The 72,089-nt window shown below is 40.3% G+C and overlaps 1 long non-coding RNA gene across 1 annotated transcript; it reads left to right on the top strand.

Moving 5' to 3' along the window:
* Nucleotides 1–40,089: 40,089 nt before the first annotated feature.
* Nucleotides 40,090–66,839, top strand: LOC139045563 (uncharacterized). The gene is made up of 4 exons (XR_011504195.1): nucleotides 40,090–40,292; nucleotides 59,081–59,176; nucleotides 60,260–60,408; nucleotides 65,740–66,839. It is a non-coding gene; the product is annotated as an uncharacterized lncRNA (long non-coding RNA).
* The last annotated feature ends 5,250 nt before the right edge of the window (nucleotides 66,840–72,089 follow it).

The raw sequence follows: 72,089 nt of genomic DNA, 5'->3' as shown, positions 1-72,089 counted from the left end.
AAATGAGAAAAATAAGGCTGGAGTTGTGTGTTATCTGGAGAGCTGGACAGATCTGGTTTAAAGGTCCAGGCTGTATTTTGCTGTTCTATTCTGTCCGTATTCCTGCCGTTGACATGCCTTAGATTTAACGACAAGATGGTGATAACAGATCATGTGCTTTTTGGTCATTATTTGCATGTCATGGTTGGTTGATCCGTGGTTAACCTCCTCTCTTGCCCTGTCCCCTTCTCATGAAAAAGGTAATAACCCTATGTGTGTCCTCAGACTCTCCAGACGTGGATTTCACAGATTGTGTGAAATTGTGGAGACTGAGATTGGTGGAAAGAATCTGGAATTTGAAACTATGTAGGCACGGTTTGCAAAGGTGGCTTCCCCACTTACCAGTCCTTTGGATTTAGGCAACTCTCTTCAGTTCACTGAGCATCAGTTTGCTCATCCATGAAGTGGGGATGACTCACGTTTACCCTGCGAGATAAAATACGTATCTCAAGAGCCTAGCACAGTGCCTGGGGCTTGGCAGATAATTGTGTCCTTCGAGGACCTCCCCAGAGCACTGGAGCAGAGTGAGGGGATGGGCCCAGGCCCTGGAAAGTCTTCCTCTGCCCCTGGAAGAGCTGCCGTCTTCCAGAGAAGGTTGGTGAACAGAGACTGGCTTTCCATTCAATTCAGTCTGGACACAGGAGCTAGATTAATAAAATAGTAGCAGCGAACACAGAGAAAGCTACTATGTGCTCTTCTCAGATCTTACGTCTATAACCCATTTAACATTCACACAACCTTATGAAGTAGGTCTTATTATCATCGTTTTTCTACATGTGAGGAAACGGAATCTCAGGGAGATGGAACTACTAGCTAAAGTTCACATAATTAGCAAGCAGTGCAATTAGCCTCGAATCCAGGCAGGCTGGCTCCAGAGACCCAACTCCACCACCACACTACGCTGCCTCTCCTAATACAATCTCCGAAAGAATCTCTAAAACAGTCGCAGGGCCCTATTTTTGTTGAAGAATACACTACATGCCAGAGTGAAAACCTGCTACTCATGTCAGGATCTTGGCCCCTCAGCCCACTACTCAGGACTCATGGATAAAAGGCCTTCCCCTCTGACGTCTCTGTGCAGCACGTCCCCTGGGTACGTGTGCATGTTGCTGAAGCCACAGGACGCGGGTAGTCCAGTATCCTGACTAGACTTCCATTTGGCTGTAGTTATGAAGCCTGTGTCCTAAAACACAAGAGAATGGCACAGTCTGGGATTGACAAGTGGTTCTTCCTTTTTTTTTATGCTATGCAGAGTTTTCTTTTCCAAATCTTATGCAAAGAGCTGTAATTATAAATCATCAAAAAAAAAAAAAAGAGAGAGAGAGAAAAAGGAAAATAAGCTACACCTGCAAACATTTAATTGTCCCTGTAAATTAAGAGGTATGAAATGACTTGTTCTTCCGTCTAGTGCCCATTTTCCTAAGTATATTTTCGTGAAGAGTAGTCGAAAGCCCTCCCTGGAGAAATTCTCATCTAATTTTATGAGCTAAAGGGGGAATTGGGGTGGGTTTTTCTCAAAAGTTATCTGGCTTTCTGCCTCCACCTTCTTCCAGACCCTGACTTCTTCATTTAGCATGCCCCAGGTCCTGATGAGTGGGCGCAGGTGTGTGCATGTGTGTGTGGGACGAAGGGGTGGTTTAAAGAGCGCTGACAGGATTCAACGTGGAGATATTCTAGGAGCTGGTGTGGCTGTGACCTTGACTGTGACCTGGCCTCGTTAATGGCCTTCTCCCTTGATTCGGTTATCTCAGAGCCCAGGTTTGGTACTGCTCCACCCCTAATCTCAGTCTCAGAGGCTTTGCCTTCACAGCCTCCGATGTGCAGGAGGAAAGGAGTGTGTCGTGCTCTTTCAACAGAAAGATTAATGCACTCACAGGCCGAGCACGGGTCCACAGTCTCTTTATCCACAGTTTCAAAACCCAACAAGCTCTGAAAACTGAGAGCTTTTTTGTAACTCATACCTGACCTGAACATATTTGGCAGCAAAACCTGATGTGAACTTTTGCTATTTATAGTCCTGAGTCCTCCTGTTTGGTGTAGTATTCATGTATTTTGCTGCATAAATATTAACAGATTTGATTATGGGATGCTACCCCAGACCTCTCTGGGGCTGTCACATAATATATTGCATATGCACCTTATTACTTTTTTTAAATCTAAAAATATTCTAGATTTCATAATACATCTGGCCCCAAATATTTTGGATGAGGGATTGAAACTTGTGATCTCATTTAACCCTTGCCAATCATCTTGTGCAATAATAATAATATTCATATCAAGACCGGAAAACTGATATCAGAAAGGCTGATTAATTTGTCCAGAGTCACAAAACCTTTATGAGGAAGGTCCGGGATTAAATGTATGCTTTTCAGACTCCAAAAGACATGCCTTTCCACTACTGCACGTGGTCTTCCCAGCTTCTTTAGGGAGGCGGGTCGTGCGTCTAAATAACGTACTCAAGGTTGAAACAGGACAATGAACAGGAACACACGCAGTGTTCTAGAAACTTGCTAGTCAAAGTGTGGTCCTTGGATCAGCAGCACTGGCATCGTCTGAGGACTTGTTAGGGATGCTGAATCTTGGGGCAGCACACCAGGACCTACTGATTCTGCACTTTATCAAGGCCTCTCGCCACCAGGGGTTTCATCTGTATGTTGGAGTTTGAAATGGCCTGGGCTAGATATTTGGAGGAGGAAGAGACTAATGCCTCTCTTCAAAGGTCTCAGAATGCCAGAACTGTGATCTTTGGCTGGGATCACACTGCAGGGCGAAGCCTTTGCTGGGAGACAATGGGGAGAGAGAGTAATGCGATGGTTACCAGTCCAACAGTGGTTGCCAAAGAGAGATGTGTGCCCATGAAGAGAAAATAATTGCACATTTGTTCTACAAGTTCATTGCCTCAACAGTTTATTTCCCAAGATAGTGCTATTTTTCTACTTATCAAAGCAAATCCTGCAACTGCACATTTATGTCTGGGAAAAATTCAGAAAAATAGCCCACCACATAAAAGTGTCAAACCAACCTAGAGCACGATTATTAATCACTTGCTTATCGATGGTATGGCCCCAGAGCAGTGTTCCTCAAATTTGGGACTACTGACGTTATGGATTGGATAATTCTTTGCTGTGGGGGTTGTCCTGTGCATTGCTGAGTGTTTAGCAGCATCTGTGACCTGTGGTCTCTACCTTCTGGAGGCCAGTAGCACCAACCCCATCCGTAGTCATGAAAATCAAAAATGTCTTCAGATATTGCCAGATATCCCTGGGGCCAGGGGGTGGGTAAAGGGCACAATATCACTCTCAGTTGAGAACAATTGCCCTAAAACTTCTTTGAATTCTCTTTTTTCTATCCTTTCACCCCGCTCAAGATGTGACCTCCTGGTCATTTGTCAAGGAATCAGCACTTGACTGTTATTAAGCAGAGCTCTTCAGAGAGAAGGTTTTCAAATGAATGGACAATAGGCAATACACATAACTGGCATGGTGATTACATTGAGGACAGTACCTTTTGAGAAGTGTCCTTGTCAAATGGCTATCAGTTCTCTTAACCAATTGTACTCAAGAGAGATTTATGTGCTGTGAAACTCAATCTGTCTGCTCACCCTGGAATTCCTGCCTATCTGGATGGGTCATGCAGGAGTTCTTTTATAATGAAAACTCTTATTTTTTTTTTTTAAGTTTTTTCCTTTTTCTCCCCAAAGCCCCCCAGTACATAGTTGTATATTCTTCGTTGTGGGTCCTTCTAGTTGTGGCATGTGGGACGCTTCCTCAGCGTGGTTTGATGAGCAGTGCCATGTCCACGCCCAGGATTCGAACCAACGAAACACTGGGCCGCCTGCAGCGGAGCACGCGAACTTAACCACTCGGCCACAGGGCCAGCCCCAAAACTCTTAGATTTTTTTAAGACACACGACTGAAAGGATTTTGGGCTGAAAGCCAGGCTGTTGAATTAAACTCCCAACAGAGGGCAGGAGGCAAGGTTAGCCTGTCTTTATGAGATGCTGAGAGGAGGGGGCTAACATCCCCAATGATGGGAGAGAACTGGGAAACATGGCTTCTGTCTTGAGGCTGATTCTGGCTCATAAAGATTGTGCATAGCTCATGGCTCTCAAATGTCTACTGGAGAAAGCCCTGGGGAAAAATGTTCTTCATTCTCCTGCAGGGAGGGCTATGAAATCAAAAGGGCAGGACTCTAATTGAAAGAGTCCCCAAAGCCATAATTTCTGGAGGAAAACAACATTTTCTTGCCACTTTAATAGTTCCTGCATGGGGCTGGCTCCGTGGCCGAGTGGTTAAGTTCATGCGCTCCGCTTCAGAGGCCCAGGGTTCGGATCCTGGGTGTGGACATGGCACCACTTGTCAGGCCACGTTGAGGCAGCATCCCACATCCCACAACTAGAAGGACCTGCAACTAAGATATACAACTGTGTACAGGGTGGGGTCTGGGGAGATAAAGCAGGAAAAAAAAAAAAAAGATTGACAACAGTTGTTAGCTCAGGTGCCAATCCTTAAAAAAAAAAAAAAAGTTCCTGCAAAACCAATAGTCATGGCTGGAGTGACCAGAGGAGGAGCAATAGTGGGACCAACGCACTAGCAGCAGAGCATCAATTTGAACATTGAGGGCATCAGGGACTATGGTGGAAAAGAGGTCCCTAAGGCAAACTCAGCAGGAACCACTCCACATGCAGAGATTCTATGACAATACTGGGTGGAATCATCAAGTCAACTGTTCTCTCCAAAATGTGTGTCTCACTCTCCTAGATTCCTACTCAAACTACAGTGGGTGAAACTAGGCTTACATGTTCAAACACAAGTAACCAGTACCCTGCACTTATGCAGGGGACGTGGCAGAAAGAAGACACCTTTCCTGTCTTATGGAACTCACAGTCTAATGACTCATAATAACCAGGTTCCAATTGGATGCTAAATACGTAGCTCATGTGTAACTTATTAGCTGATTGGATATGAAAATGGCGATCAGAAGTTTGGGGGCATGTTGCTGCGATGCTCCCATCGCTCGTCCCCTCTCTCTCCTCTCTTTGCTCTCTGCTCATTTGCATATTGCTTTGCACTGCTTGCTGCCATCACCGGGCTGAGTTAACTCTTTTGTGCCTCTTTCATGCTGGATTCTGTATTTGCTCTTTAGATTGACCTTGTCTTTCCTAGTCCCTCCCTCCATTGCCACCCAGGGCAGGTCTCAAGCTACCCAGCCTCATGTAGGGCATTGCCACCCAAAGTGTGGTCCATGGGTCAGTTTATTACTCACCTGTAATGAGGTAAGTATGAAAAATCAGAGTAAGCTGCTGGAAACTTTTTCCTTTTTCAGTCTTTTCACTATTTTTTTTTGCTAAGGAAGATTCGCCCTGAGCTAACATTTGTGCCAATCTTCCTCTATTTTGCATGTGGGTACTGCTGCAGCATGGCCACTGATAAGTGTTGTAGGTCCGAGCCCAGGAACTGAACTTGGGTGCTGAAGTGGATCGTGCCAAATTTAACCACTAGGCCACAGGACTGGCCCCTGCTAGAAACTTTAAATATCAACTTAACAGAACAAGCTTATAATCTAAAAATAATCTAATCTAATGTATTAGATATTAATCTAATAAAATCTAATAATAATGATACAAATCAGGCTTTTGTTTTGTATTTTCATTTCTTTCTCTTTTTTTTTTTTTGGTAATTCATTTGGAATATGCTTCACAAATTTTGGCATTCTAAGAATTGAGGAAAAACAAACTTGCTGTTTATCCACGTGGCTTGAGAAGTACTGGTCTCGGGACCTGTCTGGTTGCTAGACCCAAAACGACCTCATCCTTTGTCTTTCATGTCATCTCTCTAGTCATTCTGAGCACAGAGTGATCAAAACCACTTTTCAGAGAGGCCAGCCTAACTGCTCTCACTTACAAACCAAGTAGGTTCATGGTTAGCTCTGCTCGGGGTCTGGGAGAGGCTGGGCACTGACTAAGCCCCGTGGTGAAAGGTGAGGAGACAGTCTTCTCAGCAGAGGAAGGAAACAGAGCCCCTTCTATTTGATCTATTTGACCTGTCATCCATTCCCTCACCAGAGGAGGGGCTGCCGAGCCAACCGGGCACTTCGTGATGCTGGGCTTCTTCGTGACGCTGAGCTTCGCTTCGTGACGCTGGGCTTCGGTAGATTTTGAACACTGTCACATTCCTTGCTCACCATGCAGTGACTACAGCAGCACTCAGTGCATCACCCTACAGACTGGCAGCTCTCACGGAATGGAAACCACAAAATTGGGCACAAACATATAAATCTGAGCACTCTGAATGATCCGATTGCACACCAAAATGAAGATTCCATATGAATGTCGAAGTTTTCGTGAAAGATAGTCAGAAAAAAAGGTTGGCAACATGAGAAATAAAAAATGTTGGAAACCTTTTTCTAGAATTTTCAGTATGAAGCTACTTTTAGAAGGAAATCCTAAGAAAGATCCTGGTAGAGTGGTTCGAGGCTGTGCGGTAGAAAGGAAGCGGTGGGCGTCTAGGAGGGGCAGCATGACACTTCCTGTCCCTGGGATCCTGGGGAAGTCACTTGAATGCTTGGAGTCTCAGCTTCCGCATCTATGAAATGGAGGTTCTAATGTTACCTACTTCATGTTGACGTAGGATTAAATCAGTTAGTAAAAATATGTAAATCATTTAAAATAGTCTCAGACTTACTTTAGGCACATTGAGGAAATTCTCTGAGCTTCTGTTATCCAATCTGTAAAATGGAAAAAATGGTATTCCTGAACTCAAAGCATTGGCCTCGAAACACACCCACTGCAGTACACCTATTAGAATGTTAGTTTTCTTTTTATCTGAACAATCAATTCTGAAAAGTCCTTGGAGTGTTGTGGGTTTGCCCGACACTTAGGTTATATTCTGTCTGACCAACTCCTCAGGCTAGACCAGCAGGTGCCATCAAATGGCTTTCATTTTTCCAAAGTCAATTAAAACCGAGGGAGGTTCCTAATAAGCCCATTCGTTCATTTATTCAGTTATTCATTCAGCAGATGCTGATGGAGGACCTACTTTGGGCCCGTCACTGTTCTGGGCACTTGGGATAAATGGGCGAGCAAAACAAAGACTCCTGCCCCCGGGGAGCAGCTTTTGGGGGAAGGGGTTGTCCAGAGAAGGAACTTTGAACCAAATATTACCGCCTGTTAGAAAGTGGTAAGTTCTACGTCAAAAAGGAGAAGTAGTCTGGGAAGGGAAGAGCAGGAGTGGAGACGGAAGGAGACCGGGGCAGGTGCGCTATTTAACAGTGTGGTCCGGGTGGCCCTTGTGTGGAAGATGCACTTTCAACAAAATCTTGAAGGAGATTGAAGGAATTAGCAAGTAGAATCCGAAGAAAAACATTCCAGATGGAAGACACAGCAGAGCAAAGGCCCTAAGGCAGGAGCGTGTCTGCTGTGTCTGAGGGACAGCGAGGAGACCCCGGCGGCTGCGGTGGGGTGGCCGAGGAGAAGGATTTACAACCCAGCACCATGCTCTCAGCCTGTCTTCCTTGACTGGATTTTTCAGAAACTCTAGGACTCATGGAGCCTGGAAAGGACTTCCCCAATGGGCAATGGGCAGAGCCCTAGTGTCCGACCCTTCACCAAGGCCCTCCCTGCCCTCTGCCGTGTGACAGTACTGTCTAGAAGCATGCAGGTGGCGTTGCTGGACCACGTTACAGCAATGTCCTCCTCACTTGGGTTCTTATGTGCTACTAAACCGAGCTCGGCCTCTCCAAGAGCCTTCCAAGTCCTGGCCAGGGAGAATGTGGGGTCCTGCTTCCCGTGGAACTGACGGTCCCAGCGCCCTTTCTAGTCTTGTGGGAACCGCATCCGGGTTAGCAAGCTCTCCTTTCTCCACTCTTGAAACACGAAGGATTCCTGTACCTCCCTTTCCCGGACAAGTTCTGTTGCCTCGATGACCCTAAGCTGGGAGTTGCAAAGTAATAGCCAGTACTGCCTACCAGGATGTTTTGTTCGTCAGGCAGAATATTATGCGGAAAAAAAAAAGATTTTGATGGTGCTCCGGTGAGGTGAGCACGCTTCCTCTTTGGCAAGGCTCACTGGGGTCTAGTCTCTACATATTTTCGTGGCCACTGAAATGCCCAAGTTTGCAATTACAAGAGGCTGCCCATGTTGCCCTGGGAGGCAACACACCTCCCACCTCATTGGTGGCTCACCTTATTTCAGGGGACTCATGCTTATATTTCTTACTGAAATAAAATACTTAATGATAGAAAACAGAAGATATGCCACTGGTGGATGGCCCTGTCTTATTTTAAATTGCGGTCTTTTTCTCTCTAGAATAGGGTTGTAGATCTTGAGAGGCCTGCAGAGGGCATCTCCTCTAACGCCATCAATTTAAGGATGAGGACCATGAGACACAGAGAAGTCAGCTGGCTTGCCCAAATTCACTCAGGTGGAAGGCAAACTGGGACCAGCATCCAAACCTCCTGCCTCCAGGTCAGAACTTGTTTCACAATATTGCAACTCCAAGGCTCACTTTTTTCCTCAAGGATTTTACTTTTAATTTGTTTTTCTTCCTACCCCATTACTAGTTGTAGTTTTTCCCCTCAAGTTTTCCTATTAAGGCCAACTAGTTCATTCTGCATTCAAAATAAGTCTCATATTTGCAAGTATATATGAGGTAATGTGTAAGAGCTTGGGGAAATTTAAGGGTAAATAAGAAAGAAGTTTCAATCCTCGAGACACATAATTTCTAGGAGAGGCAACCATTAAAAATACACATAAACGTACTGCAGCACATGAAGGGGCATGCAAGGAACCGCTGACGTTGCTAAGTGCGGGGACGGGAAGGTTTGCTGAAAGAGAAGGTACAGAGAAAGGTGAGCTGGGTGGTAGGCCAAGCCAAGTTTTCATCTAATGGTTCCATTTATGAAGAAAAACTCTGTTTGGAAACGCACCTTGTCATTAAGAATTATCAGCATTCTGGGTTTCCATGTTGGTGGGAAATGCTCTGGCTGTCATAGGAATAGGGTGTGGATATTTTAAAATGACAGCTTGAAGAAAGCCTCTCTGTTCTCCATGCAGTCTCCATTTTGGGGTCTGAACAAGAGCCCCATATTGCCTGTAAGGTGATCTCTCTCCTTGAAGTCACTCTTCATAAATCTTCCCAGAGCCCAGGGCCTCCTCTTTTAAATATATGAGGTGCCTATCAAACCAGCACAGACAGCACTATTGGAATGTACAACGCAGGACAGAACAAAAAGTTCCAGGTGAGATTAACTAGAAAATTCTCCAATGGAATATTCATCCTTCATATAGTGTTATAATACATATGTGTGACCTTGGATTAAACATAAATATAATGTTCCCAGGTGGACTTAAATGCTGTTTCCTCTGTGTTCCCACAGTATGTGTACATGGCTCTGTTATGCAGTAATAATTCATCCAGGGTGTATTCAGCACATATGATGGCGACAGGTAATGTAGCAGATATTGAGGGTACAGAGATTTAATGAGAAACTAGCAATGTCTTCTCATTAGTATCGAACACAATATTGTAACATAATACACTGTGGGAAATATGACAATCCCTTAAATCTAAGTGGCTACACACAATAGAAGTTTATTTCTTGGACACATAAAGTCTAACGTGAATTTCTAATCAGTCATTCAGAGATCCAGGTTCTTTCCATCTTGTGGCTCCACCATCTTCAACATCTGGCTTCCAAGTGTGGAAAGGGTGCATCTGTCTCCTAATTACCTTGGCATGGGAGTCCCCATGCCATCTCTGTTTATGGTCCATTGATCACTTTTAGATATAAAAGAGAAGCTGGGAAACAAAATCCCTGGCTGGGCAGCCACTTCCCAGCAACAACTCGACACTGTGGAAAGGCAAGAAGAATCTGGTAGATGGCTAACATCCACGCTACAGCCCTAGAACCCCTGAATTTGGTTTGGATAGAGGTTGCAATTCCCAGCTTCTCATATGTCTGGGTAGAGCCATGTGACTAAGTTCCAGCCAATGGGATATGTGGGTAAATGATACATGGCCACTTTCAAGAAACTTCTTAATCTCAGTTGTGTGCTCCTTTTCTGTTTTCTTCCTTATCCATTCCTCTACTCTGTTGGAAGTAACAGCAGGAGTCCTAACCACTGTCTTGGACCTTGAGGTTGAAGCCCACATCCATGGATGGCAGAGTGAAAAGTTCAAAAATGCCTGAGGCCCTGAAAGACTTTTTGGAACAGTGAATGACCTGGACTACTTACCTCAGATTTTTATGTGAGGAAGAAATAAACGCCAATCTTTTCACAGCTTATGTTACTGTGGGACTTATTAACTACTACAACTGACCCTAACCTTCAGTGATACGTAAGTAGAGAGAAACACTGGTAAAAGGCTTGGAACTACACTGGGTTTGGAATTACGTGGGATTCTGAGAAAGTTGAGAATGGGATGTTGGTGTAATATAAGTCTCATGGCGTAGGGCAGCGGGAGGCAAATTTTTCCCATTAAGGGCCAAATAGTAAATATTTTAAGCTTTGCGGGTCATATGATTTCTGTTGCAATTACTCAACTCTGCTATTGCCCTGTGAAGGCAGCCATAGAATATGTTGTAAAGGAATGAGAATTGCTGTGTTCCAATAAAACTTTATTTCTAAAAACAGGTGGTGAGCCAAATTTGATCTGCTTAGAGGATAATCACACTGTGTTGTTTTGTCATTGGTTATGTATGAGCTCCTCAATACTTTTTTTTCAGCGATATATCCAGGTATGTAACGGAGTGTCGGGAACGGAGAATAGGTTCAACTGACATCTGTGCAATTGTCAGGGGAACGGGCTGACCCAACCCTCCAACCGTGCTTGTTTAAATTTACTCTGGGTGCTGACGGGATAATCACCTAATTTACTCCTACCCACAGATTCCAATGTTTGATCTGTAATAGGAGCTTTCAATATCTTAACTGAAAGAAGAGACTAGTGGTTGAATATTTCTAGAAGCTTGGCAGTCAATAAAAGTGGAAAGTTTTAATCATTTGGTGGCTAAGCCTGTTGGTATTTCTCTACTAATGGACCAGAATCTGATCTGACAGCTGTCTCCCTCTTCTCTAACAGAGCATCACTACATCAAGAAAGAGGGTGTTACAGAAGTTAGGGGTATCTGTTCATGATGAAAAGCACTCTGAAATAGGGGACAGAGTTCTCATTTAGTCTCTTACTTTGCTGGGACAGAGTGTGTAGGGTAAGCCATTAATCTTTCCAAGTCTTAACGCCAGCCTCTTTAAAATGGTCACCATAGTGCTATCTACTTCAAGGCAGATTGGTAGCATATCATGGGGCTGAGTGTACGAGCCATAGGAAGATGTTTGCATGAGCTGGTACATCTTTAGGTCATACCCAATTGTCCTGAAGGCAATACATAAGAAAACACAGAAGAAAGACACATTCTAAAAGGTGGAGAGGGCAAACTGACCTTTGAAGATACATTAGGCCTTATCCATAAGATAATTCAAATCACTGATCCACAGTTCGGAACCATACAGACAGGAAGCAATCATGTCAGGAATTCAAATGCTTAAACAAAATTGGATCTAAATGGACCAAAAGTGAGCGTTCCTCAAATGGATCTCAAATGCCTCAGATTGAGACTTTGAGCAAACATTTGGGAAACTGGCAAGAGCAGAACATCTGCAGATGTTTTCCATATACACAGTACATATTCAACAACTGAGTGAACCCAGAATACAGGAAATGCTCAGACACATAGGGAAATTGTTAAGTGGAGAGAAATCGTTTTGCTTTCCTGACACCCTCTCTCTTGTCTAAATCAATTATGAACACTCCTCTAACCCACCCATATAGGTCATAGAAACTTAAATGATCAGAACTCTGAGAAGGGCTGGAAACAGAACTATTAACTAAGCTTTTATCAGTAATTGTTATGCTTCCATTTTTCCCTTCTAAGCTTTCACTGAGAAATTTTCCCCAAAGCTATAATTACACTGAATAATGACAGAACTTATTTAATGAAGCAGAGAGGAGAAACTTTTTGAGATAGCAAAATTTGCAACCAATTAAATATTAATGGAAAATAGTCTGTCTCCAAATCCAATCTTTTCACATTCATTTTATCTCATACTTGCATTTAATCTACAGAAAGTTCCACCATCATTTGTATTACAGTTAGTGAAATAAAAAACGTATGAATAATTTCATGATTTTTCCCAAGAGCAGTTTTTCTGTACCAATTAATAAGAGGAATGAAAAAGAGGTTAAAATCAGTGTGAAGAATCTTACATTTCTAGATTATTAAGATCAGTGCTGCCAAATGGTCATCACAATGGAGATGATAACCTTTTCCTTATGCCTTTCTAATTGTTGATATATTTTTTTAAAGTTTTTATGTGGTAGTTGTAGAATAAACTTTTGATATTATATATGGGGAGCATCTCAATCTGAGTGATATTTCATGCATTACTCAGATAGTTTATTTCACGAACTATGTTTATGCTAGGGTGAAAATTCCCCTTTCTTTTAGTTCTGCAAATAGCATGCACAAAACCCAAACTTCGTTATCATAGAGTGATGTGAAGATTTTTACATAACAGAAGTGCACTATAAACAATATCAAGTGGGTAGACCACATACAGTAACTAAGAATTGACGGCAAAGTGCATGTGGGACCTTCAGATGTGCAGATTTCCTGGATTCCAGTGAATACCAAGACTTGTCTGCATTCAGGGATTCCCTCTGTCGTCTCAGTTGAACAGCTGTGCTATCTCAGGTACTAGATGCCCTCTACTTTTAGATAGAATTTTTGCACTTCTTGCCATCTCATGAACCACGGGCTATGCAGTCGCTATTGGCTGCACAATCTCCTCTACATCTGTGGCACAAAATTCTTCCTCTATTGTCCTCACAAAGCAGGGAAACTTAATACTTTTATAGGTGGTGGCCATATGACTGTCTTCTGATATTTTCTATTATAGCCCATTTTGTTACAATATTAGTTCCTTGGAGTCAGGAATTCTATTTTTCTTATTTACTCTAGGTTCCCTGGTTCATTGAAGAGAGCGTGGCGTAAGAAGGAAAAAATAAATATTCTTTTAATGACTTATCTGGGGTTATTTCCTGTAACTTTTGGGTTTTATAAGAGCCCTTCTGCCAAATCAGCCCTCCAACCTTGCTCATTTCTATATTAGTTTTTGTCTAGCATTTAATATTTAATAAAAAAGATTTATATAGTTATTTATTTATAAATAAATGTTATTTATTTATTTATATTATACTTGGATTTGTCCAACTGGGACTATTCATCTTTAATTGTAAAAGGTCATCAAAGGCAAGAAATATTCCTCTCTAACCATTTATAACACTCTAGAAAAGTGGCCAGGATCACTCATATCCAGTTACCACTGACTTGAGATAAATAGAACAAACCAATAATGGCTGAATAATGAAGACAACTCGAATCATGTTTTGCCATTTGGAGTTTGAAGGATTACAATGGGACATAGAGCTTTGAGAGTTTTTCTAAGATGCTTTCGAAAAAGGAAAAGACAAGATTTGTTCATATTGTTTGTCTTGTTAGATTCAAGTGTATATAACTATTTCATTACAATCACAATGTGTTGATAGAGTACTTTGTTTTAAAAACATGATCTTCCACTGTGCACCTTGGTGTTAACATCTTATTGTCCCCTTTGTTCATAGTATTGAAATTATCTTGACATTTCTAGTAGTATCAAATATTATTCCTAATAGTATTTCTAATAGTATTTGTACCCAATAAAGTTTTTCTGACTTATACCTGTATTATTTCCTTATTTTGCCTTTCCACCTTTTCTAAAACTATTTACACTCCTCTCCCTTAAATATCCTTCAAGTTCATGTCTGCTAAACAATTCTTTTATTATCTGTGTCAAAACTCATTCCCTGAAGTAATTCAGTTCAATTTAAGGAAATGAATTGATTTAGTGCATACCCACTATGTGCCAGGCATTTTGCTGGGCACTGAGGAAATCGTGTAAAACAAAGTAGATACGACGTCTGCTTTCATGAAGTAAACGAGAATCTTCTCCTAAGCCCTGGGATCAACTCCAACGTAATTATTTACCTATATAGCAAGGTTGTTACCAGGATCAAATGAGCTTAAAAACAAAACAACAAATACCATTAATAAAAGTAGGAATAAAAAGTCATTTCGTTAACACACACACACACACACACACAATCACTTCAGGGTCCCCAGAGACCCCTCCTACTCCTTTCCCTGACCATCACCTCCCTCCTCCATTCACATAGAAGACAGACTCTCCTGATGAAGGTTTAGATCTCCAGGTCTGGCTCTTACAAGAAGGAGGAGTTGAGGATCAGTCGAGGTGCGGGGAGGGCAGTGATATCTGGGAGGTGGATGTGGAGTCTGGGGACTTCATGACAGTTTCCCTTCATCAAGAGCTCTAAACATCAGTTTAGAAATTTAAGTTTGGGACAGCCTAAGTGGCCTTTCTGGGAATGTGGCCCACTTGGGTAATCTCATCAGCCACCAAGATGCCAGAAGAGAAATAAATATTATCTTTAAAAAGCTGAGGAAGAAAATACCATCAACTTAGAATTTTATACCCTGCAAAAGTATCACTCAATATTGAAAACAAAATAATTGTATTTTCATACATTAGAGGACTAGAAGCTTTACTTACTGACAGTTCTCGTTAAAGATAGTTCTACAGGACGTGCTTCAGGAGGATGAAAGGTGAACCAAGGCAGGTGTAAAAGTAACCATAGTGAGTGGATATAGAAATTAGTAAAATATGTCAGGAACTATTCATTATAAAAGTAACTATTTTATATTAAAAAGTATAAAACTAAAATTCTAGATAAAATTGAAAAGTTAGTGGTGCTCAGTGGCCTTATTAAAACATGATCATTTTTGTGCATTCTGAAAAAAATCTCACATATCTTGGACTTTTAAAAAAACTGTTAGAAGAGTGTACATTTAAAAATTAAGAATAAGGAATGTGAAACTAGAATTGTGATTATAGAGTCTCAAACACTAAATGAGAAGGAAGTTTTTAAAAATAAAAATAAATCAGGGAATACAGAAATTATCATCAATACAAAGTAAGTCCTGGAAAGAGAAAAAATATAAATGCTGGTTCACAGAAAACATCATGGTAGAAGACAGTGGACAGCTCGGACCCTGGGTCTCTAAAGGTGCCAGGGGGAAGGCTAGGGCTTTTCCAACTGATGACCACTGAGGCAGCAAAGTAACGCAAAGTAGAGCCAAAGTTGTGTCACATCATATTGCTATTGAGTGCCAGACCCTGATAACGCCAGGGGATGGCTGTGCTTCCCATTCATGCAGTTTAAAAGCCTTCCAGCTCAAGAGGTGGAGGGCCTCTCCTTTAAGAATGACACCCAGGGGCCGGTTCTTTGGCCGAGTGGTTGGGTTCATGCGCTCCGCTGTGGTGGCCCAGCGTTGGGATCCTGGGCGTGGACATGGCATCACTTGTTGGGCCACGTTGAGGCAGTGTCCCACATCCCACAACTAGAAGGACCTGCAACTAAGGTATACAACTATGTACCAGGGGGGTTTGGGAAATAAAGCAGAAAAAAAAAAAAAAGAATGACACCCAGTCCTAACGGATCCCTGTGCATGGTCCCAGAGTGCAATTGGAAAAGACCACCTGTGATGGTTAATTTTGGGTGTCAACTACTTGGTTGGGCCACAGTGCCAAGATATTTGGTCAAACATTATTCTGGTTGTTTCTTGTGAGAATGTTTTGGATGAGATTAACTTATAAATCAGTGGATTTTGAGTCAAGCAGACTGCCTTTTGGAATGTGGGTGGGCCTCATCTAATCAGGAAAGCCTGAATGGAACACAAGGCTGATCTCCCCAAGCAGGTGGGAATTCTGCCAGCACACAACCTTTGGACTTGAAGTGCAACACTGGCTCTTCTCTGGGTCTCCATTCTGCTGGTCCAACCTATAAATTTTGGACCTTACAGCCTCCATAATCACATGAGCCAATTCCTTAAAACAAATCTCTTTTTCTCTATGTACACGCATTACTGGTTCTGTTTCTGCAGAGAGCCCTGACTATACAGCACCCAAACACCAGCTCCTGCTCCTGTTTCCACAAACTTTCCATAAAGTATAGTGTATTTGCCTTTCCTTGCTCAAAAATAGAGAAAATATAATTAACCAACGCAACTAGGCAGTGGTTCTTTGTACAAACTAATGAAATGCACGTACCTTTAGCAATACTAAGAAAAAACGAGGACTATCATTGATAAACAATATTAAAAACAAAAAGGGGCAGAAAAACAGAAACAGTAGAGGTTCAAAATTCAAAAGAAAATATTCGGAACAACTTTATGCCAATAGAATTCAAAAATTGAGATTGAGCCGATATTCTTCTAGAAAGAAATCATACATATATTTTAAAAACCAGAAATTGTCTAAGTAAGCTCATAACTATTACTAAATTAAATAAGTAATCAAAGTTTTCTTTCCCAAGAAATGCCAGGCTCACATGGTCTTCAGCTGAGTTTTACTAAACTTTCTTTCAGAGAATAGGTAATTCCCATGCTAAACAAATGATGCGGAGAATATAAAAAGAGAAGAGTCATCTCACTTATTTTATCAGTCACTATAATTTGAGCATTAAGACAAGAAAATTTTGATCCTTTATAAATATAGATTAAAAATCCTCAATTATACATGAAATAACCAAATCTTTTAGAGTACATGACAGGATTAGTTTTATTATCTTTAAATTGTTGTTACTGTTGTTAGTATACTCACATGTCAGTCAATTATGATTATTCTGATGGCGAGAAAGACAGATACCTCATAATGAGGCTGTGAGGGAGGAAAGCAAGCACAGGAAGTTATTGGGATATGGAAGAATAGCATCTAACCTAGTCTTTGGTGGTCAAGAGGGGATAACTGAGGCAAATTTCTAAGGAGGAAAAGGGTTATTCAGGAAGATAAAGAATAAGGGCATTCTGGGTCAAGGGAGCAGAAAAACAGTGCACTGGGAGTGCATGGCAGGTTTCAACCACAACTAGTAGTTGGCTATGACAGGAGTAGGGCAAGAGATGAGCTAGGCTAGACCAGGACCATTGCATGGAGTGCTCCTGTCCTGGACTGGCTCCCACCTCATGTTCTGAAGTGATTTCCTCATTAATACGGTCTTTGCTCCCATTTCCCTTGTTCCTCCAGTAACTCTTGGTGTCGCCTTAGTAGGAGAAGAGACGATGCTGTTTATTCTGTCTGTGAGTAAAGAGTGTTTTCCCATGAATCCAGAACCATTGCTTTGATTTTAGTCTTCTCTTTGCCTGCTGTGGGCCTTGCATGTGGTGGGCCCTCAACACCTCTTCACTGACTGATGGATGGCATGTTGGCACAGAGCGTGGGCAATTAATTAAGTCTGACACGTGCCCCAACTCTCTAAGGGAGAAAATCAGAAACAGGCCCAATGTGAAATGATGGAAGAATTTGAAACAAAGGACAGGCGGGGGAAGCAAACTAACTCACATCTTTAAGGCAGCTGTGGGCCAATAGGCGGGGTGCGGGGGCCTCACTCTCCCAACCAGCAGCATCACTGCACAGAGCTGAGCGTCTGGATTCGGAGTCAGAGGCCTAGGCTGGAGCGCAAAGTGTTGTCAGGTAAAAAAGTGACCTTGAACCATTTGCCAAAACTTTCTGAATGACAACTTCCTCATCTGAAAATGGAGAAAATACATACTTCACATGGTGGTTGTAAGGACCACACAAATACTCACTGACAAGAATACTCTGAAAAAAAATACTCTCTGAAAGTGCTTTAAAATCTGCAAGTTGTTGCTGCCATTTAACTACCAAGCTCGCCTTGTTGGGCAAGAAAGACAAAACACGTTGAAAAAGAAACCCAGGTTGCTTTAAAACAACAGAAAAACTAGTAGAAAACAGGAAACGACATCAGGTGTAAAACCTTGGCACACTTTCCATGTTTAGGAGCATTTCCCATAAAGGAATGTATACAACCGAGTGACTGGAAAACCTCAGGAAAGTTCCATTTCCTCTCCTTCCCTGTTTAGCTCCCCTTGGTGCTCAGGAACGGCTGCACTGGGGCTCTGCACGGACTCACCAGCCCCCTCGAAAGAGAGCTTGCCCTGAAGTTCACGGTTGGATCCTTGAAGCTAAAGACGTGATGGGAGGCTTTTCCGCACTTCCTTAGAGTGGCTTCTGCGTTCACGAGTCCCCTCCACAGAACCCGCAGGCCTCGCGGGGTTCCCTTACAGCCCTGCCAGCAGGAAGGCAGAGAGCAGCCTGCTGCAAGCCAGGCGTCTGGGCTGTGCAGGGTTTCTGACACTGCCAGTAGGGTAGGAATCACTTGAATGGTATCTAACTGACGCCCGCCCTCCTCCCCAATAAATCTTTAATATTCTCTAAACTGTTTCTTTTTCAACCAGCAGAGGGGTGGCAAGGCTTTAGCACACACTCATCACCATCTTCATGCTCACAGTCTCTTATCCAGGGCTGACCCTGCGCTTTAGTCTTCGCCTCCAGATCTGGAGCATTGCCGTCCTAATCTCCAGGGCAGGGACCTACTTTTATGTATCTGACTGTGCCTTTAACTGTCTGTATGACCTTGGAAATTGTTCTGTCTGTGCTGCAGCTCCTTCATGGAGGAAAAAGCAGAGCAAGGTCGTAGCTAGATGATCATTATTGTCTCTTCTCATAAAAACATCCTCTTCAAACTCGTCGAAGTCCACAAAATGCGTCGTTAGGCTGGAGCCATCACAAGCACCTGACAGGCGTGTTGCTACCTTGGCTGGGCTGTACGACCTTCTCAGAGACCTGTGCGGCCTTCTCTTCTGCAGCAATAAAGCTAGTTCCACTGCCACTCACTGCCTCATGGTGTCCCTGTGTGGGGTCAGAGCAACTCTTATGCAGCACAATTTTTGGTTCTGTTGGCTTTGATAAAGGGACGTTTGCATCTGCAGTGGGACTGAATCCTCTGGTGGACACACAGCTTCCATGCCACAACATGCTCTCTCTCATGGTCTTCTTCATGAGGAAATAAAAAGGCATCATTGTTCTTTTGCCTCAAAAGTGTTGACAATCTGCATTCCTGTCTGTCCCAGTGACATTGATTGACCTACTCTCTACACTGTCTGTGACTCCCGGCAGCCAGGGGACAGAAATTGCAGTTGTCATGAGGTCTCGTGTCACTGGCCAGCCCATTCTTTGAGGTCTCCATCTGCTTGCAAACTGCACCCTGTTCCTTTCATCAAATGAGTCAGTGAATTGGGGAGGAACATGCTTTTTGTTTTTGTTTTCATAATACAAATTGAAAATGGCAGAAGGGATCTTGTCACACAAGAACTTGATGGAAATTGTGAAATTGCTATGAAACCAGATGTACAGTTTATTAAAATTTAGTGAACTATATAATATAGAGGATTATAGATGTTAAACATTTTTATTATTGATTTTTATCTTTCAAAAGTTGAAACGGATCAAAATTTCTTGAAAAAGAGCAAAGAATAAAAAAAATGGCAGGAGAAAATGTACAGGCATGACAGCATTGCCAAGACGTAACTTTAGACACTGTGTGTTACAGGAGGAGTTGTTCATAATAATTTTGGAGACAGTTGTCTCTTTCAATTATGTAGTCTTGTGTATAAATCTAGAAAGATTTACCAAAAACAATTTTCAATATTATTTTGAAGCATCTTGATGTAAAAACACAGCTTCAATTTTGAAACTATTTTTGTGCATGATGAAAAAATAGTACATTCATATTGCAACAAAGAGTAGCAGAAACGATTCTGGGATTTAGTGAGGATGAAAGATGTATAGGGTTTGGCGCCTCTTTTCAGGGTCCAAGTCACATCTTTCTGCAGAGCAAGAGCTTGAGATTTGAAGCTAACTTGAAGTATCTCCACCATTCACCAGCTGAGGCTCATGGAAGTTCGAATAGCTTCCTTCATCTGTAATGTGAGATTCTTATAGAATGCATCTTGTAGGGTTCAAGAAGAACCACATGCAGTATGGCTTGTTAAACACCCAGCACATGTGTGGCACTTTCTGAGGCCCTTGATTAGTGGTAACTAAGAAGAACTTTATCATTCCCAGTGCAGGAAATATAGTCTTTACTTGGAAGTCGGATTCTTGTTTGGTTCTCCAGTACACATAATAAACAAAACCAATGAGATTGTTGTGTTGTACAAAATGAAAAAAATCAACAATCTGGAGAATATCATCCCATCTTGAATACATAAAGCACAGGCGTAAACCATAACTAGTGAGCATGAAATGGTTCCTTACCCCAGAGAGGAGGTGTTGCCAGAAAAAGAACATTTCTCTCCAGCTCTTATAGTTCAAGAGACATTTGGAAGTGAGACAGAAGAAAAAAATGTGAGGCACTGTAAACAACCATAGGAAGAAGGGCATGTAGAAAGTTGTAGAAAATCATTCAGAAAGAACTCCAGCCATCTTCCCACCAAGGGTACAAGGAGGATGGGAATGTCCCTCCCACCACAGTAGTCAAGCAGCAGGCAATTGGAAGAGAATGCATGAGGAAGTCCAGGTCCCTGGACCAATTGTTGTCGGCTAGCAGAATAACAGTGGAAATAGAGCAGCTATAGGAACGGAAGTAGTTTATATATAAGCCCTGAGAAAGGAACTAGGCAATCAGGAGTTGAGAACTTGCCAAAGTTAAAATGGTAATGACAAAAGCAGTGCAAGCAAGCTGGACCACAGGTGCAGAGAGCAGACATGCCTTCATGGCTTTATTCATAGCCCAGGGAGGCGACACTGGCTTTTGTCACTAGTTATAATTCAGGGTAAGTCCAGTGGCTGCTGTGCACAGGTCATTGTATAAATAACATTGAATATTTTGCCTCCTTCCCCAAAACATACTTACACACATACACACAAGCACTTTTTAAATGCTTCTAAAATTTTAAAGATCTTTTGTAGTTATGTTTAAAGAGAACCATAATAAGCGAATGGTCTTAGTAGCGTTGTTCACACCATCCCAGTGCAGTGACAGGACAGTCCAAGGTGGGGGACCTAGAGATTGTGGAGAGACTATGATATTAGTTATCTACTGTTGCATAACAATAAGACTACAAACTTAGAAGCTTAAAGTCACACACATTTCTTATCTCACAGTTTCTGCAGGTTAGGAGTCTGGGTTAGCAGGGGCCCTCTGTAAAGCTGCAAACTAGGTGTCAGCCAGAGCTGGGTACCCATCTGAGGCTCGACTGGGAAAAGATCCACTTCCAAGCTCATATGGCGGTGGGAAGCTTTCAAGTCCTTGCAGGCTGCTGGACTGAGGGCCTTCGTTTCTTGCTGGCTGTCTGCCAGAGCTCTCCCTCAGGTCCTTGCCATGTAGGCCTCTCCTTAGGGCAGCTCACAACATGGCACCTTGTTGCTTCAAAGTCAACAGGGGAGAGTCTCTCAGCATGGCAGTCCTTACAATCTTATGTGAAATTATCAAGGAAGTGAAATCCTGTCACCTCTGTTGTATTCTGTTGGTTAGAAGCAAGTCACAGGTCTCACCCACAGTCACAAGAAGCAAGTTACACAAGGGCATGAATTCCAGGAGAAGGAGATCACAGGGACCAAGTTAGAGTGTCCTACCAATACTGCTAGGTGTTAGGAACTTTAGAGACATTGAATAATTGATCTTTTTAGCCTCACTCTGAGATGGATATTGTTATTATTTTATAAATGAGGAAATTGAGCCTCTCAGAGGTGAAGTAATTGCCCAAAGATCACAAGCTAGTAGAAATGCACCTGGGATTCAAATATAGATCAAAGCAAGTGTTATTTTTCCTACACTACTCTTCTTTCCTGGGAAGACCATAGGATGACCTCCACCAATGTAGCAGGAGTGGCAGCTGAGATTACTTCAGCCTCTGCCTCTGATAGTGGAGTGACACCTCTTCTTCCCCACAGCCGTCACTGTCAGCTCTAAGCGCTATTTTGGGCTCGCTGGCCTAGAGGCCCAGGCCACTCACATCACCTCAGTGAGGATTATTCTTTCCAACTCTCACAAAAACCAATCTTTAGAATTCAGTTTAAGAGGGTCTTTGTGACAACCATGTTCTTTCAAATCACATGGGAATGCTTTGATTTGGAGAGGGGAGATGTGTTCCCACTTTTTTGGGTGAATAAGGTCAGGTGGTAGTTGGTTTATATTATCTTCCACTTATCCTGAAGTTGAATCCTGTAGGCATGCAAACAGAGAACCTGTATTGGACCAAGAAATCATGTGCCCCTTTGGGTTCCCTCAACTGTCCGACTGTCTCCTTCCTTCTAAAGCACCACCCACCTCCCAGACTTCACTTATGGGCACAGCCTTTGATGATCTACCCAAGATGGCTGGAAGCCCTGAGCCTGCCTGGCCTGAGTATCCCACACATCTGGTCCATCTGCAGTGAAATGCTGTCTACTTTTAGACGTCCTTGAAGCACACCATCCAGGGCCCCAAGCTGCTGCTGAAGGGGCCAACGCAACTCAGAATTATGGGGTGAACGGATCAATGGAAATAGGAATGGGAAGGAGGTGGGTGGATAAATCCTCTTCTTTCCTTTCTCCCACGTTCTACCCCAGATTTTTGCTTCAGTCTTCCTGGACATGTCCCGTGTGCCTGGTGAACCCAAGTGTGGCTCTGCCTGCGGTACCTTCCAGGTAAAGCAGAAGCATGACGACTTCACCTGCCTCCCAGGTTTCTTTCTCTCACTTCGCTCCCTTCTCTCTACCCTGGGTTGACACCTCCCAAATCAAGTCTGAGGGTTTGCTCTGTGGATGACTCAGGCAAAGACAGAAGACCAGTGTGAAAGGTATTCTTGTTCACACCCTACTGCATCATGGAGCTGAATTACAAAATTGAGATTCAATGCAACGAACCTTTCAAGGAATGCCGCGCCCACAGCAAGATTGAGTGATGAACACAGCACTTCAGATTCCAAGGCAAATGTTTTTTGTGTCATAATCAAGATGATTAGCTTCACACATTACAAAAAAAAATGACTTATAAAACATGTATTGATGTTGCATTTGAGAGCAGCTGCAGCCAGCCTGTGTGCAGGAATCCACAAAAAAGACGATCTGCCTAAAATCAATCTTTGCAGTTCTGGAAGAAGAGAGAAGGCGGAAATAACTCTTTGTGGAGATGACTGACATGTTCTGGCCAAGCATTCTTTGTTAATATAACAGATGAGAATTAGACAAATTGGAGCTGGAAAGCACTCCTGTCAGAACGTGGCGATGGGTCTGTGGAGAGGCAGCAGCCGCGCCTGTGGGACGTGTTTGCTGCTTTCTCGAGCTCTTTTCAAATAATGCAAGCTGTGAAGTTTTGCCTGGGAAGCTGATCTCCAAATTGGGCAGAATGTTCACATGACACAGTCTAATCTGTGCTAGTCAGAAGAGAGATGGAAAGGGCCCTGCTTGGGAACCTCCTGATGGACTGTTCACTCATTCATTCATTGAATCCAAGACCATCCCATAAAACTTTCTGCTATGATGGAAGTGTTCCATGACTGTACTTTTTGAGTTGTCACTAGCTACTCATGACTATTGAGACTTGAAATGAGACTAGTGCGGCTAAGAGCAACATTTTTAATTTAATTTAATTTAAATTTAAACATGTGGCTAGTGACTAACCTTTGAATAGCATAGCTATCCATTAATTCATTTAAAAATATTTACCAAATATCTACTAAGTGACCACTTAGAAGTTGCTGGATAAGTACTTTTTGTGGATAGCTAGTCCTCAACATAGTTTTTCTTAAGGATATGAGGGAGGTAAGCTGGGTTCACAAATATTTATAATAAAGTGAGTACTAAATTTAGTAAGATATAAAATTTTATAAGAATAGATATATGTATATCTGATGATAGAATAGTTTATTTTATTCATTTATTTATAATTGCATTAATTAAAAAATAATTAAAAATGGCTAAAGCAAAAATTAGGTATCTCTTCATGGCGAAGATGAATTTGTGTTGATCCTGGAATGGAATTCCGGGCAGAGAGAAGAGAAAAGGTCGAGTGAAGTGTCCCAGAAACAGCTTTTCTGTGCATGATGGATTAGATGAGAAGGGTCTGGAGACTGCACAAAGAGGATAAGGGATTATAGATTATCTCCGTCCAGGAAACAAAAAGGCAAATTTTCTGTGTGTTCATATTAGAAAAAAGTATTAGAAGAAAAAAAAGCTACCGAGAATTTCAGATCAGACTATGTAAGTCATCAGCACAAATAGTTACTTATTTGTCACCTCCCAAACAAAAACTAGTAGCTTTTCCAACAAACTAGATCTAGCCACCGAATTATGGCAAGAACATTCCTGGAGAAAACACAGGAAGCCCTGCGCCACAGAGCCTGTTTCAAGCACCACGTATTGAAAACACAGTGTCAAGTTCACCGTCAGCAGCACATTATTATGCAGCCCGGAGCTCAAATTTGAGGAGTTACTATTTTATACCTGTAGCATTGATGTGATTTTCCCACAGGTACTGATGATAACCTTCTAGCTGAGCAAGAATTTTAGTTTTTGGAAACGAAATTGCAATATGGGGCTAGAACGTCTTTAACTTCAAAGCAGGGAAATCCTCAGCAAAAGTCAAGTCATATAATTATCACGCAGGAACAGGAAAATGGAAGCTATTCTCTTGACCTTCTCTCTCTGCCTACCAGTGCTAATGAGAGTAGAAAGAGAATCAAGTTTGTGCCTGGGGAGCCTGGTACGTTACAACCATTGTCACGTTTAACCTTCACGGCCCTGTGAGGTAGGTAAAAATAGTCTCAATTTATGGAGAAGGGAGTCCAGCTCCGTGCAATCTCATAATGTTTTTAAGGTCATACAGCAAGTCTGTTTCAAAGTTAAGTTGGTGTTTACTCTGTCTCTGTTGTCTTTTTCATTATATCACACCTCTTTTAACCTATCCATCGCCTTCAGTGCCAAGTGTCACAGTATAACTTTACAAGCTAACAGAGCGAGGGAAAAAGTAAGACAATTACCCAGCTGATATTTATATGTAGTAGAATGTGATGGCATCCTTAATGCCATGGGATTCCAGTCCAAGGCTGGGTGAGGGGTGGGGAAGGGTGTACATGTGGTTGAATAGAACCAGGAGGACTTCATGGAGGAGGTGAACCTGGAGATGGATTTGAAATGCAGATAAGATTCGACAGTGGAGTAGAAGGAGTACAAGGAGCAGGAGGCAACTTAATGGCAGAAAACTTATCCAAAGAATCTGTGTCACTTCTGGCTGCGGGTTGAGAGGGAGAAACAATCTCTGAATTAAGCGTAACAAAATGTGCTGTGGCTGAAACGAACCCCCAAATGTATGTAAAATTGGTACAGTTACAGGAAGGGAAAACATGCCATTTCAAAGCTTCAAACTAGTATTTTTTTTTGTGAGGAAGGCTGTCCCTGAGCTAACATCTGTGTCAATCTTCCTCTCTTCTATATGTGGGACGCCACCACAGCATGGTTTGAAGAGCAGGGTGTGGGTCTGTGTTTGGGATCTGAACCCTAGAATCCCGGGCCGCTGAAGTGGAGCTTGCGAACTTAACCACTACACCACCAGGCTGGCCCCGCAAACTAGTATTTTTTAATCTACCAAGGAATATGGGATTTACCTCTGGGCCAAAATAATCCATTGCTTGGGGAAAGTCATTTCACTCAGAATGATAGATTAAGGACACTTGTTTCGGCCAGGTCCTGGAGAGCAGTAAATGAGAGAGGTGTGGTTCCCATCCCACTGGAGCTCAGGGGTCTGGACAAACAGGCATTGGAGCCTCGTGAAGGAGAAGCACAGACTCACGTAAGAGGCGGTCCTGGCCTTGCTTGCAGATGCTGGCAGAGAGGTCTTAGAAGACCGGCTCCAGGGGCCTGAGGGATGGAAGTTTGCAAGGGTCAGAGATGAGTGGTGGGGTGGGCAGGAATAGCGTCCCAGGCAGAGGGGACAGCATGTCCGAAGGCTCTAGTGTAAGGGACCACTTAGCTGCTTAGACTTCTTCAAGGACTGAAGGACGACCCACGAAGCTGAAGTCCAGGATAGCAGAGCAGAGAGCAGCAAGAGCGGATGCTGGAGAATATTCCAGGCCAGAGTGCTCACAGCCTGATGGCGGGGCGGTTTTCTTCTGAAGACCATGAATGTGAATATTCCGCAAATGCAGAGCAAATGCCACATACTATTCTTGGGAAAAGGAAAGTCATATTGAACACAAATGCATGAAAAAGAAACACTGTTCCAGAAGTTGCAATAAAGTTTAAAGACAAATGGTTCTCCCTAAAAACATAAATAATTTGCAAACTGACAACCTAGCTCCTCAATGTACACGTTGGAATTCAGGCCGGCTATGGTTTGCTCTTGGAGAGAGGAACCTCTGCGGGTCTTTGGTTGAGCACTCGCTTGTCAGAGACAGGGAGCACAGGGCCACAGGGCTCAGGGCACTGCATGCACGCTTGCTCTTCATTTAGTTCTAGCTGGGGACCATGGAAAAGGACGGAATCAGACTTTTTGCTGCCCCACTGTTGACATCCTACTCGCAGAATTGAAGACTCAATAACCTAAAACATACCGGAGTCCAGCCATTATGTTATGATGCAATTTTGTTTTCCTTGGTGGCTATAATTTAGGACCACACCCTTATGGGTGAGAATGGGGTTCCCCCACAGGGGAAGTGATATTCCCACTATCAATCATGCTAGCTGAGTTGAGGTTGGCGTTAAGAAATTAGGGTGGGAGAGTCTGACTTTAGACCAGAGAAGGGAGAACATCTTTTCTCCGAGAACCTTCACGGCCAGCAAAGCAGCTTGCTCTGGTATGGGGAGGCAGGCCAGCATCACAGAGAGAGCCCTATCTGGAACAGACAGACAGTGGATGTGAGTCCGTGGACATGGAATGTGTCAGATCTTTGAATGGTTGCCACTTATTCTCCATGTTATTCTGTTAGTGTATGGCTGCAGGAAAGGGAGGACATGGTGGCTGGAAATGAAGCCAAGTAGGACAACGTGCAGCACGTGTTCCTGAGCATACCTGAAATAGGGAAGGAACTGGGAGCCTGGGGGTGGGTTGGGGTTTGCACAGGGAGCTCTTGCTTTGTAATATGAGACTTTAATAGAAATGTGACCTTATTCCCTGGTCCCAGATTGGAGAGGGCTGGCCGAAGCAGCAGGAGGGTGGAGAGAAAGGAGGCGTGGAAGGAGTCCTGGAAAGGATGTTGAGAGGAATGGATGCGTACAACTGTGGGGTGGGTCTGGAGGACATACGTAGGTTGGCGTCCCTGAGGTTTAATCACAGAGGGGTGTTAAGAGACGAGTATGAAACGTAAATAAATAGGCCACACCTTGGAGAATCTCATATGATGTACTGAGAAGTTTGGATATGGAACAAAGGATGCTTTTACACAGGGGGATGGCATCGTCAGATTTGGATTTGAGAAAGATTGCTCTAGTTTCAGTAGAAGGAATGAAGCAAAGGAGGCATGTTTGGTGGCAACTGTACAGGTGCAAGGCAAGAAAAATATGTCCTAGGTCGGTGATGGTAAAACTAGAAAGGAGGAGATGCCAGACGTGGAGGAAGTGGAATCACAGAAACTAGGGATAGATTGGGTGTTGATGGATGGAGGGGTGAGATTCCCAGTTCACGGCCATTTCAAACAATCAGCACTGACTCTTTGAAAAGGATGAACAAATACTTCTCTTGATGAAATTGTCTAATTTCCTGATTAGGGTGAGTTTATACCTGGATGGTTCAAATATGCATCAAGCAATTAGAATAAAGGGACAAAATTTAATTTCCTATTTCAAAATAGGCTGCTTAGGAATTACAGCGGGTCCTTTGATAAGTAACGTGAGAGCTGTGCTAGATGGAGAATTGAGGATTCCCGGTAAACAGTAGGGAGGTGGGGTCATATCGAAGATAATGGGCCAGGAGGCAAAAAGACAGATCCAGTTCATTGGAATGTTTAAGACTCAAGCACAGTCAGTTACATTCAGATGTTTAGTATCATAAAACCACCAAAAACAATCGGTTTTAAACAAGTAAATGTTTCTAGGAAGGATACTGTCCAGTTTTCTTTCTCCAGGGAGGCTGGAAGAGAAATGAATGGTCTTACACCCCAGCCAGCGTGTTTCATTAATAAGTGGGAAGAAGGATGCCTTCATCAGGTCTGGTTGAACGTGGCTGAGGCTGCCAGGGGAGGATGGCATTGGGACTGAAGCGCTGGGATATCTTCAAATACCTCTGGTTCTCATGGATGCTTTAAGAATTGTCTCGTATGAAAAGTGGAGATGAGAGCATATGACTTCACTTATCCATTCAGCTCTGAAATTTTATATTAGTTCCACTCTGAGGATCCTTTTATGTTTGCTAAAGGGTAAAGCCAAAGCAGCCATTCCTTCTTCATGAAGACAAATTATATCTTGGTACTAATTAAATTGATCTGCATACAAATACTTCCACAATATTCATGACGGTCCTCATCCTTCTGAAGAAATAATCATTTGACACAAGTGAGCATCAACGGCCTGAAGAAAAGATATATTAAATTCAGTTTCTATTAATCTATAACTTGCAATTATCTGCATTAAAGTTAACCTAGAAATTAGATCTGTCCAGTTTTATAAGAAAACAGAGCATTTGATATAGTTGGGGAAACAAGTCTGCTGGAAAAGTAGTTAACTCTTTCTGAAGCAAACTTTTGAATAATGAATAAGAAATCTCTAAATGTAGTATCAGTACATTTAATATCTCTCTCTTTTGTTGCCATGGAGGATGTGTGCACTTTCTATAAATCTCCTTGACACCTTCCCTCATGAGTCATGAAGAATGGACTCCCTGTCACATGACATTAGTGTGATGCTTGTGAGTCTGTTTTCCCACCAGACCCAGAGCTCCAGCACATCCTGGGCCAGGACTTACTGCTCTCTGTACTCCTGGCTTCTGGCCCAGCACCTTGCATGGATTAGAGGCTCAGTCACTACCTGTTGGGTAGAAAAGTTCTTCCAAAAAATGACGAAGGACCCCTAAGGGGTAGCATCATTGATTGTATCTATTCGAAGGCAAAAGAGCTTTGCTTTACAAAACAGGGTCACAAACTCAAATGCTTTCAAAGAATTCGTGTATTCATGAATCTGGTGTTCTGGCGGCCATGGTAAAAACCAAGAAGGGAGTGTGTGGCCCCTGGATCAGCTGAGGACGGCGTGCCTTCCCTAAAGACCTTTATAATAGATTTTTTAAAAAAGCAAACGAATAAAAGAAAAGCACTAAGGAGTACATGACCATTCACATATTCAATTTACAGACAAAAATGCAAGCTCAATGAGGGCGGACAGTTTTGTTTATTTTCTTCATGGCTGTATCTCTGCCACTTAAAACTGTGTCTGGCACAGTGAACAAACAATATGTATTTCTTATATGAATTATTGAAAGAATCAAATGACTGAGTCCAATAAAACACTTCTAAGGCTTGATTTCATCCCCTGAGAGAGCCAGTTTGTAACCCTTGCTCTATGAAACATTCTCTACTTCATTCTTTTCTCTAATTTGGACTGGCTTCTTTCCTATACAAACCCTGTTCCTATTAAAATGACAGAATTTTAGCACCAACTGGGCCTCTCAAAATGATCTCATTCCATTTAGTATCATTTGTTTTTATTGGTCTTGACTCTATACTTTCCGTTACTACTTTCTTTAAAAAGAAAGCAACAAACCAAAACCCTTCAAAAAACGAAAACAAAAACAGAAACTAACCATGACACCTTTCAATAGATTAACCCTGGACGCACACTAATTTTTCGGCAACTCTGGGGCCTTTGCTTATTAGCAGTATGACTTTGAAAGACCACAGACTCTAGCCTTATTTACACTCCAAGTCAATGAATTCACTGAGTTTTCTGGTGTGGCATAGATCTGGTTTCAGTTCAGCTTATACATTACTGTGAAAGCAGATTTCCATTCAATATGTCATTAAAATTACCCCAAGAGGAGAGTTGGGCAAGATGGGATAATCGATGATATTAAGAAATTATTTTTAGGTATGGGTGACAGTATTTTGGTTATGCTTCTAAAAACTCTTGTCTCTCAGATATGTACTGAATTATACATAGGTGACATGACATATGCCTGGGATTTGTTTTCAAGTAATCAAAGATGAATGGGAGTGGTGGAGTTAGGTGAAATAAGATTGGCCACGGGCTGATAATTGTGGAAACCAGGTGGCAGACACAGAGTTCACCACACTGTTCTCTCCACTTGTATATGTATTTAAAGTTTTCCACTTTCAAAAAAGATAGTAAAGATATGCAAAGCAATATATTTAGATTTATCATTAGTGATCAATGATTCTTATATTTTATTAGACCTATATTTTAATATATCTTATATTTATAGCTAAAATAAATAAAGCTATTCTAGCTATATTTTGTGAATTGTACCTATACTTTTGTAAATGTACCTATATTTCAGCTTAACGTAACTGCAGAACTAACCTGAGAGGAAGCATAATGATTCAGTAAGAATGTAAGATCTCCATATTAGCCTCCCGGCTTTATGGGGTAAGGAACTGGGCTCAACAGTGTGAAGTATTTGCTCAAGGTTGAGTCAGTTCATTTCAAGGGTCTTTGGCCATGAGTTAGATCTGGGGACTCTACAGTGGGAAGAAGAGGAGGATTCAGAAAGCTTAGCCTGGAACACCACAATGAGGGCTTGGCTTTGGTGAGGGCGGCAAAGCAGGGCTGGAACCTCTCTGGAGAAACTGAAACCGGTGTGGGGCAAAGATTGTCTAACATGCAGACCAGACATCAGCCGTGGAATCCTGCCTCAGGCTTTTCCGTACTCCAGATCCAAGTCCCACTGACCTCTGGATTCCAGAAGTATCTGTGGTCTGGAAAGGAAGAACCTGGAAGACCACGCCAGGTAGAATCCGCAGGTTTTGTGGCCCGTTAGGTTTACAGGTCAGGAAGCGGCGAAGAGACTGGGGAACGCTCCTTGTTCATGTGGTCCTCAAATAAAGTTACCTCCTTCAGAATAGGACTGACGGCTCTGTGCCCAAATGCTGGGCGGGCAGTATATGAGACTAAGGCAGAGCAAGACCACATTTATCCTCATATAGATGAGCTTAATAATTCAGTTCAACCTCACACACCTCAGACATGTGTACACACGACTGAGCTTGTACTCACTTAAAAAATAAATAGATGCTACTTCTCAACACCACAAAATGAAATATGAGATGTACATATGCTAGCTGAACAACAGCTGTGTTTTCCACTTCAGACTAGAACACAGCAGACATTTTTCTGCATCATTTCAGTTCTAAGGAAAAAAAACATAGACAAAGCAGGAAAAGTGGACAATAAGCTACGTGCTTGCGCTTATTTTGAGAAGCCTAGTTTTTAAAGAACTAGAGAAATGACTATGTCTAGAGAATGACTATGTCTGCCCCTGACTTCTTACAAGGCTTAGAAATCAACATTCCCAGGATTATAGTCCAAAAGATTTCCCTAACATTTTATCCTGCCTTTAAAATGGGCGAGTCCCTATTTTCCAATATGATTTAGTAAAAGAACATTGCCTTTGGAGTCAACGAGACCAGAGATTAAATTCTAGGCTAGACGACCAGAGGTAAACCACCTGGAGACTCGGTTTCTTGACTGTATGATGGGAAACATTTATTACTCACATTGCAGTATCGTGAGCACTAATGGTCATGCTTTAATGTGCCCAATCACTGACAATAACTAAAACTCCAGAGGGTCAAGAAGTTTCACTTTTGAAAATTGAAGAATTTAGACTCATATATTCCATGTAAGATTATACAACCTTAAACCCCACGCCAGGGTCAGTGCCTAGCACCAGATGGATGCCTGGTAAATATCTAAGTGAAGTGCTTTGGTTAAAAGATAAAATTATTTGTGCGGTTATTTGTATCAGCAACTGGTGAACTTAATTCCTCTTCTATTAGATTTCTGTGATCCAAATATTCAGAACAGACCATTCAATGTATCTTTTTTCGAGAAACAGGGATTAAAATCAAATACTGAAAATAAACTCAGGCACCAGGCTAAATGTGTTCACCATGCCAGATCAGAATGTGATTGGCAGTAGGGCAATAATACACAAATATTTCCTGAAACCCCAGTTTCCTTTCACATAGAAATACAAGGTTGATTTTTTTCTCATGCTTTCCTCAAACAGAAGTACCCTCCTCTCTTGTCACAAGCAAAATGTATGATTATAAGTCACTGTGATCAGCTCTGCCATGGCTATTTTGCAGAGAGCAACCTTAACAGGGAGCTTTTGTTCAACAATGTAATAAAAGCTTCAAGTTGTGAATATGATGTATGGTAGGCAGAATGACTCTTCAAAGATGCCCATGCCCTCATCCCTGGAACTGTGAATATGTTACATTACATGGAAACAGGAAGTTGACAAATGAGCTGAGAGACGCTTCCTGCTGACAGCCAGAAGGAAATGTGGACCTCAGTCCAACAACCACAGGAACCGAATTCTGCCAACAACTTGAATAAGCCTGGAAGTGAATTTTCTGCTGGAGTCTCCAGACAAGCGTCCAGCCAGCTGACACCTTGAGTTCAGCCTTGGGACACATGGAACAGAAGAACAGCCAAGCTCACCTGGACCTGTGACCTATGGAACTGAGAGATAATACCTTTGTGTGGTTGTATGAAGCCTCTGAGTATGTGTTAACATGTTAAAGCATGGGTAGAAAACTAACACAATAATACAAACATACAAAAGTAGGCTTGAAGGATAAGTTTCCTTTAGCAAAAGATGTGGACACCCCTTACAGAGATGGAAATAACTTATGCAGAAGACATCAAGGACCCCCAAAATGGTCCAAAGTTTTAGAAATATTTCTAGAAAATGTGAAGCCTATTGTTGGTAGTGTGTATCTGTGTGTGTAGGAAAGCCTTCAAAATTGGGCTTAAATAGAATATCCGAAATCAGCATTTCTTGTTTTGAGTACTTTATATAAATGTAAAGTCACATTTTATTTCTAAGTTTTCATAGTAGGCATATATTTGAATGTGCAGTTTAGATTAACTCTAATTATACACGGGCAGTTGAATTCATTTTAAAAAATAATTTAATTTTTGTAGCAATTAAAATGAAAATGTTCTGAACTTTAAGTAGTCAAGCATTTCAAGATTAGTAAACATTTCTTGAATGTGAGTGTATATGCGTGTGTAGAGAAAACAGGAATATGTCTAAATGATGTGAGCAAATTGTGTGAAGATACACAAGAAGGCTGCTTAGAGCAATAAAAGAAAATATATTCCCCAATGAAATACTATTTAGTTTGTGCTTTAAATGTGAGAGTGTGTTCAAGTTGGAGGGTGAGAAGTAGACTTGGGAAAGATTGGAGCTAGAGAATTCTAGGAAACATTTACAAAGTCACAGAGGCACACATGACGCTGATTTGCTCAGGTGATAAGGAAACATCATGGTATTTTCTAAGACTTAGTCTAAATTGTACATGGAGAAGGTGGCAGGAGTGTATAGTGTGGCAATGTAAGTAAGATCTAGATTATGAAGGGTCTTGCATACTGTTCAAAGTTTTTATTTTATTCTGTAGTTGAAAGGGTACTCAAACATTTTTCTGATTATGTCACATTTTCTTGCTTCCTAACATGTCTAGTAATTTTTGACACTGTGTTGGACATAGTGTATGATATACCATCAGAAGCTTAGCTTATGTCAGCTCCCTTTAAGGAGTGTTGAGTTTTGTTAATTTACTACTGGTTCTTCTTGATCCTCTCAAAGCCTGACTTTAGACTTCGCTACTTTGGATCTGGAGGACCCTTTAATCTACAGTATGTTCCTTGCTCATAAAGCATGAACTTCCTGATATTTCATCTAATGCCAGGACGTTAAAAAGATCTCTCCACTGTGGTTGGACCAGAATTTCAACATCTCCCAGCACTGTGAGCCATTTAGTATCTTTACCCACTCTCAATCTCATAGCAGCTGCTCTCACACATCAAGTCTCAGCCTGAGCATATTCATCCCAGCCTTCGGCCACAGATCTGCAGGAAACCCTCCAACAGACTTCTGACTTCCGGGGCCTCCTCTCTCTCTGGTACCCTGCCTAGTAATTTCATTCATTCCAGAGTTCAGCAGCTTTGAACTCTGATCTCTGACTCCTAAACTCCCCAGGACCATAATGCTCACTTGATCTTCTCCTTCCTGTGCTGCAGGTAGGAGGCTGTTCCTGAACAGAGAGTTGGATGAAGGAGGAACTCTCCTCAGGTGTTTTTATCTCTAAGGGATCACAATCTTGCACTACCTGTTATCCAATGCCTGAAAAGAGTTGCTTCAAAACTGTTTTGTATTTTTTATGGTGAGAGAGCCAGGCTGGTACCAGTAAATCTGTTAAAACCCAGAGCAGAAGCCAAACATTTTGTGTCAGATGATGGCATGATGAGGTTTGTGTTTTAAAAAGTAGCAATTGTACCAAAGAGAAACAGAGAGGAGAGTACTGATTAGAGTGATGTTTAGCAGATCGAATTATCTGGCTGTGGTGACAAATTGAATCCAGGGTAGAGAAATCAGAGGAATTAGGAATGGCAATGATATTTTAGCCAGAAAATTTCTTAGGCAAAGGGGGAACTCAGAAGGGAGAGCAAGTTTGTTCAGTGGAGGGGATGACTTTGGACGGGAGGAAATCTCAACAGAGGGTCCAGGATGTCTTTCTACTACTTTTTCGACCCTGTCACTTTGACATAGAGGTTGTTAGACACTATGCTTTGACTGCCTAGGATGTTTCAAAACAAACATTTTAACCAAAACTATCCAACATCGTTTGTAATACGCATTGAATTGTTTGTAACATCATTGAATTTTTATTAAAATGGCATATTCCAGAACAAATTCCATTAAGTCCTTTTAGTTCTTAATCAGTATTCTATCCAGATCAATCAACTGTTTCCAACATTATCCATTTTCATTTTTATTTTTCTGAAATTATTTCACTGTAATCCATTATTTTCCATGTAAATGATAAACCAAACATTAATTTACTGATAGCTCCGATTTCTAGAAAATATTACACATGATGGCTTTGGCTGTGTATGTTTTTTTGTATGGGAGCTATTATTTTTATCAGGTTCAAATTTCCTAGGTAACATCACATAAGTCCAAATTCTGTTAAGAATATTTTTATTTATATCACTTTAAATAGCTATTACAGTTTCTCATTTAGAGTTTTTGTCTCTATAATTTTTGCATTGATTTGTTTTTTCCACTACTAATGTTGTTATATGCTGGATAAAAGACTGATATTTTGTATTCATATCACAGCTAATCCATGAAAAAATGGAGAGCAATTCCAGGATTGCTACATTGCCAAAACTCTTTACCTGCATCAAAATGAATTTTCAATTTTAAAGTATTTTATTTATCCTGATGTTGCTCTCCGCTTAAGTGCTGCATATATTGTTCTCACACGGAGTCTCTGGATTCCATCAATTAGGTTGCAGATCTTGGGGTACCTGCCTTGGATTCTGCTTGCATGGATAATATGCAATTTGACAAGTTTTTCATTCAGTTATTATTCTTGGTTGATCTTTCATACTGACCAGATCTGGGGAGGAAAACAAGCAAATTGCTGGGTTCCAAGATTCCATGGGAATCATAAATAGGTAAATCTGGAACAATATAAAATTAACCAAAGCCATCTGGCATCTTGACTGCTGACTCTCGAGAGCACAGCAGGTCAAAATGAACTCAGATTTGAAACTGGTCTGCTGAAAACATCCTGTTTCGCTCAGAAACCATTGCTAGATTTTAAGAAGCAGTTAAAGACAGAAAGTAAAAATAAACTCTTACCTTTAGACTTGTAAAGATGATAATATAGTGTTCTAGACCGGGTCCTGCAAAAACAAATTTTATAGCCAAAAAGTGCTTTTTCCCCCCTGAAAATTAATTGAGCAGAAAAGCAAATAGTAGCCAAACCCTTGAACAGAGCTTTCCAGGTTTCCCCACTATAAAAGTTGTTAAATGAACCATATTTTCTGACAATTTACTGTCAATAATTGCTGATGCATTATTTTAGGTCTCTGTCTTCTGGAAACAAAAATTTGCCTGAAATGGGGTTATGTTTTTGACTGTATAGTTTAGTTCTCAATGTGGTACATTTCAAAAAGAGGCCAAATTCTCTGTGGTGTAGAATTCAGAGAAGAAAGAGAGAAACGGTGTACGGAGGAGGCATTCCCAGTGGTGTGATTCAGCGCTTGGCCACTATTGATGCAAAGGGTTGAGCGTGGTGGGACCAGGAGGGTACATGTCAGGGACGCAGTCTGCCTTTCTGAAACACACTTTACACTGTTGCATATCTCCAAAACTAAATCTCAGTGTGCTTCTAGCTGTGCAGGCCTGGAAAATACTATTACGTTTCTACCTTTTAATCTTCAAACAGGGAGATTTGAGGAGGAAAAATTCAGAGCAAATACTACCACCCTGTATGTATTTATACATACAAATATATTGTTTTATATATACACACATACACACACACACACACACACATATTGTTTTCAAGGTCATCACTTCAATTAACCCTTACCACAAAAGCTATTTGTTAGATATTAGTATTCCTGCTTGACTGATGACATGATTAAGTGTGACTTGCACCAAGTGGCGTAGCCAGGACCAGAACCCAGCTTTTCTCGACAACTCTTCTTTCAGCAATCATACTGCTCCATCTGGCTTGCGATCTCTATTCCTTCAACAAAATGGACGTTTTCCTTGATCTAAAATTACTCTGATCATTTTCAATCTTTCTTTCACCAATTTTTGTTGCTTGCATTAAGTAATGAGTAATTATAAATACATGGTTCTATGACATGGGAGGCGTATAAAGATCAGTAGTGAGAAGAGCCTTGGTGTTCCCACATTGTGTCTTATGAGTGGGAACATCATTAATCTCTGAGAAGCTCCCTGACTGTGTGCTCTTCCCCATCTGGTGCCAGCTCTTTGCACTCCAAGCCCCAAACAACCTCCACTGTGATGTTGTGTCAGTCGTCGTGCTCTGACTTTTCCTTGTAGTTTATTCACTGAAGAATGTGTCTACGGCTAACATTTGACTGATAAGCACTTGTTTGCCTGTTTGTAAAATGTTAAAATACTTCCTAACCAGTCAGTAAAGAGTCACCACTCCCAGTCCCTTTTGGGTCCACCTGGCCTGGATGTTCTGGACAATTTCACGGGACCTTCTGGACTTTTCCATGATCCAGAAAATAAAGAGTTACTCCCTGGAAAGTCTAAGTAGTTACAGGACCCTTATCCAGTAATGTAACTAGCAATTGTTCTCATTGGTAAGTGCCTGGGCAGTACCAGGTGTTAAATATTTAGAGCATCTCAAATTATATATTGCTCAGTTTTTTATTGTTTAGTTGTTTTTAAATGGCTGTGGTTAACTCTCATCATGTATTTTTCCATTGTATGACTATACCAAAATCTGCTTATCCCAGTAAATGTTTGTGCTGTTTCCAATTATTTGATAATATGGAAACTATTATAATATTTTCTATTTTCTATATGTTTCCTGGTGCACAAAAATAAGAGTTTCTCCAGGTAAATGAATCTGCGGGACTGGTAGGTTATTGAATTCGTGGGTCTTGAGTTTTGCTTGAAAACATCATTGTTTTTCAAAATGGCTATAACAATTTACAGTCCTGCCAGGAGTATAAAATAGTTCCTGTTATCTACATCACTATGTCACTACAACACTTGATAATGCCAGTATTTTAAATTCTGGCCAAGTTGGTAAGTGGAAAATTATATCTCATTGGGTTTTAAGCACTTACTGATTATCTATGAGGTGGAATATTTTCATATGTTTATTCCCCATCCATGTAGGCTCTTCTCTGAAGTTCTTATTCAAGTGTTTTGCTCATTTTATTGGAGCATTTTTGTTCTTTTCCATATTAATTTGTAGAATTTATTTATATATTCTTGATACTAATGTTTTCAGTTGTGTGTTGCAGTTACTATTTTTAACTTCACTGTATTCTTTGATGAATAGAAGATTTAAAATTTAAATGTAGTCAAATCTATCAATATGTTTCTTTTGTTTGTATTTTTTACATATATGAAATTCTTCTGTAACTTTAAAACATAAGGATATTCTTCTGTGTTAACTTCTAAGAATTTTATACATTAGTTTCCACATTTAAGTCTTAGTCAACACATATTTATAATATAATGCGAAGTAGGAATGCACTTTTATTTTTTTTCATGATAATGGATAACCATTGTCCTAGTGCTATTCATTTTTACATTCTTTGTTAACTGATTTTAATTGCTATGTCAGTCATACTTGAAATTTCAATATATGGTAAGCGTGTTTCTGGGTTCTTCTATTTTGTTCCACTTGTCTATATACCACAATGTCTTAATAACTATACCTTTATAATAATTCTCAATACTTGGAAAGGCAGGTATCAGAGTGTTGTTTTATATCATCTTTATAGGATGTTTAAAAATCAACTTTATTGAGGGACAATTTACACACAGTAGAGTACACTCATTTTTAGTATACAGTCCAATAGCTTTTATGTCTAACAGCTTTACGTCTGTGCATGCCTGTGTAACAGCCACCATAACCTTCATGAAACAGCTGTTTTAGACATGGACAGCAGGCAGCTCAGGACTGTGATCCCTGAGAGGAGGGAAACACATCAGAGAAGCCCTTGGATTGCTCTGCCTTTCTGCTTAGAGGTACTTTCAGAAACAGGCTAACAAGGTGCAGGAATGGGGAAGCTAATCACATCAGAGCAAGCCTGCTGAGTGGAGAAGACAGAGTTTAGGATTCAGGGAGGCGAAGGCAGCTGTAATCTTTAGAGCAGAGTACTGGAGAGGCGGGAGCCAAATAGAGAATGAGCTCCAGAAATCTGTATAAGGGTCTGTTTGACTTTGTTGCTGATATTAAGCTATACACGCAAGCTGAAAAATTCCCAGAGACCACACAGAGCTGGGAGACATCAGAGTCCTGACCGGACAGAGTGGAAAGACCTCACTGAACACCTGGGGCATTCAGCAGAGACTCCAGAAGGGCTGTACCTCATTAGCAGTGCTAAACCAGCCCTGGGATGAAGGGCACTCCGGACGACCCAACAAAGCTTCAAAACAAGCTTTGAAAGGATCAAGATGAACTGCAAGTAACTCCTCAGAACAATATCCAAGACTGTTTAAAAGAAGACAACAAAATTTAGCTCTCAATATTGTAACATTTACAATGAGCAGCATCCAATCAAAAACTACCAGACATACAAAGAAGAGAAAAATGTAACACATAATCAGGAGAAAGATTGGACCATAGAAAAAACCCAACAATGACAGAGATGATGGAATTACCAGGCAAGAACTTTTGAAACAGTTGTTTTAAATACACTCAAGTATTTAAAGGAAAAATATGAATATCACAAGGAGAGAAATGGAAGACAAACATACTGAACTTCTAAAACTTAAAAATACAATGTCTAATATGAAAAAGAAAATTACTCTACCAGATTAGCAGCAGATAAGCTACTTTGGAAGTAAGGATGTTTTGTGGTTACGGATTTTCAGGATTTTTCTCTGACTTACACCAAGATTGAGATAGGCGAGTTTCCTTGCTTTCTCCTTCTGCAAGGTGTGTATTCTTCATTCATCCTAAAGAGAGGGCATAGCAATCTAGGATTCTATATTTACACTGATATCTCCTAGTTGTCTCTGTGCCTTGGGAGAGCTCTTTATGTCCTGTCCTTGGCATCTTTTGCCTCAAAACAGAGGCTCCAATTACTGTGGTTTGGCATCTATGCTTGTATTGTAAATACTTTTAAATTTTCTGTGTGTTATGATGTTTTGACATCTTAAAAACCCTTTCTGGCTGGGGAGAGACTGCCTTTGCTGGGCCTAGCCAATTCTTAGAGACAGCAAAGGGCCAAGCTGGAGCATGCCTGTGATATGGAATCAACCAATCCAGAGCCAGGCCTCCTCTATCTGCCTTTGAACACCAGGCTTCAATATTCCTCTGCCTTAATCATACCAGGGCCAGGTGCCAGGCAAGAGGCACCACGTCTATAGCCCAAAGCCCACCAAAATTATCCAAACTAGCCAGTCTTAAACTGTCCACCTCTGCTGTGAAAATTCCTACAAAGGCTCTGGTCTAAACGTCCCCCTCGCTCCTGTCTTCTGCCTCCTGACCACCCTGGTGTCTTTCCCATGTGGCCCTCCACGGTGTGCCTGCCTCCTGTCTCCAGGACTGTGAGTACAATCAACTTCATTTTGTCCTGGGTCTCTCCTCAGTCTCCTCTTGTGGCTGCCCTTGACCGACCATCTCATAAAAGAATACAAAAAAAGCTTTTATGCTAAAGCAAATTTTAGTGCTTGCTTACCTCCCAAGATTTCTTCTTACACAATATTTTTAGCCTCTGTAGAATCTTTACTCTCTTGCCAACTTCGTGATTCCTTTGAAAAACTTTGTTTTAAACATTGTTTTCGTCAGTTTGAGTTGATTTTGCACGAGGAGTATTCATGGTGTCTAATCCAACATATTGCCAGAAATATAAAAAGTGTGACAGTTTTTTGAAGACCATCTAATATATTGAGTCACAGTATCATATGAAAAAATTAATCTCTACCTAGTGTTACATTATTATCCTTTGTCTAATGTGAGCCATGGCCACTCCATTGCTCTGGGTCCTGGGATGTCCAGGGAACAAAGGCATATTCAATCACCCCACAACAGAACAGCTGTTTCAAGGCATATGAACACAACCTAGAACATTACGTAATCCCAAGATAAAGTGATATATTACTGAGTGCCTTGATGATGAGAGAGTACTGACATGCTGAGCCAACATACAAGGCAGAGGCTCTTGGAGGGGCAGCATCTGCATGGGCAGAGGACCATGGAAATCCTCTAGCTTCAGAAGACTAGATCTGCACCCAGCCACCTACTACGTGTGAGATCTTACCCAAGATGATTGACTCTTCTGAGCCTTGGTTGTCTCATTAACAAAGAAGATAAGGATCATATACATGAAAACTCATCGACATAATACCTTATAATTTGTATACTGCCAGTTACTTCTGTATACCAGGTATGACCAACTTCACTCACATGGGATTTAAATAAGATCTTTAGAATTTTTTTTAAATTAAAATCTGTTCATGGTCTCATGTGCCAAATGAGGGAGTCAATTCTCTCTTGAGGATTCTTTCTTTCCTAATATTCCCAAGAAACTTACTCAGCCAAAAGGGGTCAGTTACTCTTGCTTCTAATTGCCATGCAATGGGAGAAATGAAGGAATAGAGTATTCATCAATTTTGGGGCAGCGATGACTTCTGCTTTGGCTGCTGTCACTATATAAAACTGTTTTTGTGTTGTCCAGTGCATCCTTGTCTGTTATTGTGATGTCCAGATTCTCATCGTAGCTACTGTTGATCTTTGCAGGAGGAATACACCACTTGCTCAATGTCACTGTCAGCCAAGTGCATGTCATACTTGCTATCTGAGATGGGTAGTTTCTGCTCACAGCCTTGGCTGTTGTGGCTGTCCACACGGTGCTCTGTCAGCTGCAGTGGTGGCAGCAACACTGTGTGGCCTGCCACACTGTCATGACCCGCTGTCTAACCTGGTTTTTGAGAACCATGGAAAAATAAATTATTTTCTTTTCCCTCACATGTTTTTTGAAAATCATGAAAAAAAGAAATTCTTTTCCAAGGTGAAAAGCTACGTCGTCCCGTGAGAACACACGGCCACTTCCAAATCACACAGTTTTCACTAATGTTCCAACTGACCAAGAGTTCAGCTGCATTGTTACATTTTCTAGTCAGCATTGGTGGTGAACTAAAGATAAAGAGAGACAGTGTGGTGTTGTAATTACTAGAGCAATTTCTCTAGATTCCTACAGAGCAGTTGGCTGAGCCTCCATGGGACATTCACAGATGATTATATCTGAGAATCCTTTGGGGAAATCCTCTGAACAGGTAGGGCCTGAGATCCAAGACATCATCATGTAACACTTTATCTTTCTTACAAGAGTGGAGGTTAACAGACCGTGACAATGTTCTCTATAAAAGTAGATACAGGTCAATTGAAAGGTTACATTTTGAGATGGGTTGGTGAACATGTAATATCTTCATCAGTATTGCTTAAAGCTCTTTAACTTAGAAACCATGCTTGCTTGATTTTAGTGTTCCTATAAAATTAGAAAGAAGTTGACATTTCTTTGTCCCCCCAGATTAAAAAAATATATATATGTTGGTTGTGGTTCCACAATTTCTATCCTGAGTGAATTGATAAAAGGAGTAAGAATGTCTCCATACCTTTCCCTCTCTCCTACAGCTTGGTCCTAGAAACTGTGGGGAAAAATGTCCTTTGTCTTCTGCCCATATCATCAAATGATCCATGCCAACTCCTTGCATAATAGAAGAATCCTATTTTTAGTGGACTGGAAGTAGCAATTCTTGGCACATTACTCAGAGCAGGCTAACTGCTGTAAAAACAACCCTCAAATCTCAACAATTTAACATAGTAGAAGTTTGTATCTCCCTTATGCCACATTGGGGAAGGGCAGAAGCCACTGGGACCACGATGTTTTCGTTCCATCCTTTTCTAGACTCTTAGAGTCCTCTCTGGTTAACTAACTGATGGAGAAAGGGAGAAAGGGATGACAGAGGGAAGGGATTTTATGGGCTCTGCTTGAAAAGAGACACACATCACTTCTGCTCATATTCCAATGCCAGCATTTATCCATATTCTCCTGCCAAAGCGCAGGGGAAGGTGGGATACATAGCCTTCTTATATGGTCAGAAAGGAGTGGAGAACATGGATATTGATGAGCACTCAAAGACTCCGCCAGAGTTCACCCCTTTGGTCACCAAATATCCATTTCATTTTTCTTCACACTCTCTCTTCTTGAAGTGAGACAACATAAATCCCATCCAGTCACTACGTCTAACTCAAAGTCGAAGATTTCTGGGAAAACGCAGTTTTCTTCTTCAGGTCCCAATGTGGCATCTTGCAGCTTGACAACATCTGACCTAAAGAAAAGTCATCTGCCTAACTCAAACCCAAATATAATAGTCAATCAAGGTCAAGTTATAATAACTGTTATTTATAAGGAGGAAAAATGTGAGAAACACATTCGTCAATGATCCATAGCAATTCTGAAATCCCACTGCACAGACCCTATGAAGGCGCCCTACCATGGAAATGCAGGAAATTTCCTCTTAGCCCCTGATTCTGCTCCTTGGGAGAACTCTCTTGTCCTTTTATTATTATGATATTTTGATCTAACTGTGGAGTTTCTTCCTTGACTGTATTTTCTCCATGGCCACCTCTGAGGTTCTATGGAATAGTCTGCTCAGGTTTCATAGCTCTCCTCCTACCAGTGCAATATGGGGGCCTGAAGTTGATTCAATTCTAAAATAGTCAAAGACATTTATTTATTGTTAATTGACTGATTGATTTATTGATTGTTTATGCTCATGGTTTTTTGGCAATCAGTTTCCCCAGAGACCTAGTAGGCAACTCATCCTTTTCATTACAGTTGTCTCCTTAGGATAATAGCCACAGATAAATGTAGTTTAGAGTCACCGTTTTCAAATATATAATATTTCTTTACTTTCTGGCCCACAAACCTCTTTCTCTAAACTTAATGGAGTTCCCTTGAGTCTATCTGGAATAATGAACTTGAGTGGAAACCACACACTTAGCCTAATTTTGACCTAAGGCTGAGTTCTAATAGACTTTATTTAAAACACTTCTCTAACTTTTTCTTACGGTTTTGAGTCTAGAAGCTCAGTTTTTACCAACTTGAAATTCCAAAATTTTTTTTATCTCACTCCATTCTTTTTCAAACCAGACAGTTTTCACTCAAACTCAAGTTTTTCTTCTAATGCCTTGCTAAGCGCCGTCAGCAACATTCAATATACAGCCCTGACCTGTTTTCTGTTCCTTTCCCCTGGAGGTTAGAATCCAGGAGGCGTTTGTTCCACCTTCCAAGTTATCAATGGAAACAATTTAATCAAATGTTCTTTCCTCCAAATAAAAAGGCTCTTCGGTTTTCTGATATTGGTTTTCTTGCTTCCCACTCCTTGATTGCTAAGTCAATGCAGCATACTTCAGTTTTTATTGCAACGCCGTTTTCTTTGTTACTCAGAGTAGGTAAACTTCTGGAACAAACAAGCCTCAGTATCTAAGGTTTTACACAAGGAAAGCCTATGTCTTTCTTGTGCTACAGTCTAATGTGGTTGTCCTGGTTGAGACACTCTATTCTGAGTGATAATTTAATTAATAGAAATTTTGACTAACAGGAAATAATTGAAGAATGAGGTCTTTGGCTGATTTTAATCATGTGGGTCTTTCAATTTTTGTCTCTGTGACAAAAAGAGAGATACATGAGGCCCCAAATTTGGCAGACCATCAGAAATAGCTGGTGCTCACAAGAGGCTTAGTCTATAACTGACATTGCCTGATAGAACTCTCTACATTGAAGGACATTTTCTATATCTGTGCTGTGCAATATGGTGGCCACTAGCCACATGTGGCTAACAAGCTCATGGAATGGGCCTAGTATGACTGAGGAATTGAATTTGCAATTTCTTTTGATTTAAATTAGTTCAAATTTAAGCAGCTGCATGTATTGGAGAGCACAGAATATCAATCCAAAATTTTCAAAGGCAAGGGATACAGTCATCTTCTTCTTGAAAACTTTTCTTAAAATTTTAATAGAAGGAGGATGTGGGCAGGTGAAAAGAGCTGCCTCTTCCCTGTTTCCAATTTTAGATCTGGAAAAAATCACTGTCTTCCTTGAATATACTTCACTATACAAAATAGGTCCACTGAAGACAACCAATTAATACCAACCCTTCCTCTAACTGCATGAGTTGGTATACACTTGTTGTCCAAGTGTATTGGACTTGATTTCTTCTACACTTTCTCAAAAATAGAGCCATCTGAGAGACAGGAGAACTCTTTTTTGTTTTAATTGAGTAGGAACTTCATGCTGTCCTCTGAATTTGTACTTCTCCTCAAACTACTGGGAAATACACAAAGAAGAACCTGCAAGAAAGAAACAAATTTACAGAGATCACCGAAACCTCCATATAGTTTGGCTTCATGAAAGGCCATTTAGCTGTGCTAAGGCTGCCCTTTGATTCTAGTGAGGTTTTCCATAGTCTTGAGGTAGATCTGAGATCTTACATGGGATATTTCAGTCAAAAAAATCTTCAAGAAGCAGGATTGTCTTTTCAGAAGTGAAATATCCACTCTCTTAACAGATGTGGAAAAAGGATGTTTCATGGAGTGTCATCCTACACTCAAGTAATTTCCCTGAGCCTTTCAGAAACGTTATCTGTTTGGCCTCGTAAAAATAATAAATGATGGCTTTGCAGCAATTCACCTAGCAGCAATAAGAGAATGAGAAACTTGCAACTCTTTTTTCCCCCAACTTAGTAGACTAGTTACAAGTTCCAAAATACAAAGGGATGTTTTTAGAATTAGATCTGTAAGCACATTGTACCCAAGATGGGATTTGAGTGAACTCCAATATAGAAAAGTCATTTTACAATCTGGAGCCATATCTCATGGGGAATGTGTTAAATAATACTTTTCTTTCCAAAATGATTGTATCTTGTATAATGAGTTTCTTATCGCAACTTCATTAAAAAAATTATCTTCAGTTACAACTAAGAAGTTTCAAGTATGGTTAGGTAAAGATCACATTTCCATGGTAGATTCCAATTCCTCTGACTTATTAGCACCTCTTCCATTCTGTCCTGGTGTCTGCACCAGTGCAATGTTTATTGAAGTTCAATTACATGCAAAGGTTCAACATTGTGACCCATGACAGTCGCTTTGAATTTAGCTGCTCTTAATCCTCACAACAGCTCTGTGAACAGCCTCACAAAACCTGTTAGTGTTCTGTGAATATTTAATGAGATAATCCACATAAAGCATAGAGCCTGGAACAAGCCAATGAAGGGTAGCAGTTCTGTCCTCATCTCTGCCATGTCTACCAGAGTTCAAGGCGCGTGTGCATCTGAACAATGGCAGCGCCAACTTTCCATACGTCCCATGTCTACACACACCCAAAGTACCTGCTTTCCTTGATTTCATGCTTCATCCTTTTGTGGTCGCTGGTGAAACAAATTTCAATTGACAGCTCAACCCTTAAACCATTTTGCTTTGAGTATTTTCTTCTTTCCCTAAATAACTTTTTATTATTTTGAGAGCCTGAGGCTTTGTCTTCAATAAACATGTTTTAGATAAAGAGAGAAAGAACACTTTAGGTAAAACAGAAAACCCAAGGAGAAAAAGTTATTACATTTCTTCTGGAAACTAATTTCTCTCAAAGTTAGAGTATCTGTTAACTGGATCTGCTGAAACCTTGACGTCTGCACTCGCTCAGAAGAATCTTGGTGAAGTGAGTGATCACCGCAGAAGAGGAGTCTACATGGGAAGAAGAAGCCACGTGGAAAGCAGCGTCCCCACCCCAAACCCCCACTAGACATTGCTTTCAGAATTGTGCATTTTTGAAATATTCAGAGCTTAAGCTGAATATATTTAATTATTCTTTTTCTTCTAATTCATAGAATTTTGAGGTAGAATGTTAAATATCTGGAAGGCAGCCTGTGGCTGGGTCTTGGTCCAGCTCAATCACTTATTTATTTGGGGCATGTCACTTCTCACTTCTGTGAATCTCAGCTTCTGAATTCGAGAATTGGAGATGATGAAACACACTGCTGTTTCTGGAAGATTGATTAAATGATTCTTTTGAGAGAGCAATTTATAAATGCAGTACAAAAGTATGCCATCATTCAGAGATTGTTTTCCTACAATATACCATAAAGTAATTCACTCTTGAGATTTGTAAGGTGACATTTAAAGAGAAGGGCTAGGTCATTTTGTTGTCACATTTACTTTTGTTGCAGAGAGGATACGGTCTGTGGAATGACCGAGTTGGGTAACCAATTTTGGCTGTGAATTATTCAGTGCTCTTGAATGAGTGCTCTGCAGGCCCAACATGACTCCTCGGAGCTCCCCAGTTTCCAGAAGTCAGTTGACCAGAGGATTTGGTTGATTCCATCTTTGAGCGAGATGATGAGGTAAAGTCCTTATTGCCTTTCCGAACTTGCTTCCTGAGTTAGACCCATGGATACCTTGGGTCCCACTGGGGATGATGCCCTTGAATTCTTGTGAAATGCCCAAGTTTATATCTACTCAGATGCTTGTTAAAAATTAGGGGAAAAAACCTAATGTTTTTAAAATTTAAAAGAAAAAATTTATACAAATTTTATGGCAAATTGTGAGAAAGTCAAAAGAGTAGTGATAGATAGGGAAAACATTTGCAACACAGAAGACAGGAAAAATGTTATTTTAACATATACAGAGTTCCTACAGGCTCTTAAAAGAAAAAAAAACAAACAGAAACCTGGGAAAAATATTTAAACAAATAATTTATAGAAGAGAAAATAAAAATAGCCAGTAGACATATAATGTGACATTCAATCTCCCTAATAGTAAGATAACTACAAGTTAAAGAATCAATATGATATTCTTCAACTCTCAGACTAACAAATATAAAAAGAAGATGTATTGGGCTGGCCACTCTTGGACTGATAGGAGTGTAAATTGCTACACATCCTTTAAAAATCAATCTAGAACTATCTCCTAAAATTAAAAATAGGGAAAACACTATTTCCCAGTAATCCCAGTTTGGGGAGTTTAACAGCAGTAAACAGAGGAGTGAAATAAAAGTGAATGGGGAATTAATTATTTGTATATTTTTGCATTCTGTTGCTTGAGTGTTTAATAGAATAACCAACTAATGCTCATGTGATTTAATATATCTATATGATCAGAAAGAGATGTTTTCAAAATTTTAGGGCAAACGTAGGCAGCTTCAATGGAAGTTCAGATAAGGTCAGTTACAGTCTTTCCCATTCTCTGATGGACATACCACATGTGTTATCATCTGCTCAGTCTAAATGTTGGAGGATGACATGGATATTCACAAATTGAAGAAATTCTAGAAAAGGGAAAATAGAATGATAAAAGCCTGAAAGTCGTATTTCTTATACAAATATTTAATGACCTGAGAGATCCAAATTAATAGCTTCCTATCCTTTACTCTTCAATGCTCTGCAAACAGGCATCCTGCCTGACTAGTCCCAGACCTATTTATCAAATCCAAAACCTATTTTTCTTACTTGAGCTGCTTCAAAGATTACATGAGATGTAAAAAGAACTTAAAATGGCGTCTGGCAGAGAATTGTCAATAAATATTGTTATTGTTGGTGTCTTTGAATGGCCCTGATAACAACACTCCTCTTTCCCCACTTGAATTCTATCAAACGACAAGTAAGACAAAGAATTATCAGATGGAGACCAAGACATCACCATTATCACCAACGTAGCCTAAGATGGAAATCATGCTTCCTGATATTAAATGTCAAAATTAGTGAGGCTCATCTCCCTTCAGACAGGCAGCAAAAGACCAATGAGCATGTCAAAGGCTGGATTCCAGCAACAAGGATGTATTTGTGTCTCTGAATCTTCTTGCTCCTAAGAAAAAGAGGAGAGGAAGGCATATGAATATCTCATTTCACTTTTCAAAAACATCAGTCTGATCACTCACTACCTTCTCCTGGGCCAGAGTGAGTGGGAGAATGGAGAGAGGCCAGGAGCAACACAGTAATGATCTCCCTTCATGTGGAAGGAAGTGTCTAGAATGGGGAAGAATCCTTTCTCCAAAGATTAGATAATTATTTTAGTGACTGCATTCTCTGGTGTCAGCTCACACTTAGACTAGATCTGTAATCTTCCGTTTATGCTCAACAATGTGGATCTGTGATTTGTTAAAGAGAAAAGGATGATTTTCAAAAGAAAATCTGGAAGAAAAAATACTTTAGTTCTCTATGCACACATATGCAATATAATAAACCCTAGAGAGGTGATTGCAAGGAAACAACAAAGAGCTCAAAAACATCTTACAATTCCCCCATGTGACTAGACAACTACGGACTCGGAAAAAATTTGAAAGAAATACTTTGAATCAATAAAAAGTTAATCGAGATAATTATTTTAAATTGTATTAAAAGAAATTGAATAGCAGTGGTTCTCATTTAGTATGGCCAAATAGGAAAAACAAATTATTTGTTTCAAGTGCAATGAATAATAATTATTGTTTTGAATAAGTTTTAAAACATTTTCTATTCATTTTCAAAAGTTAGAGTGCACACATTTGCTTTCCTAAGTTAAGTGATTTCCAAGTCAGATTTTTGAGTGTCTCCATTGTCTTTCTTGATTAAGCTCAGGCAATTAGAGAAATTAATTAAAAACTCTTCACCTGTGGTTCAAGGTCACCAACTAAAAAGTAATATTAACATTGCTTTTGTGCTCAGAAAGTTGTAAGAAAATAAAGTTCACTTCATGTTATAAAATAGATACAAATCACTTCATGTTTTAAAGTAGGTTTAAATTAGCACGAATTACAAAGTGTGAAATTAGCATTTTTATAGAAAATATGGATGATTGAAGGAAAATTTTTAAAGAAAGTATATTTAGGAAAAGTGTTTTAAGTACTGCCATTTCCAAAGAAGTTGAGTGGTGACAATGTATGGTAGAGGAAAAGGGTAAATACTCTTGTCAGATACCTCTTACTACCTTTAGCAATCCAAGAAATACTTTTCTGCAGACATTTATGCAGTTGAAGACCCTTAAATCCAGTGAAACCCATCCTCTTGGTGTTGGCTAACTGTCCTAGAAGTTAATGAGGAGCTACCAACATGGGCATGAGGGTGGTCAAAAGCCTCAAAAATGATGTGTCACTGATCACGTTAACGTTAACAGGCCTTCCATGGTGGATAGTGGCAACCTCTCCCACGCCAACCGCAAATCCTTTCTTCTTGGAGGAATATTTGTGGGAAAAGGGAAAGTGGGTCCCTTGAGTCTGATTAACTTCTGAGGAAAGCTAAGCTGTATTTTCCTATGAGGCCTTCAGTGTTCGTAACCAAACCAAGTTCAGTTGACTACTTCCAATGTACCCCCTCATTTTCCTTTATTCCGGCAAAGTCATCACCAAAGGTAACTTGGGGTGCTTGTATCTTCATATCCTAAAATAATCTGACATACTCATGTCACTAAATCCAATAGACAATTTCAGGACTTTTCTTACATGATCTTTCAACAGTATTTGGCAGAGTTGATGGTCTCCTCCTTGAAAAACTTTCTTCGCTTGGCAAGTGACTTTGCAGACCATGGTACTTTGCCTCTATGTGTGCTTTTCTCAAGGAGATCCGTCTATTCCTGGGGCTGAAATACCATGTTTGCGGAGGTGACATCCCAATAAACATTGCCTGTGTCTTAGCTTCAGACCACAGTCCCGTTTCACAGACTCCACCAGTTTAACACATGCTGGTCTGAACTCATCACTTCCTGCCCAAATCTGCCCTTCCTTCCTTTTCGCTAGTCAGCGATTGAACCTGGAATTCTTTCTCCATATTTCTTCCCTTTCCTCTGTGTTGTGTTAGGAAATCATGGCCAATAGCTTCCCAAGTGTTTCCAGGCTCTAAATATTACAATTATCTGCAATTCTGTCTGACTCATTTTCAAGGTAAAGATCTGCTTTGTTCAACTACCGAAGTATTTATATTTTTATTTAAAAATTAAAATGATCATTTCTGTCATATAAAGGTATGTAAAGAATGTGCTCATGTCCCAGCTTAAGAAATAGTTTAACTGAAGTCCTTTTTGAGTCCTGCCTTTATGACATTCCTTTCTCTCCCAACCTCACACCACATGCAATCAATCACCTAGATTGGGTGATTATTATTTACACGAATTTCCATTAACTTTTACAAATATGTCTATGTAGCTCTAAAAAAAATCTGGTATTTTTTTGGATATGTTAAGCTTATATGAATGATTTAAAATCAGGTGTATTCTTTTGCAACTTGATTTTTTTATGCTTGATATTTTGTGCGATATATGTATTTCTTCATGATATACACATATATGTGTATGTATGTAAATAAACGTGGATAATATTGGCTTTAGCTCCTTTTGTGTCACTGTTTGATAATATTCCATTAAATGAAAATTCTTCAGTTTATTTAACTATTCGCCTTTGAATGTCAATATAGATAATTTCTGACTTTTTTTGCTATTAAAATCAATGCTGATCTGAAAAATCATGTGCACATCTTTTTGTGCACATATGTAATAGTGTTTCCAGGATATGTGCCTCAAAGGAAAGTGCTAGATCTTAGGGTAGCATATCTTTAAATGTATTAGTTATTACAGATTTCTCTTCAATTTGTACTTTCAACTAGCAAAGCTTCACAGTTTTTTGCTATATTGGGGCCAAACATAGCATTTATTAGTATAGCTTTCCTTCTAAGCAATCCTTTCTCTGCATATATCTTGGTATGTTGTGTTTTCATTTTGGTTCCTCTGAAAATATTTTCTAATTTCCCTTGTGATTTCTTCCTTGACCCATTGGTTATTTAGAAGCATATTGTTTAATTTTCACATATTTGTGAATTTCCCAAATTTCCTTGTTACTCATTTCTAATTTCATTTCATTATGTTCAGAGAATATAATCTGTATAATTTCAATCATTTTAAATTTATTGAGAATGGTTTTATGGCCTAACCTATGGTCTATCATATAAAATTTCCATGTTAATTCAGAAGAATGTGCATTATGCTGTTATTGGGTAGACATGACAGTTCTTTAGCTGTTTTCTAGGTGTAGTTGGTTTAATAGTGCTATTCAAGTCTTCTGTTTCTTTGTTAATCTTCAGCCTAGTTTTCTATCAGTTATTGAAAGTGTGGTATTGAAATCTCCAAGTACTGCTGTTGGATTGTGTATTTCTCCCTTCAATTCTATCCCTTTTGTGTCATGTATTTAGAGATTCTATTGTTAGGTGTGCATATAACTGTTATGTCTTCCTGATGAGTGACTCTTCATTATTATATAATATTCCTTCTTTGTCTCTAGTAACAATTTGTGACAAAGTCTAATTTACACAATGTAAGTATAGCTACGACAGCTCTCTTTTAGTTACTGTTTGGCTATCTTTTTCCATCCTTTTAATTTCAATCTATTTGTGTCTTTAAAGTGTGTCTCTTGTAGAGAGCAGATAGTTGGACTATTTTTAAAAAATTCATTCTGCCATTCTCTACCTTTTTCTTTCCTTCCTTCCTTCTTTCCTTCCTTTCTTCCTTCCTCCCTTCCCTCCTTTCTTCATTTTTTAAACATATAACAATCTTTGTTGCCCATTCCAAAGACCACAAGAAAATGATTGGAGAACAAGTAGTTTATTTAAGAGTGAATCTGGAAAGGTATTAAGGAAGAAGCCAGGAGGAGAAGGCAGTCAATAGCAAATACGTGGTCTAACTAGTTGCCACTGTGAGGAATCAGAGATTAACCCCACTGGGGAACTGTGGGAGTTGGTGCAGAAATGAAATCTCAGATTTATCCACTTATCTGCTTGAGTGGTGAGGGAACTGGAATATTTACATACCAAGCCATATAAGTCATTGGTTGAGACAGCATTATTTCTATTCTTTTCTGGATTGCCATTGGCAAGGAAAAGTAAGCTTTCATTGCTTGAAAAAGTCCTTATGTGGTTAGAGGTCAGAGTGTTTTGCACCACAATGGTTGTGCCTGAGGGGATATGAGTAAAACCCTAACGCCATCTACTCCATTGTTGCAATATCAACAACAAACAATTTCAACTTTTTTTCACTGATTTTCTATACCAATTCTGTCATATATCAAATATCCATTATATATGCAGGGTGTGTTTCTGACCTTTCTATTCTGTTCCATGGATCCGTTTGTTATCTCAGAACAAAGGCTGCACTGCGTCCTTTATTTATATCTTCTCTCTCTTTTTGTCTCATCTGTCCAGCAAGTGCTGTATCAACTTTATTGGTCTCTTCAGAGAATCAGCTTTATTACATAGATTTTTCTTCATTATTTTTTTCTATTTCACTTATTCCTACTCTTGAATTTATTATTTGCATTCTTCTCCTTTCTTTGTACTTAATTTACTCCTTCCCCCCCCCTCCCTTTTTTTAGGTGGACGCTTAGTCTTTTAACTTGTTACTTCTTTCCAAATACAAGTGTGTAATGCTACATTTCCCTCTCTGTGCCGCTTTAACTGCATCCCACAATTTTTGACATGTTGTGTTTTCATCATTCAACTTAAATTAGTTTCTAATTTTTCTTGTAATTTCTTCTTCAACCTATGGACTATTTTGAAGTTGTTGAATTTTCAAATGTTTGGGGTTTTCTAGACATCTTTCCATTATTCATTTGTAGTTTAATGATATTGTGGTTATAGACCTTACTTTGCCATTTTCATCTCCTCTATTTGTGGAATTTCTTGTATGTGGATGTTGGACTTTCTAAACTGATCTTGTGATGGTAGATTTCAGCTCTGGCTCCCCATCTTTCGTCAACGCAGTGAGTTTTCTCTTTTCCCCGTGCTGCTGTTGCACCTTCTTGCTCTAGGTTAATCAGGTCAGCGGACGCTACTTCGATAGTCTTGAATTCAGCAAGAAACTTGGCACTCTAACTTCAATCTCTCTTTTTATTTTTGGTCTTTTGGAATTTTTCTTATTTTTTCACAACCTCAGCTGTATATTAAAAATACACTTTAAAACTGTTATCATTCGCTCTTTGTACTTGAATTGAATCGAGGGTTTTTTTTTCTGTTATCTTTTTTTCCTGACATATTGCTAGAAACAAAAATCTTGTATTAACATTTTACTATTTTGATTTCTTTTATCTTTCTTCATTATTTCATTCTAATATCTTAACTGTAGTTTTTGGATGCTATTTGCCTTGGTGATATTCCAGTGGTTTTGCAAACTAGTGGTGAGCAGGAGAAATAACGCATAAACTGTTTTATAAACTTCAAAGTACCATACTAAATTTTTATCACAAACATTTACCACTTTCCCTACATCTCAGACACTTTGCTGGGTTCTTTGCATAAGTTATTTCACTCTTCACCACGACATAGGAGGAAAGAGGTCAATTTTGCCAACACCATCTAGCCATGTGGAGGTCAAGCTGAGATTTGAACTCAGGTCAACCTGACTCCAAAATATGTTATTTTCTCACTGTACATCAGAGTCTCCAAAAAGGTCTGCAAAGTGCTTTGAAACACTTGAAAAGGGCTACTCCATTAATCCCAAAGCAGGTTGCTAACAACTGAAATCATGAAAGAGCATTCCTGTCTGAGTGCTTGGCAAAAGAATTAATCCAAGTGGCCATAGTTTTCTAGATACTGACAGCCAAATAGTCATTTCCTATTTTTGCCCAGAATTCTTCCATTTAACACACAAATTTAGCCACCTGCTGATTATATGTAGGAGGCATTTTGGATAATTCAGAGACATGTGCTTTAATTTTTAGACAGTAGACATCCAGCCCACACATGAGTAAATAATTGGGAAAGGGAGACAAAATTTAAACTATAGGTGCCAGAGGTTAACAATGATACCTATTTTAAACAACTTTCCCAATGACAGATGGACTATCTGGTTGGTCCTGCCTAAGGAAGTCTGAGTTGCTTCTAAAAATATTTCTAAAATAAACAATTCTCCATTTGTCAAAAATAAAATTTATTCTAAAAAAGTCCATGTGTACAAGCTCATTTGATAAAGCAATCTGGGTCCAAACAGGTGAAAGAGGCAAAGGTGAGAAGAATTGCTTTTGTTAAATTTTTAAAGTGTTATTAAGGAGACCAGATTCAGTGAACTCGTGATTGAAATCGTCTGATTAGATCAATGGAACGAACTCAAACTTCATTGCACCCGCGCTTCTATGAACAGACTGCTTTCAAACCAAAGGGGCAGCTTCCTCTTTTTCCAAGATGAACATTTAGGTTATTGAAATATATGTTTTCTGATCACAAGGTCACTCTTCAGCAATGAAACATGATTCTGGCACTTTCTCTGTCCTTTCCACACACCCACCTCTAATATCCCCTTGACATACACCTTCTCTCCATTTGTTTCCAAACCGTTGCTAAAATAAAAGAATGAGTCATTCTAGTAGGGCTCGAATGGAAAACCCATGTGGATTTTCCAAGTATTGAAAAACATACCAAGTAAATTATTAGAGAACTTCAGAGCTTAATGGAATAATTTTGATGACTGCGAATTGTTGCTTAATCAGCGCTAATGGAAAGATGGAGACCTGCTTTATGCCTCTGCCAAAGATTGCATCTGCTGGGGATTTGACAGTATATTACTTGCCATTCTAACTCACTTATGTTCAAAAACAAAAACAAAAAAGCAAAAAGAAAATCCTACCAATCATTTTTTACTTACAGATGAGTATCACATTCAGGGGACCATTAGGAGAAAGAGTGAGGTTTGGTCTTCCCGCAAGGTTTGCTGCACATTCACCCTGGATACAAAGCCTTCTGTGGCTGGTTTAGGTGCATCATCTTCCTTATCTAATGACCTGCACAAGTCATGTAATATCCAGTTACTACCTTTGTTTATCTGTGTCTAGGGTTAGTAGAATACGCAAAGGATAGGTAGGAAGGTAGAACAGTCATTTAATTACCTTAATGGAGAGATGGGCAGATCGGGACTCAAGAAATCTCAATTTAAGACCTTACGAGACACCTATCTGATGAGAAATGTGTCCTTGGAACATCTCTGAATCTCATTTTTCTAATGTACAACATGTGGCAAATAGCACCTGACAGATTGCCCTGAGTGATAAATAATATTTGCAGGAGCTGGAAAAGCTAATGGCATCTGGACCGGAAATGGTAAGAGGTAATTTAGGGAAAGGCTATGAGCAAAAAGACCCATTAAATCTGCTCAGTTATTTCACAATAAAACTCATGTTTTAGAGAGTGTAAACATTTATTTTACATTCTTGACAGTACAAATGACATTTTTAATGGTAGTATATCTTAGAATAGTTGTCTATTTGCATTTCACCAATGCTACACCCAATATCCACAGCAATTTTTCAGAATACCATCTCACATGTGCAGTGAATACATCCAAATATCTCCCAGAAACAAAATGAAAATCATGGGAGTCCTCAGAGAGGATTCATCCCATACTTTTCAGCGACAAGGAGCCCATGTGAAAAACAGCTCTAATTCACTGGCAATTCCTTTTTGGATTGAGTTAAAGATGGTGTTCTTGTAATTTTCATGCATTATGCTTTCTTGAATAGTACGCAGAATTTTTTTTTTTTTTTTGCTGGGTAAGATTTAGCCTGAGCTAACAGGCACTGCCAATCGTCCTCTTTTTGTATGTGAGCTGCTGCCACAGCATGGAAACTGACACACAAGTGGTATAGGTCCAGGCCCCAGAACCCACCCTGGGCCGCCAAAGTGGAGCATGCTGAACTTAACCACTAGGCCACTGGGGCTGGCCTACATAGAATATTTTTAAACATACTTTGCACATCCATCTCCAACTTTTCTTTGTACCTGTAATTCCATGCACTTTGTGATTTTTATAACATTTCTTTTATGCAGGATTTCTAGGTAAAATATTACATGAGACTAAAATCTTTTTTGTTGTTTATCTGAGATTCAAATTCACTTGATCATCTTGAATTTTTATTACTAAAATTTGGGATGGCTTGCAGAATACTAACCATCCTACTAGCCTCCTCTGGCTTGTCTGTTAGGAGTCAGACATATGTGGATTCAAGTCTCAGATCTATCAGCTGAAAGCTATGTGATCCTGGACAAGTTACATTATCTCTCTGAGCCTTCATTTTTATCATCTATAAAATAAGCATAACATCCCTAATGGCAAAGCCTACACCTGCTCACCAAAATCTGTGCATCCTCTTCTTCCTGGGCACACAGCTAGACCAAATTTCTTGGCCGCTTTTACGATTAGGAATGGCCATGTGGTTGACTTTCAGACAGTGGAATGGGAGCAGAAGTACACGTGCTATTTGGGTCAAGGCTTTAAGGAAGATGCTGAGCCTCCTCCACACTCCATGTTCCTCCTTTTGCCAGCTGACTGCAGAGGCAATGAGGCCTCAGGGATTGGCGGAGGCTGGTCTCTGCGTCGCTACAGGAACCAAACCGAACCAAACCAAACCAAACCCTTACACACCAGGAACATTTGTATTCACCCTTTATGTGAGAAAGACGTCAACTTCTTTGTCTTATGCCACTGAACTTCGGGAGTTAATTTATCACAGCTGCTACCATTACCATACCTAGTGTAAAAATTGCCAGTGTAAATCAAATGCTGCCTTAATAAATACCCAAAATAGGTGGTGTTGACTTAGCAGTTTGGCAGGACCTGTGACAAAGAAAGATATTTCTGCTTAGAATACTATTCTATTCATGTGATTAAACTGCTACCCGAAACAGACCGCATTCCTACTGACCTGAATCTCTTAAGGGAAGCAGTTAGGAAGAACCACAGTGCGCGTGTGTCTTGGCCTTTATTTCATGAGAGGTATTACAAGAAAGAGATGAACTCAGGAAAGGCCAGACTGGTGTGAGGGCAGAAGCATTAAGAAATAGAGTTCAGAAATGTGGGTTCTTGCTAGGTTGAAAAGAGAATGGCATCTGGACCCCACATGGTAAGAGAGAATTCTAGGAAAGCCCGTCAGCAAAAAAAAAAAAAAAAAGACCCATGAAATCTTGGCAGCTAAACCAAGGGAATCAGCCCTATGACAAAGATCAGATCAAGGGTAAATCAGGCCTTTCCACTCAAGCCCATTGTTTCAGGGGGCTCCATGGTATCAAATGTGAAGTTGAGAGATAGAGGCACAAGGATTAGGAAGTAGAGAAATAAAGCACAGTTGATTATTATGTCAGAAAAAAAAAACTTGAAGTCTTGTACATGGAACTGTCTGGTAGAAATCGATCAGAAACTTTTTATGGAACTGTATTCATTTGCTAGGGCTGCCATAACAAAGTACTACAAATTGGGATGCTTAAGTAACAGAATGTATCGTCCCACAATTCTGGAGGCCAGAAGTTCAAAATGAAGGTGTTGGGAGGACTGGTTCCTTCTGAGGGCTGTGAGGAGAGAATCTGCTTCAGTTGTTTCCTCTTGGCTTGTAGATGCTCATCTTTGCGTTCACATGGCATCTTCCTATGTACAAGTCTGTCTCCAGCTTCCCCTTTTTATAAGGACACCAGCCATATTGGATTAGGGCCCCCTAATGACATTAATTTAACTTGTAAAGACTCTGTTTCCGAAAGCTCACATTCTGAGATATTGGTGGTTAGAACTTCAACGTATGAATTTGGGGTGGCACGATTCAATCTATAACAGGGACTTTTTAAGGATATTATATTGCCAGAGAAACAATTAACCTAGATGTTAAAAACAAAAACAAAAAGCTCTGTGACTGGGGCCGGCCTGGTGGTGCAGTGGTTACGTTCACACGTTCTGCTTCTTGGCGGCCCAGGGTTCACCAGTTCAGGTCCTGGGTGTGGACATGGCACCGCTTGGCAAAAGCTATGCTGTGGTAGGCATCCCACATATAAAGTAGAGGAAGATGGGCACGGATGTTAGCTCAGGGCCAGGGCCAGTCTTCTTCAGCAAAAATAGGAGAATTGGCAGTAGTTAGCTCAGGGCTAATCTTCCAAAGGAAAAAAAAAAAAGCTTTGTGACTATAAAACAACTCTTGGGTGCAAAAATTTGAAAACAGCAGGAAGTATACTGCAAAAGCTCTTCAGTCCCCAACACACCCATGGGACCATGGAGAATTACAGGCAACGAAACACTTTCCACAAGCCAGAGCCAGGGTCACAGAGACCAACGGAACAGGGAAACTCCCCCAGGGAGCGTTTCCAAGGTCTAATCTCAAAGAACTTCCTCCTCAGCCAGAGCAAGGATGCTACACCCACCCAGCAGGACACCATTGTGACTGTGGACCAGTGAGTGCCTCCTGTTTCCTGTTCTTCCCTTTCTCAGTGGGAGTTCATGGGATTATTCTGGATGTGCTACACTCTGGTATATTGGATGCGTGTTTGGAGGACAGACGCCTGCTCTTCTGTGTTCATAGCTCACCAGGTCGTGAGGAGCCACCTCTGGACTTGATGGAGAGGTCACTGGATCTGGAGATCACGGACTTGGAGCTGCTGAATGCTGCACCTCAATGGTGAGTGTGTCTGTGGGTAGGAAGAAGGGTGCATCACAGATACGCTGGTCAGAGAGTGCAGGGGAACAGAGATCGCTGCTCATCGTTCACCAATATCATGTTTTCCTCCACATTCTCCAGCCTCTTTTTCAATTAACCAGCTACGTGAGAGTATTAGCCAATGAAATGTAAGTGAAGCTATGTGTACTATTTCTCAGCCCAGCTTTTAAGAAATGGGAATATCATTTATGTTCCCATTTCTCCTTCCACAAGCATACTGAAACAAACATACTGAAAGTGACTTGGCCCTGGGGGAGCTGTAAGATGGAAGGATCCTGGATCCCTGAAGCAGCATGTGGAGGAAAGCTGTCCTCAAACCAAAATACAGACGGTCTCTGACATGGTGGTTGAACTTACATGTTTTCGACATTATAAGGTGCAAAAATGATATACATTCAGTAGAAACTGTACTTTGAATTTTGATGTTTTCCCAGGCTAGCGATATGCAGTATGATACTCTCTTGTGATGCTGGGCAGCGGCATTCCCAGTCAGCCATGTGATCAGGAGGGTAAACAACTGATGGTCATACACTTATGACCATTCTATACACAGACAATTATTCTGTTTGTCAGTTTCAGTACAGTATTCTATAAACTACAGGAGATATTCAACACTTCATTATAAAATAGTCTTCGTGTTAGATGATTTTGCCCAACCATGGGCTAATGTAAGTGTTGTGAGCACGCTGAAGTTAGGCGAGGCTAAGCTATGATGTTCTGTAGGTTAGTGTATTAAACTCATTTTTGACTTACAATATTTTCAGCTTATGATGGGTTTGTCCGTAAGTAACCCCAATCAATCTCTTAAGTTGAGGAAGATTTGTAGTAGTATCGGACTGTAATTTGAAAGAGAATTAAAGTTCTACTTTAAGTTGCTGAAATTTCAGAATTTGTGTTACGCAGGTTTCCCCCGCTATCTTTCCCTTTACTATTACAAAAGACCTACATTACTACCTGTTTTCACTAGCGGAAAGAAACCCAAAGAGGATTATCACTTTTACGAAAAAAGGCGAAATGCGAAAATAACGTTCATTTGTTTTGCAGCGAGCTGTTACAGAAGCAGCGCCCTCCCCGAGCAGTGAGAAGGGCGCCACCACGCTCCTCTCCTGGGAACTACACTTGGCGTCTCAGCATCATGCCGCCATAGCTGTGACCTGTTTCTGAGCATCTGAGCTTCATCTCGGTCTATTTTGGTGGGTTATTTTTGGGGTCTGGGAATGCTCAAAAACTTTTCCCATATAAATTAATGGTAATTGTTTCTTCGCTTTATGCCATTTCAGCTTATGTAGGTTTCATAGGAAGCATCTGCTTTCAGATGGCTGGGGAAACCTTGTAGCAGGTAGTGTTTCTCTAACTAGTACCTCTGTCTAATTTTAAGGCTCTCTGCAGACCTGGGAGTATACAATTCTACAGTAAGCATCAAGAGCTATGACACACCTGAAAAAAATAATAATAGTAGGTCTACCATTTGTTGTACCAGAAATTTTCTAGCTGTTTTGCATTTTATTTACTCTTAAAAATGAAAGATAACAATAATATCTGACTATCTGATAGCTGGTTGCATCTGCTATTGATTTTTCCTAGTATTGAAAATTCAACACAGCCCAAGGAAACACAGAATTGTAGAATTTTCAGACAAGAAAGGATCTACAAGTTAGCAGGCATTATCTTCATTTTACAGACAAAGACAGTAGACTCAGAGACGTTAAAGAAATTTGCCCAAGATCAAACTAGCAGTTACTGATAAAGATTGAACTTTGACCCAGCTTTACTTTAAAGATTCTGTGCTTGCAACTATGCAACTCTGTGCAAATGATTTCTCAAATATTATTATCTGCAATGCTAATCTTTCTCTGTCGGTCTGGTCTTGCAATCAGGCAAAATCATATTCAAATCTTACTCGGCCACTGTCTGCTGTGTGGTTGTGAGGAAATCATCCACTATCTCTGAGCCTTAAGCACCTCATTTGCTATGTCAGTCTATTAATAGCTAACATATAAAGTTGTTCTGGGGATTAAAATGTGATCCAGTGCATAAAACACAAAGAATACAATGTTTTCTAGGCAGAAAGTACTCAATGATAATTATTGTTATTGTAATGAGAATGGTTTTAGAACAGGAATGTTTTTGGTTATATGTCTTCTATCTACGGAGAGGTATGAAGAAAAGACTCAGAAGACTACTACACATCTTTATAAATTGTAGTGAAAACTTCATACTGTTATAATAAAGGGACAGTCTCTGTCTATTCCTATTTCACTTTAACTGCAGCAAATGAATTAACCACAGAAACTTTCCATAAATAAAGAAAAAGAACCCTAGCCTAAAATGGAAGTAGTAAAATTTATCCCTGGCATCTTTGAAAACAGGAAGGTAATGGACATAGTGTTACTGTGAGACGCCATGATCCAGACTAGGAGGTTTCATAATCTAGTCTTACAAAAGTTATAAATGAGTAAAGCTCAAAAGAATTTATGTAATAAAGGCATCAACACAAATGGAATGTAAATTCTCTTTTCAAGCTGTGATGAGAGATGAGATTACAAAATCAAAGGAACTACACACGATATTTCCCAGCTCACGCAGCATTGTTCACATTCACAATCTTGTTTAGACCACCCACAGTTCTAGAAAGTTCTGATGGCTTCTTACCCCTATTTTACACGTGAAGACTCTGAGACTAATGAGTTTTAAATGACTAGTCCAAAGTTACCTACATAGCAATTCCTGGAGCTGGGACCCAGCTCAGAATTGATTCCAAAAACCTTATGTTTTCCATGAATAAATCACTCTCTCTCTAGATATTCAAAGACCTAGTTCAGTAGGTGAGAAAGTTTTGATGAAACGCAAGTTTGAAAAGCAGTTGAAGGACTTGATGAAAGATGAGCCTTTAAGAAATTGACCCATAAATAAAAAACCCTGTGGACAGAGGGAAGCTCCTAAGAAAAAGCTTGTTAGGAAGAGAATTCTAATCAAAAGCATATGGTTGTTTATGAGATAATTAGGAGCAGAAAGCATCATATGAAAACTGTATTCATAGGATAATAAGTGCTCTTTTTCATATAAACAGGTTCTAGAACATCACCTATCCTTGACATTCCTCTTTATTAATATTGAAAATGATTATTAGAACTAAATATTTGGAAGTTCCTCTTACCTACCTCTCTACTACCCTACAAACCTAACACACACTCACACACAAAGACACTTTTGTGCTCACATTTATTCTTCTTCTAATATGCTTCCTCATCTGTTCTACGTGGTTGATGCAGGCTTGATTGACATGTTGTCTAATCTATTTCCCCAGATCCCGCTAAACTAAATACTCCTGCTCTCAGCTCAGCTCCTGTGACACTCCGTCTTTTCGACTGTAATAGATCTATAGACTTGTCTGTTCATTTATCCCTTTCTTTTCTTGTCTTCAAGACCAGGTAATTGCACTTTCTTTTTAGAGACAAAGGCAAAGGTTTATTTAGAATGAAAAAAAAAATCACAAGTTAAATAACTAAAAACCTTGAAATACACCACAAATAACAGAAAAATAATACCATATTTTAATTCATTTATGTTTACTTTCTTTTGGGATCCACTCAAATGTCATTTCCTCCTTCTCTGACTACTCTCTACAAAGGAGCCAGCACCCTTTCATCAGTTTACACTCCCTTCCCCTGCTTTCTTCCATTCCATAGTCCTCATCCCTTAGCTGTCGTATAAATTCTTATTTATTCCATTATTGTTTTTCTTCCCCTCTAGAATGTAAACCCTCTGATGACAAAGACATTTTCTGTCTAGTTCATCATTTTGCCCAACTCCTAGACATGGTAACTGCTTGATGAATGCTTGTTAGGTAAATATTGAAAAATTTCACGTTGAATTCTATAGTTTACAAAATGTATCCAGTTTTTGTTTAAAAAAGTAATAATATGCATAGGAAAGAGACCAGAAATAGATCAGAATATTAAAAGTGATTATCTGTGGATGATAACATTTTGGGTGATTTTCATTTTCTTCATCATGCTGTTCTAGACATCCCCATTTCTTTTTTTTGGTAACTGCTTGTTTCATCTCTATGTTTTGGTGCCTTGTGCGGTGCTGTGCATGGACCTTACACTTTGGAGTTCTTCAAGGCTGTGTTATTAGACTTCATCTCCCTGTTCTCTGAATTACTTTCCTGTGAGATCTTATCCATATCTTCAAACATCACCTACATGCCATTCATTCCAAAATCTTTATTTCTAATCCCTTACTTTTCATGAGCTCCAGACCTTTCTTCCATGGGGTAACTCCATTAGAGCATCTGAAAGTCACTTCGAATACAATTTGACTAAGTTCTCATTCATTTCCATAAACAGCTGTGAGCCTGACCCTGTGATAGATGTTTGCATAAGCTACTCCTAACCACACTGTAAAACAAATGAGAAAATTGAGGCTAAAGGAGGTTAAGGGAGTCACAAAGGTACTAAAGAATCTAATTTTGGACAACTGGAGAGCCTTAGTAGCACAGAATCCTTTGGGACTCAGCAGGCAGCAGAGTCCAAGGAGACAGGTCAGAGGCTCTGCTGGCCCAGCCCTGGGCAAACAGCCTTCTATGAAATGGTCGTCTTGGCACAAAACCTTTTGCTAGCAACATAAGCAGAGGGATAGATATTTTAATTGGTCCATATTACTTTGCATTCTGTCCATGCTTTGCAGGCTCACAGGTCTGTGCCGTGGCTCAGGTGTTGGCTCTGTTTGACTCCATCAGTTACAACCCTCCTTCTCCTTAAAGTCCAGTCTAAAGGACATCAGCTACATTAGCCTTGCTCCAATTCTTACAGTAAGAATAAATTCTCCGTCTACTTTCTCATGCAGTATTCTTCTTCTGCTTCCATTAGAACTCTACTTGCCTAATATTGGAGATAGCTATTGAACTTCTGCCAATGGACTTGCCTGTAAGCTCCCTGCATGAAGAGCTTCTGTCCCATTCATTTCCGGATTTTCCATTGCCCAGCATAGATATTGCTTAGGTAAATCCTCCACAGCTTGTATAATTAAACAGTTACCCACTAAGAGCTGTGGCAATTATTCCCTCCACTTACTATAATAGTCCTTTAACTATTAAGTAAACAGAGGAGCTTAAATATATACTGAAACAAATGAAATAATTCAATAAGACTTTCCATAACAGTAGAGAGAAAATTCATGGAGCAGTTGGCCCATGCTAGGCTAACTGACATTAACTTTTACTCTCAAAACAATTCTGAGCGAGTTGAGGAGAGGAAACTATAACACAGGGAGTGACAGAGATAGTTGTATCTATTTAACTGTAGAGCTAAGACTATAATAAACTTGAGAATTATGATTACAGAACACAAAGAATTATCCCATAAATAGTGTAGGGACAACTGGGTAACCATCTGGAAAAAGTAATGCTGATAGTTCTTTCACAACTTGCAATAAAATAAATTTTGGATGGATCCAAGATTTAGACATAAAAGTGAAACTCTATACTAGAAGAAACATTAGAGAATTAAAAATAAATCTTGGAGTGGGAAGGCCGTTACAAGTAAAAAACAGCCACAAGTCATAAGTTTTACTATATAAACAAACAAAAAAACCAAGAAAAAATTTGCATAGACATCATACACAAAATGTCCTCAATATGTAAAGAGTTTCTATGTATGATCACAAAAGATCAACAATGCAGCAATTTAATGGGAAAATGATGTGATGGGATAATTCATAGAAAAAGATACATGAACGGCTGTTAAACACATTGAAAAATATTCGACTTGACTCATGATAAGAGAAATGCAAATAGAAATTATAATGACATAAAATCATACTTATCAGATTGGCAAAGATCAAAATATTTGATTTCACATTATGTCAGTGTGTGCAACAATGTACATTCTTATGAATCGTTGGTGGTTAAATAGTACAACTCTATGAAGAATAATTTGGCAACATATATCAAAATAAAAAATACTTAGACCTTTTGATTCAGTAATTCTACTTCTGGAATTTTATACTGTTGATAGATTTGCTACAGGCCTCACACACATTTAAGGCTATTAGTTAGAGCATCTTTATTTTGGAATTATAGAAGAATGAATATAACTTAAAAGCCCATCAATAGGAAACCAGTTAACAATTATGATAATCCATAATATTGAATAATAGGCAACCATCAAAAAGAATGAAGTAGCTTTATACCATGGATATGCAAAGATCTCTAAACTAAATTACAACAAATTGTTAAGTGAAAGAAGCCAGGGGCAAGTTTAGTATGTTTATATACCAAGTTTAGTATACTGATAGGCATAGTATGTTTCTATTTGTGCAAAAATAAAAGAACATATACATACATGCTTATAAAAACAAAAACAAATCCAAAAGAAAATTATACTGAGAAGCTTCCATCTAGCAGGGAAGGAGATGGAGAATCAGAAATCTTATGAATCACCTTCAAAGTCAGCCAGTTAGCTAAGTAAGAAATTTAAACCTAAGTCACCTGACACTGATCGGTCTGCTTTTCTTGCTAGTTGGGATGCCAGGTTTTCTGGTGGGCAATGGCAACTCAAAGAGATGTGGTTCCTACTCTGGAAGAACACACAGCGAAGGAGAAAACAACAATCATCTGGAGGCATGGTGACAATGCTAAGCTCAGGATTCTGGGGGATCACAGACAAGTCAGAGGGCTATGAAGCGTTGGAGAGATCAATGCTTAAGCTGTGTTTTGGAAGGAGTCTTGTGTGTTTATGACCTATGAGTCACATCACAAAAAGAAGAAAAGAAGGACGAGAGCCTGAGAGAAGAATCAGCATGACTGAAGGCTCCGAATTCGTTCATTCATCCAGATGGTATTTATTGAACATCAAGTCCCGGCATGACGTGTTGACCAAGTCAGACAAGGTCTGCAGGCTTATTGTCATATCCTAGGGAGGGAAGGCAGCCTGAAGATGCAAACAGATAAGATAACCTATGAGGTTTTATGAAGAAAATAAAAAGAGTGATAAGGATGGAGGTGGTGGAAAGGCTGTGTTATAGATCTGCCAGATCAGGTCTCTCTGTGCAGGTGACTCAGGCAGAGATTTAAATCTCCTTCTTCCCTCCTCCTCCTGCTCCTCCTCCTCTTCTTCCTCCTTTTCCTTCATCATCGTCAACTATCATCTGTCTGTCTATCATCTCTCTATCCGTCTATCTATAATGTAAACCACATACATAATTTAAATTGTTTTAGTTACCACATTAATAAAGTAAAATGAAGCAGTGTGATGGTCAATTTTATGCGTCGGCTTGACAGGCCATGAGATGCCTAGATTAAATTTTATTTCTCGGTGTGTCTGTGAGGGTTTCTGAACGAGATTAGCATTTAAATCAGTGGGTTTAGGGAAGCAGATTGCCTTCCCCGGTGTGGGTGGGTACCATCTAATCCACTGAGGTCCTGAATAGAACAAAAGGCAGAGGAAGGAGGAATTCACCTTTCTTCCCCTCTACCCCTTGAGGTGGAGCATCTCATCTCATCTTCTCCTGCCTTCAGACTGGGATTTACCCCACTAGCTGCCTGGTTCTCCCACCTGTGGACTGGGACTGAAATATACCACTGGCTCCCCCGGTCTCCAGCTTGCCAAGGGTGGATTGTGGGACGTCTCAGCCTCTGTAATTGTGTGAGCCAATTCTTACAATAAATCTATACATTTATTCTATTGGTTCTGTTTTCCTGGAGAACCTTGACTGATACAAACAGTAACCACATTAAAAAGATAAAAAGAAGCAGGTAAAATTAATTTAAATAATGTATTTTACTTAGCCAAATATATCCAAAATATTTTCATTTCAACATGTAATCAATATAAAAATTTATGAATACAAAGTTTTACATTATTTTTCATACTAAATCTTCAAAATCTGATGTGAATTATGCACGTATAGCATATCTTTTACACCCGCCATAATGCAAGTGCTCAGCAGCCACAAGTGGCCCACGGCTGCCATACTGTACATCTCGGGTCTAGAGACTGCACTGTCTACCAGTACACTACTCAGTAGAACCTCCTGGAGGAAAATGCCAGGATTATCATTTATAAAAATGTTATTGCTGACTATAGATCTCTAAGGGATAGGGCAAACAATGACAAAATTAAGAGCTGAGACAAGATGAACAGAGACGGAGGATTTTGGATTTCTGAATTCCAGACTATTTCCAGAGAGGTGGTATAGGTTTTCCTTAGGCTTTGCCACTTCTTGCTCCGAAGATCCCTCCTTCCCCTTCCCAGCTCTCTGTTTCCTTATTTTTTTTTTGTAAATGGATAGAGGAGGCAGAAGGTGGATGGATACCAACATTGATAGCAGCGTTCACCTTTGTACCCCAAGGCTTAAGAACATTGGATTTCTCTATGTACAGACTGAACACATAACATACAACCCAGCAGGTAATGAGAACACTAGCATCATCTTGTAGAAGGACATTACTGTAAATGGTACAAGTGTAATCACGGGCCTACTAGAACCAGTTCAACAGACCCCATCTTATCAACAGAATAACTAAGAGCTGTCTTTTAGGAACTGAGACCCCCTTGTCCAGTTCAGGCCAGTTGAGATCACCAACCCATCAACTGGGCCTGTGCAAATGCCCGCTAAGTGACATTTTTGACATCAAAGGGGTGAAAACTCAGATGATGCTAACACCACCATTTTGTACACACGCAGCCTATGAAGAGCCATGAAGCTTCACTATGCTTGCACAGATCATCCATTATCTCTTTTCTCCTTACCTCCACTCGTCTATCTCCACACTTCAGACCAACCTGCGCTTCACCCCATAAATTTGGTCCTAAGCCCTGAATTGGGGACACATATCTGAGGGCATATGCCCCTGTCTCCTTGCAGATCGATCTATCAATAAAGCTATTTTCTTTCCCCAAAAGCTGATGCTGTAATAATTGGCTTTTTAAAATGCGCATCGGGTAGGAGAATCCCAATTCTATGCGGTAACACAAGCTATTATAATCTTCACAATTTAGGAGTCCTTTTCAAACTTTCTAAAATCACCATGGAGCAAATCCACAGCCTGCATTTCTAAATATCTCCCTGAATAAAATAGAAGATCGCTTCCTTTCCAACACGAATAATATTTATGCTTACATGTAGGTCAGAGTCAGCCAAACAGCTCTTGTGTCTGAAAGTCTATTTTAGACTTGGCTGTCATGACAACCATGGGATTGGGCCCAAGTGTCTCTATCTCCTGACACACAGACAGCAAGTTTGCAGGCCTGGCTGTGATTTCTGGGGAGCAGCACTTAGGAACTGCCATAGAATGAATCAGCCCACTTGGTCTTGGCAGGGGTGCTGGCCTAGCAGACTGAAAAAAGATTCTGTTCCAGGTGGATCCTTCGTTTATTGATTTAGATTAGAAGAGGGCACAGTGCAGAGGGTTGGGCTTACTAATGGGCAGTTTCCACAGTACTGCAAGAGCAAGGAAGGCTGAGAAAGTGTAGAGAAAGAGCAGAGTCCAAAGGATGCTTGCTCCTAGAATCCAGATTTGAGGTTTCAGTCTGTTAGGCTCACATCCCGGGACAAGGGCAAAGGCTCTGAAGGAATTCCTTGGGAGGGAGGCCCTAGAATAGCTCACATTCCCCAATCTAAATAGGCTGGCTCCCCTTGAGTTCAGCCCCGGGATTCCGGGTGGGTGGATGACGACCTCTTCCCTCTCTTGCCCATTGACGAGTTGCTCCTAGGATCAGATCACCCATCCTACAACAGTGGTTCTCAAATTCTGCTGCATAACAGAGTCCTCTGGGGAACTGTTAAAACTCCTGATCCCCTAGCAAAACCCCATACACATTAAATCAGTCTCGGGGAGGGGGCTGTGGAATTCAGGGCATCGGTCGTTTTTAAAGCTCCCCAGTGATTACAACGTACAATCATGGCTGAGACACACTGACTTAGAATGAATTTGGGGAGGCATCTGGTAACTTATAGAAGCTTGGCTTATGGATAGTTTTTTTTTACTATCCTAAAATGTATACTAACGTAGACTTTATTTGATGAGCTGGAACAGGGATTATCAAACCTTTTGGTTTTAGAACCCTAGCCACTCTTAAAAATTACTAAGGATTCCCAAGTATCTTTGTTTATGTGTCTATAGCTATTGATATTTACTGTACCAGAAATTGAAGCTAAGAAGATTTTTTAAAACACAAGAATACACAAGCACACATTCTATTGGCCGTCAGAGCAATGATGTCATCACAAGTCATGGAGCCTTTAGAAAAGCCCACCAAAATCCCACAAGAGAATAAGAGTGAAAAGCAAATGGTGTCTTAGTATTGTCATGGCAGTAGTTTTGACCTGTGGACCTCCTGAGAAGCTCGCGGGGATCCCAGGATGCTTCCGGACCACATTTTGAGAGCTGTTGGGCTAAATTTTCTCATGATTTTGAGAAAAATAAAGACCTTTTTTCCTGTGAATAATTCCTCTTTTTATTCATGTTTTGCATTTTGGGAATTGCAAACACACCAACTAAGCATATTTCTTAGCAGAGAAAGAGGACTAATTAATTGTCGGAGTCTTTGGCAAAACATAGAATAAGAGAACATTTTCTAGCAAACCGTTCTCTACCTCTGACACATTGTCACCTCTCACCTCTGTGTCCTCATTACTGGCCCTGGGATGTCAGATGATACTAACCTATTAAGTTCACATAATAATAACTAAAAGTTATTGACTGCGTACTGTGCATTAGGCATTACAGTGAGCAATTTCTGTGTAACTCACTGGGTTCTCAGTGGGTTAGGGATTGTTGCTATCCCAATTTTATTGATGAGGACTCAGAATCTGGGAGAGATTAAAACCCAGCACCGTCATGCTGTTATTATACATCAGAGCAGAGGTGACACACCTGTATAACCCAGAGCCCTCATCTTCACACTCTATGTATGTAGCCTCCGTGAGCTTTTCTAGCGCATAACTCCACCCAAGCAAAAAAGACTGAACTTGGATGAGACACGAGGCTTTATTACACAGCTGCCAGCAGGATGCAAACTGACCCCCTGCCCTCTGAGGTCTGTCCCCTGCCTTCCGCACGAACCTCACATCTCACCTCTGTCAGCTTTGCTTTTTATTGTCCTGTATTACCAATACTTTTTAAATGTCTCTTCCTGTCACATTTTCTATGTCTTCTTGTATAGGAAAAATACTAACCACTCCCAGTGCTCCTGTTCGCCACCATTGCTCCGTTCCTATGGAAGAACTCGTGCGGTTAGCTAAAGGAAAAACTAGACCACTCTGAAGAGGGTGGAAGGCACATGGAAGATATGTGTTCGTCCTTTTGGGATTGTTCATCCTTTTAGATCTCTGGATGTTTGGTGATATAAGATAGACCTGGATGGTGGTATTAGGGTTTTTAGGGTTTTTATAATAGCTGAGTTACACATCACCACAAACTTAAAACAGCACATATTTGTTATCTCACATTTTGTGCATCAGGATTCCAGGAACTGCTAATCTGGGTCTTCTACTCAGGGCCTCACAAGGTTGAAACTGAGGCGCCATGTGAGCTGCATTCTCATCTGGTTGCTCAACCAGGGAAGAATCCACTTCACACTCATTCCAATTGTTGGTAAAACTCACTTCCTTGTGGCTGTATGACTGAGAGCATCAGCTTCTTACTGCCGTAGAGGCCGCTGCAGTACCCTGCCATGTGGCCCTTTCTGTAGGCAGTTGGCGGCACAGTTATTTGCCTCTTCAAGCCCAGCAGGAGGCGCTTTCTCTGTTCTTCTAAGGAGGAGTCTTATATAATATAATGTAATCATGGGGTGATATCCCATCCCCTTTGCCATATACTGTTTGTTAGAAGCAAGTCACAGATTCTACCTGCACTGCATGGGAGGGGATTACACGAGGGCACGGCACTTTGGGGTGTTGCCAACACAGTTGATTGCACCTTGGGAAGGATCTCTTAGATCCTTCCTAGAGGGTGAAGATGAGGTCCAGAGAAAAGGGGGAGGAAAGGTTACGTACTTGTTTTTAGGGAGGAAGACTCTCATCTTTAGGATATTAAATGTTTGAAGTCAAAGAGAATTGTGTCCACAGGAAGGAGTGAAGAAGCAGGCCACATGGTCAGCCTCTGACCATATAGGCCTTAGATTGGAGAACAGAAGGAGTCCCTGTGACTCCTCTGTGGTCCTCATCAAGATGGAGGCCAAGCTAGTAGGGACACCAGCAGCTGTAGCAGATGGCAGAGCAGGTCTCTAGAATCTTGGACAACTTCTACCATGGTATTTCACGTTGCAATACCTCTGCTAAGACTTTGCTGTTTCCCCAGGAGTTGTTCCCTCTACTTTTCTTGTGGCTAAACCTATCCATGCTTCAATATTAAGCTCAGATATCACTACCTAACTCCCTGAACGCTCCCCATATTTCAATGTTAGACTATCCCCCTTGGGCTAACACAGACCTGCATCTGCCTTCTTCTTGCATTACTGCTTACAAAGTCCTCTTTACATGGCTGACCCACGGTGTACTACTGGAGATCAAGGAGGAGGTTTTCTCTTTTGCTAGTATTTGTCATAAAGCCTATCATATAACAAATGCCCTTTAATTCTGACCTGTGTGTACACAATGGTACTGCTTACATAAAGGAATATTTAAAAGTGAACAATACTCAGAAAACACTCAACCATTATTTTCTTCCCCTTTTATGTTAAAACATAAAATTAATGAACTAAAATGCTTAGCACATTTATTAACACAAAGTTCTATTCACCGTGGGGGGCGGTTTGTACATTTGGAATCAGCTACTTAATGCCAGTGCGCACTTGCAGGATTAATGCTTCTTATTCCCCTGAGATTTCTACTAAAACTTTTAGCTGTTTGTTGACCAATCTGAGCA

The sequence above is a fragment of the Equus asinus genome, chromosome 6, assembly GCF_041296235.1.
Source record: "Equus asinus isolate D_3611 breed Donkey chromosome 6, EquAss-T2T_v2, whole genome shotgun sequence".
Taxonomy (NCBI): domain Eukaryota; kingdom Metazoa; phylum Chordata; class Mammalia; order Perissodactyla; family Equidae; genus Equus; species Equus asinus.
Note: the sequence above shows the minus strand (reverse complement) of the source record. Positions and strands in the feature narration are given on the sequence as shown.